Source organism: Notothenia coriiceps, unplaced genomic scaffold (assembly GCF_000735185.1).
Source record: "Notothenia coriiceps isolate Sejong01 unplaced genomic scaffold, NC01 NC01_scaffold00029160, whole genome shotgun sequence".
Taxonomy (NCBI): Eukaryota; Metazoa; Chordata; class Actinopteri; order Perciformes; family Nototheniidae; genus Notothenia; species Notothenia coriiceps.
The window spans coordinates 70,309-129,395 of record NW_011361861.1 but is presented as its reverse complement, the minus strand read 5'-3'; the positions used below and the strand labels follow the sequence as shown (position 1 = coordinate 129,395).

At 39.6% G+C, this 59,087-nt stretch overlaps 1 protein-coding gene across 1 annotated transcript; it reads left to right on the top strand.

Annotated features, from left to right (window-relative positions):
* Positions 1-8,132: 8,132 nt before the first annotated feature.
* Positions 8,133-50,785, top strand: LOC104958663 (ecto-NOX disulfide-thiol exchanger 2-like). The gene is made up of 7 exons (XM_010786425.1): positions 8,133-8,229; positions 24,083-24,229; positions 33,341-33,550; positions 36,455-36,688; positions 40,615-40,827; positions 47,382-47,488; positions 50,729-50,785. The coding sequence occupies exons 1-7, from the start codon at positions 8,133-8,135 to the stop codon at positions 50,783-50,785; spliced, it is 1,065 nt and encodes a 354-aa protein (XP_010784727.1).
* Positions 50,786-59,087: the final 8,302 nt, after the last annotated feature.

The window sequence follows — 59,087 nt, the reverse complement described above, 5'->3', positions numbered from 1 at the left end:
CGTGTGCCTTGGTCAGTCTCATTGTTTGCATTGAAACAGGTACAACAATTTCACGAGACCAGATTCCTGTGCACGTATATTTTCAGTTTTCTTTTACAGTTGTTTTAACATGGACACACTTCACCCTGGATCTGGTCAAATGTATGGTATGATAGATTGCTCTTGGTTGGGGTGATCCACATTTTGTGCTGATGTAGTACACTTGCCTGGTTGTGCTGAAGTTGTTTGTAGGTGAGGAGGATGTATAAACACACACACACACACACACACACACACACACACACACACACACACACACACACACACACACACACACACACACACACAGACAGAGGTCAAAAAGCGATCCACTGAGTACGAGAAAGCGGTTTTGCAGTCTGCGCATTTTATTGTGCCTGCTCCTTGTTTTCATGATCAAGGATGCACTTGATGCCCGTGAGGTTTGTCTTTATGTTAATGATCCTATCTTGCCTTTCATACATAATTGCCTCATAAACTACTACTGTATAAAGTACCACCCCCACCATACACATACACAATTAATGGTACCATCCAGTATATGCTCTCATACACATTTTCTTTTATAATAAGTCAATTATAAAGCATGTGACACAAAGAGTGGTGCAGGAATGAGTCCTAAAACCTGCACATTAGTTTGCATTCTGCCACTTCTATTTACATTGTCTCAAAGTCAATGGTGTTTGACGTGCTTGTGGTTGATGACTGGAATAAGGGATGTAGTTTACACAAGCCTAAGAGATTTTCACCTTTTGTTCTACAACATAAAATACTTCAGTAATTACCCCACTGCTGAATGTTGGAAGCTTCTATGTGTCTTAAAAACATCGGTTGCTCACAACTAATCAGATAAGACTACTAAATGTCATCACGGCGAACTAAAGTACACCTTTAGCTTAGCGGTGTTGATGAGTAGCTATGTGACTGTGATGCAGTCAGTTTTTAGCCCAGTGGTAGCTTTTTCTTCTGACTATCGCATTTACAGTTCAAAATGTAAAAAGTAATGTTATAACGAGGTAAGTATCCTCCTTAACAAACTGTGTTGGTATCATAAATGTGTGTTTGCCGCAGAGCTTATTTCCTTCAATATTCTGCAGTCCAATAGAAACATCATGCTTTTTATTGAGGGACCCCGAGCGATGCTAACGTATGGGTTTGCCTACAGAACTACGTCACCAGTCGTCATTATGTATCAGAATTCAGAATTATTTTTCTTATATTGTAAATCTGTTTTTAGATTCCTCCTTTCTTTCTAACTCCTTATCTCAGTCCAGTTCCTCCCTTTTCTCCGCCTCTCTCTTTATGATAGTGGTGTGCTATCGAGAGCTTGCTCATTGTGTACAAAATGGTCCCAGGCTTCTCTCTAGGATGGGAGTTTTACAGCCAATAGGCCTTAAAATGGCTTCATTTCCCATCAGACCAAGCCCCCCTGAGGGAGCGTTTAGTGGAGCTAAAGGCCAATCAGGAGAGTCCAGGCGATCAGCAAAGCCTCCGTCTAAAATCAATCCTCAGAGTTCACAAGCTCATGACTGTTGGGCACGGGTGAATCAACTTCCCATCAACAAATCCATTTGAACCAGAGAGTCTTTTACAGAAGGTTCAAATGCCTGTCAATATCAATTATTTAAAAAAAAAGATACATGACTCATTATCCTACATGTGCAAAATATTGGGGACATGTTGTTAAATGCCATAATCCTGAATTAATTTGCCGTATTAAATGTGCCAATCTCAAGAGAATCAGACGGATAAAAATGATTTTTAACTAATGAGCCTAATTTAAGAACAATTGAAACACAAACACTGTTATAGCTTGGAAACGTAAGATTTATAAAAAGGAATACTGTATCTGAAGGTTCCTACCTGTTGCTTAAACTGTTCGTTAAATAATGAATCTTCCATGAGCTGCTGGCTACAACAATGCAATGAAAATGTCAGTGGATTGAAAGCAATTGGCTGTGAGGTTGAAATCAAATATCCTCAAAGTACTGTAGCATAGGCTACACTTCTAAAAGAGAAAGGAGAATTCATGATCGGAGGTACATTTAAATATTATATACTGGAGGAAATTCTATTACCACCCAAGGCAAACCACAAATTGACTTTTCAAACCCCTTAAATCAGTGTGATATAATATGTATTTTTTATATTTCTCACTAAATGGAGGCATTCTTTTTATTAGTAGAACAATATTTACTGTATAATGTTGACAGTAGGGTCAGAAAAAGTCTGACTACTCAATACTGAATCCATCAGTCACGACTCAGAAGTGATCGTTTGGAGCATCATGGCACCACATGTTCAATTGGCCTTTAGAAAACCCAAACTGGACTGGAGGCGACCAGCTGAGACTCATCAGATGGGAGTAGTCCTAGGCGCCTCTCATTAATGCTTTCAGACTCATTATCAGCAGCTATCACACTTTGCCTTAACCTTGACCCTGTTATTACAATCTCCTCTTGAATCACCATCTTTAAAGTAAGGGGCTTTCAACTGTGACTCCGTTAATGAGACACGCAGCTTCACAGAGAGAAGGTGGCTTTTCGGAGGACTTGGTTTTGCACATAACAGGGATGGATGATGAAATGAAAAGCAAATCTGATAGATCAAATATAATCAGTTAAACCCTGTTAGAGATGACTTTACTGGTGTAATATAACATTGTTTGTGGGGTTGTAAAGTTTAGATGCCTGTCTGTTGTCTCTTTGTTATATGGAGCTCCACATGCTTTCAGCTGCCTCTTTTATTTCTATAGAGATGTATTTCTATAGATACAAAAAGCTTGTGTTATTCCTTGAAAGAAAGTCATTCAGTCAATTGTTCTCATAAAAACACATTGAATTGTGAAATTGTTTACTTTAAAAAAAACTTAAATCGTTTTCTGATTTGCATGAAAGTAGCCTGCCTCAGTTGACATCAAGTTTTTTCAATATTCCAAAAGCTGTAATCACGTATGACACATTGGTACCGGAAAGTTGAAAGCTTTAACAAAGGGCAACACACTCTCACTCCATAATCGTCCAGGAGCGACGTTTGGTCAGGGTCCCGTGGCGTGCAGTTGTGACGCTCCTAGGCTCCTTCAGCTTCATAAAGGGACGCAAATAGCTTTCAACTGATTGCAATGTATTCCCATCTGCGGCGGGATTTGACGCTCATGGAAGCACGGCATTCGTTTGTGTCGGCTGCCCTTAAAGGCAATGTTCCATTCCCATTGGATAACGGAGAATTGTACACCAGGAAGTAAGTATTCCCCTTACTGTCGATTGATTTTACAGTGATATCTCCACTACTCATCGACTACAAAACACCAGATTATCCTTGTTAATTACACAACATTGATTGGTTTAAATTGTGTGCAATGCTTTTGTATTTTTCCCCTTCGATTCGGAGAAACAAATATTTTTTCGGAGTAAAGGATGGCAGAAGACACTACACAGAATCCCCAGCTATCGTTTAGGACTACACCATGTGCTCTGTTTGACAAACCCCGTGATTAGTTCTCAAGCTCTGTGATTGGTTGACCTCCAACTGCATTCCATATGAAAAAGATAAAATCATACTTTATTCAGCAGTGCTTGCTTTACTCTTTGAAAGTCATCACATGAATGCATTGTAATAAATGGTTCGGCTGCATTAAATATATTACACATCTGTCGTAGTTCTTTATTTTTATTTATCTACAGAGATCGGGCTCAGAATAGACCGGGAACGATTCTTTTACCGTTCAGTTTGAATTTCACAATAAAGTTAGTAGTAATATTTTGTTTTGATATGATTGTTTTTTATTAACTATTAGACCGCTGGGTCATGTTAAGAAAATCTTTTCTGTGTTGCTGTGGGTTTTTACCATCGCTTTTGTTTTACAAATATCAAAACAATAACTAAATATATCCGTCGTAAACTAAACCAGAAACAGCAGTATATTTTATTTATCTTGTCTTTTGATAGAAGAGAGGAATGAACTTCTTGATGTGGCTCTCGAGTTGCTACGAGAATGAGTCGAGGACCTGGTGACATGAGAGCCATTACTTCTCTTAACAGAGGCAACAGATTTGCATAGACTCTGTCTGGTTTTTTACCAATTTCTTCTTCTTCATGACTTTTGTCCTTTCTTGTGTCCATTCGTTCTCTTGCAGTCTCAATGATTGTCTTTGTAACTGCTTCACAGGTGTCTTCTCTGCGACCATACTTGTCAACCCTCCCGATTTTCGCGGGAGACTCCCGATTTCATTGCCCTCTCCCGGTTTCCTCCCGGGGTCATATTTCTCCCGCATTTCTCCCGATTTCTGACAAAATCAGATTTACACACGACTGTTTCCACACAGACTTTAATACAGCTACACCATTGTTTGGTTTCCATGGTAACACGTCTCTTTAGTAGCGCGCGCAACTCAAAGTCTGAGAGGGTGAGGCAGATAGTCACAGAAAACAGAACAAGAATCGACAACTACCTACTCTCTGCTTACTCCTTTCCTGTAAAATACAGGTCCAGCCCACACATATGCTCCATCAAGGACGGTGCTACAGGCCGCAAGGCAGTGCACTTACAACTACAATAAGCATGTTAATGTTAATCTAAAAGCCCCGGTTTCCGTAGTTTTCCTGCGTTGCTCTGCCTTTGCAACTATCCAGTGCGTCGATTAAACAGGTGTAACAGAAAACACAGCAGATTTGTTCCGCCTCTAAATGTTGCACATAAAAAGGTAGTAACCAAAAAATACAACGTGGGAACAAATGAATACAGAAAGTGAAGACAGTTACACAACATAACAGAAATAATATCGATAGCAGCGTCCCTAGCAACCACCTTGGTAACAATGAAAACGTTTAAGGACGCAATTTCCTGAAGTAATCTTCGTAATAACTAGCAAACTAAAGATCATGTACATCCACTGCACACATAATCTGAAATAACAACTCATATTTCTTGCATCAAATGACAACAAAACGCATTTTAAAGGCCAAACTAACTTTAAAATAGGCATTTTCCACCGAGAATAAAACGAAGATCGGCCATGTTTTTTTTTTCTGCAGGGAGAAATTTGAAGATCACGTGACATAGACGCCAGCCATTGGAATGAATGGTGAAAAAAAACGGGGTTTGTCAAACAGAGCACATGGTGTAGTCATAAACGATAGCTGGGGATTCTGGGTAGTGTAGTGTCTTCTGCCATCCTTTACTCCGAAAAAATATTTTTTTCTCCGAATCGAAGGGGAAAAATACAAAAGCATTGCACACAATTTAAACCAATCAATGTTGTGTAATTAACAAGGATAATCTGGTGTTTTTTAGTCGATGAATAGTGCAGATATCACTGTAAAATCAATCGACAGTAAGGGGAATACTTACTTCCTGGTGTACAATTCTCCGTTATCCAATGGGAATGGACGCTCACATTGCCTTTTAAGGGCAGCCGACACAAACGAATTCCGTGCTTCCATGAGCGTCAAATCCCGCCGCAGATGGGAATACATTGCAATCAGTTGAAAGCTATTTGCGTCCCTTTATGAAGCTGAAGGAGCCTAGGAGCGTCACAACTGCACGCCACGGGACCCTGACCAAACGTCGCTCCTTGACGATTATGGAGTGAGAGTGTGTTGCAAAAGCAAGCAGAAGGCACTGAAAGGTACTTTTTTTTTGTACAAACAAAACTTGGCATTGTACATAAACCATGTTCTTTAAGTGCACACACACTCACCTTTCTAAAAAAGGTGACAAATGGTATACACCTTGTGGAAAATGATTCCCCCTGTTTATCTAAAGGCTAACTGATGCTTTTATTTGCTTTGTATTTCAAAGTAACATCCCCCACAAACGCCCCACACTATTTTCTGACTAACTCTGAGCTGGCAGGCAATGTCGTTTTTGTTAAAAAGACGTAAGAAAGTGGAGAGTGGGCTGATAGCAGAGGAAGGATAACAGCGTCACAGGGTGAGAAATAGTAGTCGGGAATTTATTTCTGGGCACTTGCCCAACTGGGCCAAATTCTGACCTCTATTCCAGTCAATATCAGCATTATTTCTGCCTGCAGGACAGCAGGCAATCTACTGTTAAACCCTGCATTATTTTTCATAGACTCTTATCACTCCTTGTGTAGTAAAGCTTTAAGTTTCCCCACTCCTCTCCTCCCACTGTATTATCTCTCCTCTGAGTGTACTGACACCCAGTCAGCAGGACAGCTAATAGGGTTGTAAGCAGTTAACAGGGCTGTGAAGCTCCTGTCGGGAACATTAACATGGCAACACCACAACAATGAAGTGTTATCAGCTTCGCCATGGCAGCATACAGACCTTTCGTGAGTGGGTCTGTTGTTGTGTTAGTGGGATTTTGGAAGAATATTAATTAACAGAATGAAAGGGAATGCTGCTATATTACAAGCATGCTGCTGCTGATGCTTTTCCCCTTTCGTCAGAAACCTATTTGCAAACTGAAAGCTAGCACAGCCTTAATCATTGCAATTAAATATAAATTCTCAAGCTGTCATAGAATTTGAAATGATAATGTTTGAAATGCCATAATTACACTAATACATAACCTGACATGAGGGAAACATCTAGCGGTTTTGTTAGTAAACATCTCTCTGGCATATTTTTAGAGAAGCAGCTCGGGAAGCTTCTCCATGTTGTTCTGTCAGCGGGAGAGGGAAATTGCTTATCACAGTGAGTTGGCAAACAACCGCAAACATGAACCTGCAAGGGACAAATAAACAAGGCACTGGGAAAAACTTTTTGGGTGTAAAATCCCAGCGCTGGTTTGTATTACACCAGTTAAATGAAGTGTCAGGGAAGAGGAGAAAAGGCTCGTGGCTCAGCCAGCAGTCGGTGCCGCTCGGTAATTTACAGGTCCACCAGCGAGAGCTTAACCAGCAAGAGTTGTACGAGTACTTACATCTGTGAAATGAACTCCAGATCGGCTGTATGAGCCGCCGGTGGATGTGTGATGTGTTCCTGTTGACTTTACTGCAGGGTTTTCATCTATGGGGATCTTAATGTGTTTGCTTTTCTATGCAAGTCTTAGGCCATGGCAGATAACTATAAGCCTGAGGTTTTGTATGGCAGCTGGCAGCATTTGTAATGGTAGGTCGGAGAATATTCAACATTTTCATGGCTCAGAACTAATGTCTGATTTTGTACTTAAGGCATTGTTACATGGATACTGCTTTATCCCTTTGTGTATTGTGTGTCAAAGTTTCACTCAGGTCAGCTCTTGTGTTTATAAAACTTCTAAGAGTTACACAGAAAAGAGTTAACTTAGGAGCGAGAAAGTTTTCCAGTGTGAGGAATAAAGCTTTTATCAAGAGACTAACTTCTACTCAAAGGGAAGTTTAGGGTCGAGATTCAAAGTGTGAGTGATGATTAATCACATGTGCAATCAGAGCAGGATTAGCCAATCAGAGACAATGATTAACCATGCATCTGCTCTACTTATTATTAAAAACAAATTAAAAGTAATTTACATTTTCTTTTTTTTATTTAAATTGTGAAAAATCCTTAATATCCTCAGCATTTACATATTGAATGAGGGATGACCATACTAACTTCAGAAGTCACTTTCTATGAGTTTTGTTTTTTAATTCAAATAAATTAAACAGCTTTTATGTTTATGTTGAATGTTAAGTGTTTAGAGATAGTACAGAGTGCCTTTGCTAGTCTTTGTGTCTGTACGTGTGTGTGACAGCATTGTCAGTCAGAGCAGCTGCCACCTTTTCAGAAGAGGTCATAGGTCACTGAGACAGGATGTGCCAAGAGGCCAGACTTTTGAAAGTCTCTGAGGTAGTTGAGTAAAAAACTGGAATGAAAGGAATGTATTGTAAATGACAGCGTGTTAAAAGTCAATATGGAGTCAGACTGATAGCAGGGTCACAGCAGCCTCTCCTCTCTCCTGTGACAGAAAGGAAATGAGAGTGGAGAGAACAAAGCACTTATGTCAATAAAGTATACGATTTCCTCAGGAAAGAAAGCCAAAGATCTGACACCTTAAATGTAATGCCGAGCAATCCTTTAACCCATCTAGATTGATGCGTGATCTTTTTTGCAGTACCAGGGAATTGTAAATCTCACTCTTTTGTGTGTCCCTCTCTGCAGACGCCAACATGAACATGGCTCCTAACTCCATGACGATGCCCATGTCAGACCCCAGCGTCTGGGCACAAGCCATGAGCAGCCTGGGGATGCCTCCGCTAAACATGATGGGACAGCAGCTGATGCCAGGTACCACGGAAAATATGTTACATGCTGCCACTGGTCACACAGTGACAGTGGCAGTGACAGTGACAGTGGCAGCACACTTTAGTACAGTCAATATTGATTTCGGAATTTTGTTCCCACAGCCAATACAAAATAAACTTCTTAGTTCTATGTTAAAAAGGTTTGGTTACAAGATATACTGTAAATAAGGTGTAGCTTTCCCTCACTTAGAGGTGGGAGAAACTATTCGCCTAAAAGTTACAGTATCTTTTTAAGTCGCGGCCCTGAATCCACAGACACGCAGGGAAGAATTATGTGTAGGAGCCGAGGACATATGAGTAACAGCGTTTCCTCCCCCTCCGCTGCCCTCAAAGTGCCCTTGAGCAAGCCTGTGAGCATCAACACTGAGAAGTTGTACTCATCGCAGCAGGCAGCTCCCGATGCGTCAGTGTTTGAATGTCTGGAGCTTCCCCTCCTCTGCTTCTACTCCCCCAGGCAGTTATAATTAAGGGTGTGCGGTTAACTCATGTCCCTGTTTAAGTAAATGCTTGAAAATGCTAAGTGTGTCCACAGGATCACACTGTGTGTATGTTTTTATACCTGTGTGGAGGCAGTAAGGCATCCTTGCATGACTGTACAAGTGGAGCTCAGGATTTTACAGTGTATGTGTTCACTTCTTTAAGGAGTTCCCTCGTTGTTCCACTCGTCACAGAAGAGTTAGTAATCCTCCTCCTGCTCCCACTGGGTTCATTACTTTCCTCTGAGCACATACATGCACGTTTTAGTGTAGGTGGCAGATTTATGCAGTTTTGGAAATTATCATAAAAATTGAAAGGAGGAAGAAAGAGATAGCCCGCCTCTGTTCAACAGAAACACAATCCACCTACTTCTATGTTGGCAAGGTGCAGTGATACCACACTGCTCCCACTAAAGACACATTATTGTATGAACCACATGAATCAAATCAATAAACACTTATATAATAATATATTAATAATAATAATAATAATATTCAATAATTGTAATAATAACGTTGTTTTTTTGTATGGCACTTTTCCTAAACAGGGGCAGCTCAAAATCAGAAAACTAAAAATGGTATTCAGTCAAAAGTCAAAACCCTTTTTCTACACATACGTTCATGATAAAATATAAAAAAATCAAGTAAAAAAATAACTAAAATAGGAAAAATAATAATACAATTAAAAAAATAACAACAATTTATAATAGATTATTTATTATATCATTTATAATTCAGTCATTCACATGGTGGTTATGTGTATTCCACAGATCAATTTAATTGTTTAAATCATTTTAGGAAAACTGTTTAAATATGGATGGTCAACAGAGAAGTTGAATCTTCAGTAGACATGAATCATCCCATGTTTGATTCTCACAGTAACTTGGAACATGTTAGTCTGACTGCCCCCTCTAAACCACTGCAGCTGTGTAATAATAATAACCTCACAGTATCAGTAGATTTGCATTTTAACTTATATATATATATGTATTTTGAACAACAAACTAAAGCACACATTTAGCCTTTTGCTTAGCTGTGAGGGTCCATAAGGGTCCACGTGATGTAAATTCAGTCATCCGTCCATGTTTGCAACAGCTCACAAATAGATGTTTGCGACAGCTCACACAGACATCTTTGCACATGTCTAGCTGCTGCTATTACATTTATGAACGCACCAACTGTGTATAGAACGTCCTGTCATGTGGACACCAAATGTGCAATAAATACAATCACATCCACTGCTGGTTGTTTGGATTATGTTATTATATGGTTTTAAGAAGCTTTAATAACATATAGATTGAAGACTTGTTGTAAAAATACATTATTTTGTTATTAATCATCATGGCTTCATCTTCCTATTAAATGAATGGCTTGTTTTCATTCAGACAAAAAGTGAGTTTTCCATTATGGCTCCTTACTGCTTCATTCAGACACAAGGTTATGCAAAAAAGATCAAACTCATGTGATATTTGGCCCCTGGTGCACGAGATGGAGATGGAGAGGGAGAGTTCAAAATGTTATGAAAGCGCTTTCACAGGCTGCATCACTAATGGATTTTTAAAACTGGTTTTGCATTTCGCCATTGAAACCTTAATAAATAACCAGGCAAAGCCCAGGGGACCCTCATCCCTGCTTCTCATAACAAGACCACTGATTAATTTCTTCTCCATAATTTAACGTTATTAGACAGCGAATTATTGTGCTCGTTTTATAACATCCGACAGTGCAAACACATTAAATGACAGGACTCTAAGTGGGATTCTTGTTGAATTCCTATTAGCTGTATCTAAATTGTTTGCAGGATTATTTATGTGTTCATCTATAAATGGGCATGAATGGTTGGCAATATTATGAATCTGGTTGTACGAGGGTCTAATTTAACCTCTTTTGCTCAAGTCCTTCTTCAACAGCAACATTTCATAGACGTGAAGAAAAATGAGATATATCTTCTTAACATCTTAAAACCGGCCCTTTTTCAGCAGTTTATTAAATGTATTTTATTTTCTCCGAGCCTAACAGATGAATATTGAGGGTGTGTTAGTTGGTATGATATAGTGTTGAAATCCGACGTTGGTATTTTAATTTGATTATTGGCAAGATTCAAAATCCAATTAAAATAGATACACTGAGCTGACTTTGAGAGATGGAGTCATGTCTCTACGCCTATGTCAGAATCACTCACATGCACACACTCAAACATGCACACACTCAAACATGCACAGAACAATGGCTCAGTAATAAAGGGGCCAACTTCCTGTTTGTTCAAAAATGCTCAATCTTTGATTATATAATGGTGATTAACTGCATGCAAACTTGCAAAACAAACAAAGCTCTAACCTTTCTGCTAATCTTTCCAACTGACTGCCATGTCTACTTAAATATTACACAACATGGTAGCTTTCTGTCTGAGTTAGAGAGATCTTTGCCACCATCAAAGATGTTCTCATATTACATTACATGTCATTTGTTAGACGCTTTTATCCAAAGTGACTTACATACATTCAGTACTGTGGACAATCCAAGTGTCTTGCCCCGGGACACAACGACATGCTGACTGCAGTGGGACTCGAACTTGCTATCCTCTGATTCAAAGTCCAGCACACTATCCACTGAGCCACAGCCGCCGTCATATTAGAGTTAATGAGGGTTAAGTTTACAAAAGATTGCTATAAAAATAGTCAGAACATTCAACATTGAAACTGGATTCCTCCCTGCTGTTACACATCTTTTTTTTCACATCTCATGAGCATAATGAACAAATATAACCATGCAGAGAGCTGTGTCATTGATATGTCCTTAAGAGAGCGCACCATTCAAAAATAAATTGGGCTCAGGCGACACAGACTTATAACACCTCATTCAAATTACTTTCAGAACGCTGGATAAATATTTTAGAGCCAAGAGCATAGAGATTAATGAAGCATTGGCGCGTGTTTCCATCTGTTTATTATTTTCCAATGTCATTACAACCTCGGAGAGCACTTCATTGTTAATTATCTGCATTGAGAACATCACATTCAGACTTGCCAATTCCACTTTCCATTTATAACACACAGTTAGGGTCCACCGTTCCACTTTCTATCTGTGTTTACTTCCTATCTTTGGCACATAGTATCTGCTTCTCATTCAAGTGTTCACATACATGCATATGGAAGTTATTCAAATCCATATTTAAGACAAATGGTTGTGGAAGTTGCCGCACTTTACTACTGCGGTTCACCTATTCCATTTCATTTGGTGGTATTTACTGCTCTCACTCTCTGCTAGCTCTCCTTTCAAGAGTATCATAAACATTACCGACAGAGTAGGGAGCTCTGTGTGATGGAGATGGAGGGAAACACTCTCGCATGCACCCACGCGCAGAGAGGGAGAGGTGTGTGTGGGGGATTTGATCTGTGGGGAAAACAATGGATAAGCCTTTAGTCGCGGTAATATATCTTCATTTAAAGTCGTTTTGCCGAAGCAGTTTCTGAAGGGTGGAGTGGAGAGGACAGAAGGGAGGAGAAGGAGATGGAGGGGAAGGAGGGTCGGGTGAAGAGGACAGCTGTGGCTCCCCTCATGGATCATCTGGAAAAGCAGCTGGTGCTTCCCTACCTTTTCCTCTTCCGTCCTCCCCCTCTCCGTCCCTATTCCCTCTCCCTCCCTCCCTCCCTCCCCCGCCCTCACTATCTCTTTCTCCCTCACCAGCCCCAAATTACCCAACATCTTCATTAATGTCTCATTACAGCTGAGTCAGCCACTGTAACCCACAGCCACACATTGCTTATTGGCTTTTTGGAGAGCGAAAAGCTTTTACAGTTCTTCTTTACTCAGTCACACTGAAAAACTCAAACTAAATATGCGACTAAGTGGATTTTGCTGAAAACTGAGCACATATAAATTCAAGGAATTTACAAATGAACAGTACCTCACTCTTAATCCTTAAAATCTATTCACTTATCACCTAAATAACTTGGACTAGAATAAACGTTTTAAACACATTTAGTTCAAACGGTTGAAACATCACCATCATCTTTTGAGTTATCACTAATTCTGTTAGTTTCTATTATATGATGTGCTTATAAGGATATCAGGGGAGGTACTTTTGTCTGAACTGAGCTCAGAATGATCCATCTTCAGACAGACAAACAGACAGGATGGACATAATTCTGTTTGAAGTACTTCTACCACTTGTTTGTCTTTCTCTCCACTCCTACCATCTCGGTCTGCCTCTCTTCCTTTAACCATTTATGAAGCGGAAACCTCAGGTCAATCAGAGCTGACTGCTAAGTGCAGTAGGACTCTGCGTCTACCATCCCTGTTCTGCCTGCACTCAAACCGGCGACCTGAGAGCAGTAAACCTGCCCTCTGCTGAACTCCATCCATAATCCATAGGTTCAGTAGACTCTGGCAGGAGATGACGGCCATATTTCCAGTCTGTTAGCTCTGAACCTTTTGAGCCACTCAGAACATACTCAGCACACGCAAATTCATGCCGCCCACACTCTCACACACACAAGGCAGAGATCATAACTTGATCCAAGCTATAAAATATACACACAAACTCTGTTTCATGTTGTGTTTTACGGTCTGTGAACTAATCCAGATGGCTTTACTCTCCGTCATCGCTAAGAGAATCCTGCCCTGTGTTGAGTTCCAACTAGAGAAAACTCGCCTGAGCTGAACTAGGTGTGTGATTTGTGTGGAGGTTGTTTATAGTTCATAAATGAATACACCAACATTTGGGAGATGGGCCTGTAGGCTGTCACGTTACATTTAAGTTAGAATATGTCAGTATGTCAGTAACATCTTTTGGAGTTTAGTGTGGGAGGTGTCCCAGGACAAATGTAGCTTAAAAAGACAAGTTAAAAGAGCAAAGATACAGCTTTAAAATGTTGTTGCTGACCGGTTGTATATTGTCAGCCGTCATTACACCAAAGATAGAATTCCTCATGGATCCATCATTTAGGATCTCATCTGAAACCTAATATCTAACCCTGACATGTTTTTTCTTTTTTTGTTCTGAGACAGACACATAATAGTAAAAGGTACATTGAATAGCCCAGACATGAATGCCCTCTGAACAGACTGAAACAGAGAGAGAAGACAAACACTGGCAGTACTTTACCAATTAGCCAGCAGCCACTTTCTAAAAGTGAAAGGTGGGAGCGAATATTTTTCCTGCACTTTTCAAAGATAAAGTCAATGTGAACGCAAATGTCAATTTTGTGGATGTGTGACTGTGCCCACATCCGTCTCCAAGTACCAATGATTGAATCTGTCCTGCTCTGGAAGTTGCTACAAAGCTTATGCGAGTGAGGGAGGTGTCAATCAAGATGTATATGCCCACATAGTCCTGAGAAATCTCTAATCTGGCCCAATAATTAACACCGGAGGAGCCTGTGACCTACGATTTTCATCGTCATAACTACACTGTAGCTATGTACGTATGACCAATAAAAGCGTTGAGCCTTGAACCTTGAACTGTGTCTGTTTTGTACCATGGCCATAAAGGGCCTTTAATCCTGACATTGAAAATACTTTTGAGAAGCCGCATACTACCCTTGATGGAAGTAAATACCTCACTGTTCATGTTTTCTGTGTACGTAAAATACCCAGTGTACATGTGACAGCTTTGGAGCTGCTGAAAGCCTGGTTCAAGGTCAGGCTAAAATAAATGCTGGACTTCTATAGTGACTGAACAGAGAGGAAACTGAAATCGATCCGCTGGTAAGAAAACTAACAATTTTCCTTCCCAACATGTCACGGTTTTCTTTTTCCTCTACGATGTAACCTAATCAGAGCTGTTCAGCACTTTGTCAGTCCTGCTTCTTGACAAGTTCTATATTAATATAGAGGGGTTTTGTTATTAAATATCACTGCTGTGAATAGATCATATTACACACTGAACAAACTGATTGTTTAGCAAATATTTCAGCACTCTGTCTGCAGGAAAAACGTATCATTTGGTTCCCGCTTTCTGTCATTTTGCATGTGTCTTGTTTTTCAAATTCAAATTAAAGTTTTCTTTTATACATGGCAGTGGAGGCAGGCACGCGATAACTCTGTTTAGATTTTTTTGAATGTTTCTCTGTCCATTACATCAGTCATATGAACTAGATTTTGTTTGCTTTTATACATATGCTTTAAAATGTTAGACAGAAAATGTGTTATATGTAATATAATATTTTGTATATATAAAAAGTGATGATTAGTGTATTGTTCATATCAAAGCAACTGCACATCGAACGGTAAAATGGAAAAAGACATTAACAAAGGCAAATTAAAGGATGCCTATAATAAAATATCACATCAAACATTCACTCCTGTCTCTATTTTTCTACTTATATGTTTAAATGTCAGCTTATATTAATTTTAGCTGAAACAGCTATTAGACAGCTTTTCCCGTCTTCTTTTAAACTACTATTACTTGAAGTCAGAGGATGTGTGAGACAAATGGACTCCTTGTGGGCATTAATACTAGAGCTCAGCATGGATAAATGTCATTTAATCCAGTGGAGTAAATCTGTTATTACATTACATGTCACTTGTTAGACGCTTTTCTCCAAAGTGAGAAATACTCAATACTGTGGGCAATCCCCACAGGAGCACTTTGGGGTGAAGTGTCTCAGGGACACAACGACATGCTGACTGCAGAGGGGTTTGAACCTGTGACCCGAACACCACGGCACTAACCCACTACGCCACACGCCTCCCTGTTATCATGTTAGGTTGTGTTTGTGTGTATGTGCTTGATACATCAGCCTAATATTTAGTATGCACATTTATGATTGTATGATTAAGGACCTTTTTGTGGTTGCAAACTATATCAAAAAGTAGGTTTACTTTTTACCTTCATTGACTGCTCAATGAGCTTGATAGAGTTGTGATCTTATATTAAAACCGGTGCATTTGCAAATGAACTCGATTCTCAATATCTTATGCTCAACCAAAGCAAGACAGATTACGGCAGATTACATTTTTGCTGCCGCCATCTTGATTGTAAGGGAGCTAGGAGGAACAATTGAGTGAGGTCCGCCTCCTGGTTTGGGAGAGGGAGACACACCTGTGGGAGATCTACAAATTACTGAGTGCACTTTTCTTAAATGCAGTTTGAGTTGTGTTGAACAGAAAGATGTCGTTTGATCTCTCTATGATGGATATCTTTACGGTCAGGGTTGGCGAATTGGGGTTTATGTAGTATGTTCGCACGGTGTTATCATTGGGATATTGAATGGAGGTTGTTATATCACTGACTCATCTAGTACACCCACACTGTGATGACAACAGTATACCCTGGAATAGCCAGAGAAATGGTTCACCTCCATCTCCCCCCTCTCTGTCAGCTTTGATTACGTCCGTGTCGCTGTTTTGGTGTCTCTCCCTGTCCCTCTCTTCGTCTCTGTTCCTTTCTCTCTCACTCTATATGACCTTTCAACCCTACAAGCTACCACTTATTATCACAGACACACAGACACTTTCATCTCTAAATCTGGCAGCATTTATTCACTCTAGCAGCTATGTCTAAGACCCTTTATCTCAAGGATATCATTTCTTTTTTTCAAGACTTTCTCAGAGATTTTTGGAATCATAATTCATATTGTCCTCTATAGAAAGATTAAGGATATTTTTACTCATTTCTTTTTTTCTGCTTACATCCATGTATTAGTCTGTCCTCTGGTAAACCTTGCCCAATGAATATTATCTTCTTATTGTCAATTTAACAGTCTCAAACGCAGTGCGCAAAACAGTCCACAAATATGAACTCTAAAGTAAAGTTCTCCAAAAGTTTTACTCCACGGACATGAACTTTTTTGTACAGATTAACATGTTTTTAGCCTATTAATATACTGTATATACAGGTAACAGAGAGAACAATACTAATATAATGCCAAATGTGATGTTTCTGTGACTGTATGCTCTAAATTCAACGAACATTATAAGGCAAGAGAGGAAATAAAAAAAGCTGAGGCTGATAACCTGTCTGATGGACAGCACACGGCCAGAGAGAAATGTAAATAAATAACTGTAGAGCTTTCTTTCATGTATCCACTGCGTTATTCAGTAAGGTCATGGAAAATACACCTTGTATTATCCCTTTCTTGAAACCCATTTAGACTGGATTTATGCCTCGAGTGAAGATAGGACGATTTTAAATGTTTCCTTTGCTGGTAATTGATTTTAATACTGTCTGGGGGGTATATGAGGGTCATTTTTCACCCTGACCCCAGTATTTATCACAGTGGCAATTATGGTGTTTTCGGGTGAACCTGCTGGTCCTTCTGTAATTTAACTTCCAGAGCCACATCCTTTTATTTAAAAGTAGATATCTGAGATTATCTCCAAGGCAAGGGCTGCCTGTCCTTGTACTTTACTTTATTTATGTAATCAGCTCAGTGTGCACATAGTGTGAAGTACGGAAAAGCAAGCATTGGCAAATACAAATGTAGATGTCCGTTAGCTGGAGGGAAACCAAATTCAAGACATAAAGTACTGCAAGTTGTAAAAGGGATAAATGAAGGGATCAAATATAACATGTATAAATAATAATGAGGTTTAAAGCCGTTAGTTTTCTGTTTTGTGGGATAACGCTGGCCCTGAGCCTGGCTATGTGGGACCAGGTGCCGCAGTAACGTCTCCCTGTTGAAAGCAGGCAGGTAGTCCTGTTGACCTTCTTCCTGCACCTCTGGAGGAAGGGGTCTTCCAAAAAATGGCAGCTCCATTCTGATGATGTGCTGTGTCATTTACACAATCCTCTGCAATGCCTCACTTTGAGAAATGGTGCTAACATGGTGCGTAAGCTGATGGAAAAGTAAGGACAACCATCAGGAGAGCAAGACCCTGTAAAAGCTGATTCAAAGGGCTGTTGTTATATCAGCTAGGTGCTGGCTATTCCTGCAGAATGTCTGTTACACGCCACATTCTTTATTTACTTGATGGGTTGAAGTGGCATCTAAAACAATTGGTTAAATTACAGAGGAGCAAAGTGAATATTGAATTCCCGACCTTCCTCTCTGTATTGTGGGTGAAGTGGAGCATTGCCAGCAGGGGTTGCTAACAACAAAAGAAAATTAAACTAAAACTAACTGCTGGTGGCAAAGCAGCGTAGCGTGAACAAATTAAACTGTCAACCAATTAGTGATTATTTACCCTCAATGTTCCTTTTATCAAAAAAAAAGAAAAGGAGGGGGGGTTAAAACAATTTAATTGCTGCCGGTCTTAAACCATAACACAGTTTGATTTCACGCTTCATACCACTTGTTTATTGGTTCCTTTTGGTTCCATATTCAGCCCATTTACAGGTGTTTCCACTGCAATTAGATATTCCCTATCAGCACTTTTTCCAGCTTTGTTTATTTAGTCCTTTTTCAAAAAACATCAGAAAGGCCTTTTTTTATGTTCTTTTCGGGTATACTGTATTTATTTCTGTAACCTCATTCCTGATCCACAAAGCACTCACAAACACACGTGACCCGAATCATCCACCAGCACTTTACCCCGCTTCCTTCTGTACGCCGCTATAGTCCATGTGCAGAATGACTCGTCTAAGCAAGAGCTATAGCTTCATATAAGTCCCCTCCTCTCTAGTTTTAAATAATTAATTAATAATTAAGAAATCCAGACGGAAAGACAAAGTCTTAATCCATGTCTTTGTCTCATTGTATAAATGTGTAGAATGTGTTTCTTGTTTTGTGCTATGTATGCAGAAAAATAAATTCCTCCCCAAGGACATGTAGTATCTCTGTCTATCTTTTTATTGTGTTGTTCAAAATATCCCTGTTAACTTGTGGGGCACAGCACTCTCCCTTTATACAAATGTATAAATAACTCCAGAAGGGAAATTAAGTGCTCACTTGCCCTGCTTCATTGGGATGTACAAGGTCAGTCAGCTAGAGGGGATTACGTGTTTTTATGCTTGCAGATCCTGGTGCTGCAGATTGTAGCCACCAGCCCCCATTTTAGTAAAAAAATAATGAGCAGTCAATGCATATTCACATTAGTGTTCACCGCACATTTTTTTAAAACTTACAACACTCCAGGACATCAAGGGCGTTTATGATGGTTCTACTCGTAGAAATAGATGTTTCTATTACAAGCTATAGTGGCATTGACTGGCTGGTTTAAAGTCTTATTAAAACTGTAATTGGATGGAGGCCACAAGGCAGCTGCTGATGAGACTAAGGAAGATATGTGGATGAATGTACTCCCTCTCTTTGTGTCTGTTTCACACACACATTGTACACACACTGACCCCACACACAGAAAAAACATTATTCTTTTACACACACAGTTTTCAGTATTTTTTAATGAACAAAAAGGCTCACAGGAGAGGAAGAATCTCCCGCAGTTGTCTCTGCTGTGTTCGCTTGGCAAACACTTGTTAAATATGAAAATACACACATATATACACACACACACGCACACACACTCTCGCACTCTGTGATTTGAATGACTGCTGCGATCAGCGAGAGACAGATTTAACTGACTGTTAATATCCTACACGGTAAAGTCGAGGGGAAAAAATGAATAGTGTGAAAATTAATGATGGAAATTGTGGTTCATACATTTTTCAAAGAGCTTAACAGGTGCAATCTTTTCAGAATACATGGGATAAAGTTAAATCTGTTACCATAGAGAAAACCAAATGAAGAATTTGTTATGGTTAAAATAAATTAATGGGTTTTCAAGAGATATAGGAAATATGGAGCAAAATGAAGATGCAGATGGGAGGACAGTTGGCGGGGTGAGAAAAAGGCAGAGTTCCAGGAGGCTTAGGCATGTCTCTTCATCAGAAAATATTACCCAGCATGCTTCACAGCGGCTGTCCATGTCCCCCCGACCGCCACCCATCACCGACTCTGCTGAGAGGGAACATTTAACTGTGAAATTACAGTTTGAAGTTGAAGAAAGGGGAGGAGAGGTTGTGTCAAGGCATACAAAAAAACAGTACAACAGTGATAGCCGGGAGCTTATTGTAGTCAATTGTATGTTTTCTGTAAATGTAATTCCATGTCTGTGCCCCCACACATGCAGGCTGAAATGCAGTTATATTTAGCAAACCTCCGGGAGATATTTTACATTAGAAATAAAGCACCAAGATGCGTGCTTACCATATGTTAAAATGCTTTAGAGCAGCAGCATGAAGCCTGCAGTAATGAAGTATTGCGTACAGAGATATTGATTCATTTTTTGAAAAGCCAAAGTCAAACAGTGAGCGAGAGAAAAAGAGATCAAAGATAAACAGACCTAGTGACTGGCGGCCTTGTGTGGGCGGTAGGAGAACTAGAACCCTTTGCTTGATGTTTTTGTTTAAGGGCACTTTCATGATCTCTGAGACTCGGAGGAGTTCCTCACCACAGACCCCTTTTGCACCGAAACCACTCAAACACTGGGTCATCGCACCGTTAGTGATGAAGCATAAGACATGGCTTCCGGGCTTAAGCGCCATTGTTGCCATAGTAATGACAGATCCAGAGTAGCTGAAAATCCCCTGAAAGAAGAGACTGTAAATACAATCTCATCATCTCTGCTAATGAACGTGCTCTTGTTTGTGTGGATGGATGAGTGGGAAAATCGGGTTGATTCAGGTAAATGTAGTAAAATGGATCCAATCCTTGTGTCAGTACATACAGTCTGTGGGTAATATACTTACTTCATCAAGGAGTGATCATCATCCAAGTTATTTTGTAACTACACAAGAAATCTTTGATCATTTCAAAAGCAGAAGGCTAGCGGCTATAGGCTAATGCTAATGTTATTCGTTTTGCAGTACTGGACCATTTGTACTTGTTACCTGATGATGTACTGTACTAAATAAAAAGGTTAATGGATCATTAAACGTACAAAATCCAGAGCTGAACCTCAATGTTTTTATCCATACAGACAACATGAGACATTTTCAATTTGTGAAAAATGAAAGTCATGCCTGAAATGTCTCGAGGCTGTTACATTCAACTGACACTACTGTGTGTGGAGAAATGTATTTCTTTGTGTGATGGATTGGTACTGCATGATTTGACAGTGTCATTATTGCTGACTGTTGGTGCCCTCGTTTGTTGATTCTAATTGACTTCGACTAAAACAAGACATTTAGCTTAGCTTGTTTTTCCTAGTGCTGAACTCGACAACTGCTCTGCTGTAGATGTATAACAATAGGTACCTTTTAGTACAAAATAACACCAACAACTACAAAAATATGCCCAAAAATATAATCTGCTTTATTTGGGTGTGATGTTACTGATAATAGGCCTGCATGTATTCCTCTTTTCTTTGTCTTTATTATAATTACCATATTGAACTTTTGCAGTTTTGCATTGGGTTTGGGGTTAGACAAATGTAGTGTTGTTTTTCAAGATGGGCTTGAATAAATATTAAACACAAACACACAAGTCGAGCATGCCCCTAACCAGATTAGTTCTTAATCTACATACAAACATAATTTGCCCTCAATCAACACATTTGTTGCAAAGCACAGCAGAACAAATGTCCCGCTGTATTTTTGCCCGTGTAAAAGAATATCAACTCCGAATCTTATTACCATAGCAAAGCGAATGGAGCAACACAGATAAACAAAGTTGCAATTCAGAAATGTGCAGGCGTAGAAAGGAAGCACAAACACGGAGTTAGTGAGACATGAGCTGTCAGATCATGTCTGGAGAAAGTATTCTGCTGACCTGAGTTCAGAATGCTGGAAGCAGGTGAAGCCAGGATGTAACCCTGGAGATTTTTTTCTGATCTCGATGTTCTCGTGGGTCAGACGGAGCCTTGTTAAATCCTTTGTACAGAAAGTACGAAAAGTAGCACAATAACAGGCACACTGCCAAAGCCTGGAGCACATTTTGACATGCAAACATATTTGCGATAACCGTTTGTATTAATAAATGACAAACATAGACACGCCAAGCATTAGGTGCATAATAAACAATAGGTTTTCATGCCCAGTTTATAAATCCTGCTCCTACCTCCCATTTTCTGAAGACTGGTCATATCCATTCAGGATGTAACACATATTCCCCACCACTATGAAATGTCAGTGATGGTGAAAAGTCATGCGTGTACAGAGTAACAATGACGTCCTCATCTATTTCCTTTCCTCCTATTCTCCCACTTGGTTTCAACACCTTTCAGAAAGTGCGTTCGGGTTTTTATTGAATTGAGCATTTTATTTATTCATTTTTCGTTCTGTTACCTCTGTGTCGTCAATGCAAACGTCAAGCCTTGCCAAACTGAAATGGTCCACAATTAGTACAACAACATCAGATTGATGACGCAAGATGGATTATTTGCTATGGTAGTGTGATTTATAACGCTGCATCCAGATCGGAACTAAAAAAAGAGACCCTTCTAAAGTCATCTATTTGGCTGTGTTCACTGAAAAATCTAATTGCTTTGAGAGAAAGTACATTCTTTAAACAATTTCAACTGCATTGTAAAGCAGTTTCTAAATGATGTTGCTCTGTGCATTATTCTTTAGTCAGTCGAAAGATAGTTATTTTTCCATATCATTTTCACACAGCAATGCTATAAACATTTAGTTTCTAATGAAAAACAGAACATCTTGATTCGACGTGGGAATAATTAGATCAGATTTTATGGCTCTGTGTCCTTTTTTTGCTGCTTCACACTCTCCCCCTCCATGTTATCCTCTCCTACTCCTTCACCTCACCAAAATAAGTCATTAATCGCTCTGCCATCTGAGCAGTGTGTTCATTATCACCTGCCTCCTCTCCCTGTGTCACCTGGCTAAAGACGGATGTCGGGGTCATCAAGAGGAGACAGAGAAAGTCAGTCGAGCTTCCGCAGTATCGCAGCTCTTCAATCTTTATGTTGTTCAGTTCAGCAGCATCGTGTCCCTGAACTTTTCCCATTCCTCCAACTTCTTCACCGCATAATCAAACCACATCTGTCTCTCTCTGTTGACTCCCTCCCAAAAAAGAAAAGTTATACGCCAGACCTCTTGAACATTGCATCAGGGTTTTGTTGCGCTTTCATTTCAGTTTTGTCTCAGTCAAGTTTTGTCTCACACATGGGGATGGAGACTTGGCATGCACATAAACACACATGCTCACAATAATCATCTCTGCTGCTGCTGCCGCTGTCTGCTGCAGGTGCGGTAGAGACTCTCGGGAGAGGATAATGTATTTCCATATCAAAAAAAGCCGGGAACGCGTGCGAGATCTTTTTGTTTGTGTGAGCCCAGGTGCAGTCTAAATTAGTACCTCTGAATATAAAGTCTGCATTTTTTTAAGGAATTTCCTTTTGATGTTACAGGTCATCATTCAAAGACTAAAGAGGAGGAGATGGAGAGCAAAAAGTGTGTGTGTGAAAAAGAGAGATTGGGAGAATTAAAGACATCAGGAGAGTGAGTAAGATTAAAAAAAGACCAAGTAAAAATAGTTTAAATATTCATGTTTTTCATTGGTTGATTTATTCATAAGTGGCTGATATATTCAGTTATTTATAAACTGCTTCTGTGTCACTGCTGTTGACAGATGAGTTGCTCTGTGTTCCTGTAGGAAGTACACAATGTTAAATGTAACCCAACTTTTCCTCAAATAATGACACAGTAAAGGTTAGCTGTGACTGAATACATTTCCGGAAAGCTTCTAATGTATGGGAAGTTAAGCTGGGGAATTTTGGAAATATTCGATGCAAAATTAAACAAAAAAAACATGACATTTCAACAGATATTTTTTTAAAACATTTTCTTTTTTAAGTAGAACAGAACAAGTTTTAATTATTTTATTGAACAATTATTTGCTTCATTGAAGAACGAAAACAGGAATGTTGAGTTAAATGTTACTCATCCCCCCCAACCCCACTCATTCAAAAATGAACAAAAATGCACACCCCATCCAAAAATCCCCACAAAGTCCCATTCAAAATGTTAAATGAAAAGAGCCCTTCTCCCTCCTAAAAGTCCTATTAAACATGCACATCTTCCTTCAAGCAATCCTCTGCATTTTGGCTAAACCCTTTCAGTCAACGGGCTCTTCCTGGGCCTCATCAGCATCCAACTCTGAGTCTTCCTCTTCAGTGTCACTGTCCAGCCTTGTCGTAGTGTGCTATGGCATGGATATTCAAGTGTACTTGAATGGCATCTGTTTGTAGTCAAGATTATGCTAAAATATACTTTCCCCAACTATGTTTAAGTTCCCTATGAAGAGCCAACCTTCAATTTTGTTTATTCCCATAAATTCCTATTTATTCCCGTTTATTCCCGTTAATTCCCGTGGAAAATGTCCATCTTTGAAAATTCCCGGAATTTTGCAACCCTATAAGAGACAAAAGCTAATGTCTTAATGTGTGTGTCACAGCTTCCTCAGCGGCTGCTGTGCTACACGCTCTCTATTCTCATCCATGTTTCTCTCCTGACTCCAGATTTTGACCCCAGTCTCGGGCTGATGACTGGCATTACCCCGATAAATCCCATGATGCCCGGCCTGGCTCTCCCGCCCCTATCCCAGGATGCACCAGTTGTCAAGGAGATCATCCACTGCAATAGCTGCACGCTGTTTCCTCCCAACCACAGTAAGTCTCCTCTGCTGCTGTAACACATATAAGCATCGCAGAAACGCTGCGAGCTGACCCGTCATCGGCGAGCCCGAAGCATATTTTATTTATCCATGCAGCAGTGTGCATTATCTATGACTTATCTCTGTCCTCACACTCGCACTCTGAAAAGACCCCTATGCACCACTCAGCCTGATATTGTGTGACCACGAAGAGGTGTGTATTCTTTCTTAATGTCACCTTTAATACCCCTACGTACGGCAGAGCGGAGCTGATTTGCATCCCATTTCATCAGAAAGGAGGAGAGGGGGGTGATTAAAGGAGGTATTAAGGTGTGTATGCATGCAGGCGTTCACTTGTGTGATGTCTGTGAATGTATAATTAGAGGAGTGACCTCTGTGAACACAGAACACAGCGCTCCTGTCTTCAATGTGCCAGGCCAGAGAGGTAATGTCCTCCTCTTAGCTCCACTCACCCTTATCGCTGTATCTCTTCCTAATCTCACTTCAGCTGCTCGCTATACTGTACCACACACATATATACCCCCCCCCTTTTTATTTACCTTCCCTCTCTATGATATACTGCGTCTCCTTTCCTTCCACTCCTTGTTTAAGAGGTCAAATCAACTTAATTAACTGCTCACCTCCGAGGCTTCCAGCTACTACTTCCAGTTCAAAAGATCTCTGTCAGGCTCTGACTGTTACATATGTATTTCTACTAACCAAGCGGGAACCAAGGTTCGTGGACCATTCTTTCTAATGCCGTGCAGGAGGCGTCGCAAAAAATAAGTTTAATTGTATTAAAGTCTATGAGAAATTACCTCACTGGATGATGAAGCTGGGTAAGCTTCAGGAGGTGGATACCTTGTGATGAGAGGTCACTACCACAGCTTTTCTCGGTTTAGTTTTTTCTGTGTTTTCCTTCTAGAAATTAAACCACTTTCCATTTAAAGAAAGTTTGTTTTAACATTTTGGTAACCTTAAAATAGTATGGTTGTTCTTAGCTTCACCCAAAATGCCAGAAACGTCCACAAACCAATGGGTGATGTCCGCAGTGCCAACGTCAACTTTTTTGAAACATTTATGGTCCAAATACAACCTCTCTTTAACACACACAGGCCTGGACAAACAAAGTATTTGTGAATCAGGATCTGAAACAAATGGGGCCCTCTGTAACCTAATCCTTGAACTGTCACACAATGGGGTTTGAAAATGATTATGAAAGGGGAAAAGAACCCTGCTCTCATAATTTAATTGCTAAATTGTCGTTATTATTTAAAGCTACTTTGGGCCGTTGTAGGTGATTCATGGTAATTGGTCTAATCTTTCCTCTCGGTTCTGAAGGAATAAAAGGAGACATTTTCTTATAATTGCAAGAAAGCTGTTTTCCTGAACCAGGAGAGCAGCATGTGTCGTTATACGAAATGACAGGTCAGGAAAAGTTAAACAGGCAGAATCATATAAAACTGAGCAATAGAGGAGTGCAAAGTGGACTGAACACCATGCCTGGTTCTGGGATGACTCCCTCCGGGGCCGTAGCCTCTGTTACACGAGTCCACCCCCTAATAGCCTTCAATAAACCCACTGGAATTCATACCAATATGCAGCGCAAATGTATTATTACAAATTACAATACATTTTTCAAGAAAGCAACTAAATAGGATAAGGTGATATGCCCATGTATGCAGTGTAATGCTTTCTCTATAGCATTTATCCTCTGGATATTTCCCCTTTAATATCTCTATATGGGGCCATTCTGGGTAATGTTGCAAAGATCTTATCAGGACTGCCTAATGAGAAAATGGGGTTTATTGTACTTTGCATCAATGGGAGTGAACTCCCTTGATTCATCCGGTGTCTGACTTACACCCCCATCTGGTTTCTATCATTTATATGTGAATTTAAAGCTTTTATAATCAAATGCATTTTCTGTCTAAACTTGGATAAAACCATTAAATATTTTTCAAGCCATTGTGCAAAATCATGTTTGTGTACATGACAGTACAAAGACCATGTATGTAGAGAAAGACAGTGGGAGCAAACAGGACTGTAATACTGGAGGGCACTAGTTGTGTGGGTGTTGAGTTTTAATATTAACAATCTTTAACCATAATATTCTTCATCTTGAAATACTATATCATCATACAGATAAAGATCAATGATTGTTTAAATTACATCCTGACTTATTACGTATTGTAATAATATTTAGTTCTTAATTTCAGTGCTATTTTTAGATTTGTTTTTAAATCCACCTGAGTCAATAAATCAGAATTCAACTAAACTAAATGCCTTTACAATTAATCTCCCTTTATTATATCAAGATATATTAACATTGTGGAACAAAGAGCAAAAAGAGACTACTAAAAAATAAAACGTTTACTTCTCACTCGCATCCTGTTAATAATTCAACATGATCCATTGTGTGCACTCCCTGTGGGAGGAACTGTCGACCTTCCTTTGGAGAAAACGTTGTGGGGGCTTTTGCAAGGCTGCCTCACATATCACATGGGAAGACATCCTTTTCAACCTACACTGTTAGTGAGAGCTCCCCTTTACAACCAGCATGGGAGTCTGCCTTTGATACCAAGTGTCTTTGAGTTCAGTTTTCACCCCTAGTATAAAGCATCACTGTCACAGTTCACTGCAGACAGAAAAAGGTATCCAAACAATAAATTAACAATGGAGTATTTACCACCCACCTTTTGGCTAATTCACGCTAATGATCACAGATGAACACATGGGTGAAAAATAGCATTCTGCTCCTGAGGCTGAAATCAGGTGTCAGACTTGAATCTTCTCCACGATAGAAGACATCATAGTATCAGCCGTCATAAGCACCTTCCCAGTGTGAGCACCTTTTCAGGGTTGTTTTTCTTCCCTTTTTGTCTTCATGCAGGATCAGAATCAAAGTTAGACTTGGCCTCAGAGCCCTGTTACTAAAATGTAGTTATTTTTCAATTCAAGCCTTTACTTGAACCCTCTGAGTCTTTGTATTGTGTATGTGACAAAAGATTTAAATATAAACAGCAAAGAAGCTAAAGAAAGATATTTTTTTAAAGGGCCACACACAGGGATTCATATTGCATGCAGCTCAGTCGGTACAGATGGCACATACACCGTGGAGGTTAAGGACATCTTCTCCTACGGGTCTTTCACACACAAAGCTTAAGCACTCTACTTCTTGTAGAGCACTTTGGATAAAAGCATTCACCCAATGGTTTGTTCAGATATAATGTGGGCCGCGCATTAAACTGCCTGAAAGAAAATCTCTCTATTTAACTCTTCCCTCCACCTTTTCTACAATCTTCACACATCTTTGAAACTTTTTCCTGCCAGTTTCATTTTCACTTACCTTTTCTCTCATACAATCTGTCTCCCTCTGTTCATTTCCTTCCCTTTTTGTCACCTGGCAAGACACACGCCATAGACGAGAGTGTTTTTAAAAAGTAAGTGTTGAGAGGAAGCCAATTTACTCCTAACATGAAAGGGTAGCACTTTGTTTCCCCTTTTTAAAAGGTGCCACTGACGCCTTTTACAAATTTTAAAGTGCCATCTAAATAACAGCATCTCAGAGTGGGATTTAACGCGCCAATGTATTCTAACAGATGGGAAGACGTTCATCCAGATCCAAGCGGAGCCATTGAGGAGATTTCTTGGCTCACTGGTAGGTTTCTACTGTAATTGAAGCCTGTGGGGTTCTTCTGGGGGGGTCACAGCGTGATGAAGCTCCACCACAGGGCACAACGCAGGGGGTCACAATAGATGGTTGACATGCGTCTTTCTCTACATTTATTTAGAAAGTACCATAGGGTGTTTGCATATGATGTGTGTGAGGGGGGTACAACAACTTGGGTAAAAAATGGAAAACGTGGACAGAAATGCTTCTTTCAACTAGAGGATGATTGTGAGTCAGTGCTCTATTTCCTGAGGTATCTGGTATGTGTTCAGCAGGCGATAGCACTGAGTGTTTTTGTGTGTGATGGGCATAGAGGGCAGCAGGTTGCATATGGCCGCTATCACAGGAAGCAGAGCCCCCAGCTACTCCACCTCCGACACTGCACGCAGCTCCCCCCTCATTGACCTTTAACTGAAGATGCCTGAAGCTCAGCCTCTCTCCATCTATCATGCTTAAACATATCTGCATTCAACCACACTTTTTCACTTGCATATCATGACAGGTTTTGTTTTTGAAGCTCTCAATACCTTTTTTATTTTACATCTATTTTTAAAAGGCCAATGCAGTTAATTAAACGGCAGATCCTACTATGAATATTTCTAAAAACGCTTATTTTCATAAGCAATTAAACTGTAAAATATTTAAGTATCATCAAACTATTTCCTCATTCACAATTTAAAAGCACATATATTATTATGATCTAAAAATATCTGGAATTTCATTTAAGAGATAACAATTAATTCCTTATTATTTTTGTCATTTTTCTACCATTGTTTGACTTTTTTTATTACTCAATATGTATGATTGGTTTGCATTAAGGCACAAAAGTTAATATCTTAACGGTGACAACTGTTTGTAAATCATAATAATAATAGTGTCAACTATAACCATAGTTATAGTTTTTCTCCTAACACAGAAAACCTTAAACTTTGATATATCTTTCCCACACACACACACACACACACACACACACACACACACACACACACACACACACACACACACACACACCCATTTTTGTCCCTGGTCTGTTAATACTTAAGACCTACATTTCATTCTCTGCTTCGGGGAATTACTTTGTTCGTGTCTTTAATGGTCATCATTTCCTCCAGCTCTGCTACTTTTTCATCGATGTCAGGCTTGTCTTCCTGTAATTACCCTCAAGTAAAAGACCAAAGATGCCCTTCAGAACCCTCCTGTCTACGTGCCTACATTTCTCAAACGTCCCCAATATGGATTTCAACCTCTTTCAAAGCCAAACATTTGGTAATGCAGTCACATCTCCAATGTGTCTGGGAAATGTTCTTTTTTTAAAGGCAGGCTTTTATGAAGCAAGGATGTCAGCTAAATGTCAGATTGTTGCTTTGTTGTCCTCCTCGCTCATCAGCCGAACCCTGTCATAAATTGTAATTTAATGCTGAATCATGCAATGAAGCGTGGCAGATTTTTAGCTGACTGCAAAGTAAAGGCAGGGAAACTATCACCCTGGTGCTGTCCTAGCATTGGTGTGTGTGTGTGTGTGTGTGTGTGTGTGTGTGTGTGTGTGTGTGTGTGTGTGTGTGTGTGTGTGTGTGTGTGTGTGTGTGTGTGTGTGTGTTTTCTGGCTTTGAGTATGCGAGTGAGAGTTAGTATGTGCATGTTCCAATTTAATGCCATCATCATCGCCAAGGTCAGGGGACGAAGGCATTTGGGCCATGTGCCAGAGCAAGCTGTGACATGAGGAGGACGAAGCCATAAAGTACATTTGATGTGTTTTACCATAACTTTGCTACAGGCTCTCCAGCACTAAAGCTACAGCACTGGATAATGACTCCTCTTGGGCCTATCATTTAAAATGTCATGTCCAACCTTTGGAGTACTGAGAGAAAAACTCACTATATTTTTATAATTTAGGAAATGATTGATGGAAAGTCGCATGAGTTGGGCCACGGCTTTATAGCCATGGGAAAGTGGTTTCAGCCTCTCAAAGTGGACATGAATGAGTCCTACATTTCTGCTCTGCTTGAGATACTTTTCACATAACTGCTGGATCCAATTTGTTCGGTGAGTCAGCAAACGTCACTGTACTTTTATGTCTGCCGCTGTTAAAATGTGATTTTCTGTGTTATAAACAAACTGTGTGTTAAGACATATGGGTACAACTTATGGAACATTTACAATACAAGAACACGTCAAGCAGTTGCTTTCACAGCTGTAGCTCAGTGCACTTAACATGAAACACTTGAATTGTTAACATCAGCTGTGTAAGCCTTGTATTCAGCTTTACTGTACATGATTTAATTTATTTTCATTTCCAACATATTTAAAGCTTACATTTAATCAATATATGTGGTAAATGTTTCTGACTGAGACTTGCCTGCTTATTAGGTTCGTCAGGCTTAGACTAAGGCACTCTTTTAAAACAACCCTGAACAAAGATTGTATCAGGAGGTTATATTGTATAATAATGATTACATTTAGTCAGACAGATGTTGATGTAACTTGCACTTACATGCACTCGCTGTCTAATTGCAATGACTTGAGTTATGCATCAAACCATATTTTATAGGGTTGATAACAGTCCTAACATTAAATCCCAAATGTCTGTGTTTCCCTTGTGTCGACTAAACCAGTCACTCATATCATCCATGGCAAACCTCATCTTTCTGCGATTACATCGGTAAACATTTATCTTTATTCAGTCAGAGAGGTCCTTCATGGTTCAAACCATCGATACAAAAGGATCAACCCTCTCTCAGAGGCCAGAGGGATTTCATTTCTATGCTAGGTAAAGCATGACATGATTATCTCTGTAATATAAAAATGATTCAGGCATTTTGTTCCATGGTATTGCTTGTTGTTCCACCTTTGCATCATGGTTTGGTCAATCCTTCCCCTACTGTTTATTCCATCATTACCCTGTAAGGAGAGGGGCTTCTTACTTCACTGAACATCAGTAGTGAGCAAGGATTCTGTTGTGTTGATAATTGGCCTTTTTACTTGGGCTGCCCTGACCGGCTGAAAGTGGTCGGCCTCCACCCTACTGCAATTAACACAGCTAATTTATGGAGGGATATAGACAGGTGTTCATGTGAAGTTAGACATTAGGGACTTAGCGCTGGGCAGGTTGCAGGTGATTAGAGATCATCAGAGGGCCTGCCCACTAGCTAAATTAATATGACCAACCAGGGAAATCATCACAGTGTAGACTATCAGACTGATAGCCAGGTTAACAACATTGAGACTGTCTCCTTCCCCTGCCATATTACTCACAAATTCTCGATACCTAAACATCGGACTCACACAAATCTCAAAGCACATGTTAAAGCCTTTCAAAACTAAATATCTAAGGTAATCACAGTTGTATCTCGACGCTAACCATGCACAGGTCACAAAAATGTTCCACTGATAATATAACTATTATCCTCTTTTTGGGCCCTCTGGTTTTTCTCTTTATATTTAACCTCTTCAAAAAATACCCAGTTACGGAATTCATTTCCACTGCTATGATGACAATGAGAGTGAGCTATCTTCCTTTAGAGGCAGATGATCATTCCCAAATTATACATTAAGAGGCTTTTTGTATGTGCTCTAAAAAACTCAATGCCATGCACTTTCCTGCTCAGCCAAATTCAGCCCTTTTTCAGCCAACATAGTTACATTTCAGTATTTTCCATCCATGGCCCTAAGTTCCCTAACTCCCCTAACTCATGTTTTTGTTTCATTGGATTACTGTAATGTTGTTGTTGCCGGGCCTGCCGTGTGCTGTACCATTATTCTTCAGATTGTTAAAAAAACTCGATTTCATTGCAATATCAATAAAACTTGACTTTATTACTGTAAGCCAATTTGACCTTCCCTTCATTGGCTCCCTGTTCATGCCAGATCTGCTTAAGGGTGCTTTTGAAGAACTCTAAAGAAAAGTGTGTGGCCCAGGTCTTATATGTTTAGCAATACCTGGAAGATTCTTGACATATTCTTGGATCTGTATTTTTCTAATATGTTACCAATCTATCTATAATATTGTTATCATGACTAACATGTGTTGCATATCTTGCCACACATGGTGAGATGTCTCCCACCTCTGTTGCTCTTGGTTTCTAACTTGTTTACCTCTTATCGAGGGTCAGAAGGACAGAGGGTGTAGGGGAGGGGTGCCCAAACTTTTTCAGCTTGGGAGCTACTTTTAAAATGACCAAGCCCAAATGATCTATATACAGGGCCACGCGGGGGGGGGGGGGGGGACTAAACGGCGGATAAACTGTGGCGCGCTTACAATAATTGCGCCGCATAACAGTGCGCCGCATTTGCGCTTCAGATGAGGAGGTGAGGCCCCCTCATAACTGCATGAACCCGTATGGCACAATAAAACTCAGACTGGCTTACCTGTACGTCAATCAAGTGGGAAATGCCATAGTAAGCATGGATGATAGGCTAACTTTTTTTTTTTTTTTTTTTAGTTTTTTTTAATGCCATACGATCTACCCACACTACCTTTGCGATCGTCCAGTCGATCGCGATCCCTGGTGTAGAGACAGTGAACTAATTTGAGGCAAATGTGTGATATACTGTAGGGCTATGCAGATAAATGGAACAATTTAACTTAGCCAGGAAACAATTTTCTCAGAGCATATTCCTATGGCTCAAAACATGTCAAGTTAAGGTGCATACACACTTTTTGCCTAATGAACCTTACAAATGTCAAGAAGATGAAATATCACCATCCAGTTATTCTATGTGTAATGTGGCTTAAATATAGAGTAATTTAAAAGCACTCGGTTTGATGTATTTAATGGCCATTTAATGTAATGAGACATAATCATAATTACCTCTGCTGTTCCAGCCTCATACTAGCACTTTATTTATATATTCAAAGGCTTTTTTCAGTCCTGAATTCAGCTTTTGCAGATTTTTTTATGGAACAACAAAAGACAAACGCGTGCTTGTTAAAACATTGAAGCAATTAGAATGTATGTTTGAGTGTGAGCAATGAAAGCAGTTTGAATAAATGGTGTGCTATATGAACAGTTAAAGTTTGGAAAGTTTGAATAGTTGTTTTTAATTTTTTCGCAGGCTGTTTTTATTGTTGGAAATCCAAACTACAAAAGTGTCACAACCTATAGCAGATATTTGAATGCTGATTGTGGACCTCATAATCAATACAGGTGAAAGACAGACAGAAATATACCAAAAGAAAATAATTGACTTCATGGGAACAATTCAAAGCCATAACTTTCCTTTCCAATTTTAAGTCTAGCTTACTGCTCAAAAACCTTGACATATTCTGACATCTTTCATGACTCAAACCGGTCTAAAACGTGATGCTGTAGCCAATTATTGAGGGTCAATCAACCGCATGCTTTCTCTGTATTTTCAAGAGCTTAAATTCAGACTCTGCTGCTAGATCAAGGACTACATTTATAACTTCAATTGAAATAATTGTGTCTGTTTTTTTTTAATCTCCATGTTTGACCGACCTTCTGCCTCCGGCCACGAGGGAACGCCCTCCTGGGTGTAAGACGGTGTTTGTTGGCGGTCTGCCCGAGAACTTCACTGAGCAGCTCATCGTGGAGGTCTTTGGACAGTGTGGGGATATTGCTGCAATCAGAAAGAGCAAGAAAAACTTCTGCCATATTCGATTTGCTGAGGAGTTCACTGTGGACAAGGCTCTTCTCCTCTCTGGTGAGATATATGTACTCTAAAAACGATGGTAACTCTTTTACCCAGGTTTCCAAATGCTCAAACTCAATTATACTGTCATGTGTGGGATCATGTCTTTTTATTAGAGAAAGAACATTTTGTGTCCAATGACAGTTTGTTGTTTTTTTGCCATATCGTCTCTGTGGTGCAATGGAAACCCCAACAAACTTCCAACCTTGTTTCTAGGTATGTATTAGTTTACATTGGGCTGAAAGGTCAGAGGATAACAGCTTTCTTTCTTAGCCACCTGGACAATATTGAATCTGTAGAGACCGCTTGTATTGTCAGTCCACTGCTATCAGTGCCCCGGGCGCTCCTTCACCTGAGGTGGAGGAAGAATGATGAGCTGTTAACCTTTACTCTGATGGAAATGAAAGGGCTGATATCTATCATTCAGCACTACGATTCTCCAGCCTCACCCATTCACTCGGGACCGTCTGACAGATGGATACATAGATGGAGGGGTGGAAGGACAGATAGATGGAAAGTTTGCTGCACTCCATACAAATTGTTTGGGAGTGAACAACAATGGATATGTAGTTGAAGAAAAAAAAGAGTCATGTGTGTCTGGAAACCAACATGAGACAGAATGACTAGACTCAGTCATGATTTTTTTATATTATGTATGTATTTAATTTCTACATCTCCAGCTATATATTTACTTTGTTGTATTTTCTGCATTGTTGGTAAATTGGTAAAATGACATTACGGTACTTTTATTATTAATAATAAGCATACAGCTTTTCTTTAAGGTTACATCATTTTATGGTCTTAATACATTTTCTTTTGTACTTGGGAGATCAATTCTCTGCAAACAGACTAAATTATCCTCAATTTGACGAACACCTTTATCGAAAATGTATAATATTCTCTATCGTATAGGGATTAATTAGTGAACAGATTTACAGTTGCAATACTTTTACAGACATAGGTTATCAGACAAGCTCATGATTTAAATATATTCCACAACAGTACCTGCATTTATTTCTCCATGAAAATATCTTGAAAAACTCCCACACCATTCGAGAAAAACATTGTAGCCTATAAACATAGCTGAAAACCCAAAATGCAAGTATCTAAACGAAAATGAGCTTAACATGCTCCTTTGAACCTTGCGATTCAGAGCGAAGTTGCGATAAACACATACATGAACTCAAGTCACATTCAGGTAACCTCTATTTCACCTTTGCCTTTTACAAAATAGCTGAATACTGCCTTGAAACCGCTGTGTTTACATTGGTTCATTTTCTGTGATGGAGAGAAGCGTTTGCAATGAGCAGAAGGTTCAGATGAGACGGCTTTGCTTGAAGTGTGTTACAGAGAACAAAACAACTACTACTGTATACAATCTCCAAAAGCTTCGGAAACGTGTATTAAACGTGTATATAAACGTAGTATTTACCAGGCCTTTATTTAATTTGCAGCCCTCTTCTTTTTCCAAATGTTTTTACACAGTACGTTTAAAAGTTGAAATCAACAGAGTATTTTTGCTCAAGTTTCATGGATGCATCATCACCTCCAGAGATTTCTATAACTTTTCAAATGGTCAAGCAGGCAGTCATGATTACAGAAATGAAGATGGTTTGTCAGTCAGTGAAACCCTAATGTCAATATATAATTTTTTCTTTTTTTGATCGAGCTCTATGTCACCCAACTCAAATGGTCACACTCTTTAATCCTGTTTTTCAGGATCACACCACCATTTTTGTATAATTTGGAAATCCTTCTGCCAATGGTATGCTTCTTTAACTGCTCCTTGAGAGGAAGGGTATGCTCTCTTTAGTCATGTGACACCAGATGTCCTTTTTTTAATTTTATCTCAGTCCTGCAGCATCTTCTGCCCAGACCCCTTAAATCTCTCCATGTAAAATGCAGGCCATATATTCCCTCCTCACAAAGCTAATTTAAAAGACCAGCCACTGCAATAATACCCTCTGAATTATTTATTGTGTGAGTGTGATTCCATCTACCTCTTCCCTACAGAACGACTGGCACTATAAGTCCATCTATTAGCCAGATGACAGAACTGTGTAGCTTTCTCATAAACACTACTTTCTCAAACACACATACACTTGACGCACTGAGGTCTCCCTTTATTAAATATTAAGGCAAGCCGAGAGCAGAAGAACAGACTGGAAATCAACCCGAAACTCACTCGGGTATCTTCTGCTCACACCCAAAACCAACTTTATCTCCACTTTCCTCCGATGAGAGTATGTTGATGTTTTTGGAGTGGAAAGTCTGGCCCAGGGCTTTCTGAGCTTGTTTCCTAGTTTGAGAGTTCACACTGTAAACACCCCGGCCTCTTACAGATCACTACACCAATCAATTAACAAAACCAGTGTGACTGCTCTTCACACCCACACACAGGCAGGGAAATGAGCTCTGAGTGTCAAGTGGAAGGCAGTGGGGTGATGAAGGGCTACCAATGTAATCTGTGTCTGTACATAAAGAATAAAAAGCTTTAGAGACTCAAGGGCTCAGCTTTGGTCTGTTTATGTATCGGCCTCTACACCTGGAGAGTAGCTGCCCGTGAAAACAAAGAGGACGGATGTAGATTTCTATCTGAAGGCGAATGAGGACGAGTTGATCAATGTAACCTTGTTTGTGTGTAACCTTTTATCTTCGTATCTGTGTATATCTGCCTCTGTGTGCTTATTACTTTGTCTGTGCTTATCTCTGTCTCTTAACTGTACATCTGAATCAAAATAGGTGTTGATGGAAATTGATATTTCACCCTGTTACCGCTCTCATCCCATCGATTAAATGTCTCAGCTGTCTTTCATGTCCTCTGTTCAATCTCTATTCTCTACACTCGGTCTAATCCCCAGATTTCACCTTTTTTGATTTATTTGTCTCATACAAACCTCTCCTTCTTCTCCCCAGGTTACCGTATCCGTTTGGGCTCCAGCACAGACAAAAAAGACTCGGGCCGCCTCCACGTGGACTTCGCCCAGGCCAGAGACGACCTGTACGAGTGGGAGTGTCACCAGCGCATGTTGGCCAGAGAGGAGAGGCACCGGCGCAAAATAGAGGACGATCTCTTCCGACCCCCCTCCCCTCCTCCCATCGCCCACTACTCTGAGCACGAGTGTAGTGAGCTTGGAGACAGGATCAAAGGTTGGTAGAGAAACATGCAGACTGAGTGTATGAAGAGCATGCAATCAAGGTGGCAAAGTAAAAAGAAACTTGGAGAAGTTGGCTTTAAAGATTTAAAGTGAATGCAAAAATGTGCAAATTGTAATTAGCCATGCTACTGGCGTTTCTTTACAGACATGTCAGTCAGTTGATCACCCACTTAAGTTTAGCCTAACACATTTATACACAACAACTATCAAATGCAGAGCTCTCTCTTTCACTCCATTCACACGCTCACACGCCACACCTTGTATTTCTCACGCAGAGATTTTCTCACGCAGAGATTTCTTTCCAGGTTACCGCCCACCAAGTTGCGCCGCAATTTTGTAAACAAACTAGGCTTGTTTGAGACGCATGCACTCCACTAGCACCCCCACCCCCCACCCCCCCGTTGACATTCACGATACAGAGGGCTTCATGGGAACTTTGAGGGGAGCCAGAAGTTGCAGTACCAAACACCGCTGCCAAAATCTCACTCTGAACTCTGTTCAAAATTTGAGAGCCCTGCAAATGGATTTCCATACAACTTGGAACACACACTCTTTTATACAGTCAATGGTAAAATGCTGCTGTGCCTACGAAAAATTCTCTTTTGAACTAGGGTGGCAATAAGCTGTCTACACAGAAAGTGTTTTTGCTGCGTCATCTATCTCACACAGAACTGACAGAACAGCTACACTTCAATGTGAAATAGTCCAACCGTCTAAACACCAACTGTCTATTTTCTCCTTTTTACGCACGTAACCGCAGTGATTGTGATTTACACTCCTTCCCTGAACACAGGCTGTGTCGAGAGGAAACGTAGGGCTGCTGCTCCGCTAATATGCTGCTTTCACTACGTCTCCAGTATAAAGACGGTTTTAGTCCAAATTTCGGACTGCCATATAGTTCACTTGGTAGAGCTGGCGGTCCATATTCTGGGGCTTGGTCCCCATGTGGAGGGAGCGGTTTGAATCCAGCCTTGGCGGCATGTGTCTTCTCTTCTGTCTTTCCATTTCAACGTTGGTTGAGTATAGTTCCATATTTAAAGAGGTATAGGCAGAGGGTTTGCGGAAGGGGCTTATGGGATGTGAGAATATTGTTGAGCCATTTAGATTCCTCATGTAATCAAACATTTTATGGAAGAAGAGACTCCTCGTTGATCCGCAGTGACGTTCCTGTCCTTAACCTCTCCTCTTTGCTGTAACATTAAAGCTAGTAAAGCTTGGCCTGAAAAATCTCTAGAGATCCACTTGATCTGGAGTGTTGCTAATTTGTTTGTAGATAGATGTGATGCCTTTTTATTCAAATACTCCGCTAATCGACCACTTAACAACCACCATTCCCGTCTATATTTCAGAGAAAAGGTCAATTATTTCTGAACTTCACTTACATTTTTTTAAGTGCTTGGACCAACTTTTATTTCATTGTTATATTCACACTAACTTGTAATGTGTTTGAATAAAGAAATAAACGTATGGCTAAACAAAATTAATTGAGATAAGTCAGTTGAGTCATTTTTGCTTAAAATGCAACACAATTTCTGGGATGTATCAAAATCTTTCTCTTAAAGCTGTTCACAGAACTGCAGAAAAATATTATCTCATTGTCTGGAATTATTGTGATGTTCTGCATCGTTGTCTGCAAGTTTGGTCACACTCCCATCTGTTTCTTGTCCTAATAGCTCTGATTAATGAATAAAACAGTAAACATAGAGAAAGAAAGAGGCGACTTTAATGTATATTTTTCTGACAAACCTATGTATTCTATCTAATATATTTAAAGTTGTGTTATTTATGTTTCATGTAATGCCTCAGCCAATGCAATGAAAATCTGAATCGCCATAGGTGATCAGATACAACTAATGATCCTCCAGATTGTCTATTAATAATGCAGCTGCAGGGATCCATGTATTATGAGGCCGTGCCTTTAAACAAACAGGAACACTTAGGGATTCACAAGATAACACCTTGATTCAATATCTGCTGCTGTGATACATCATCATTCATGCAAGCCATCTGACGGACGTGTGTGTGTGGGTGTGTGTGTGCGACTGTGTGTTTTGGACGCACAGCATCTGCAGAACCTGCTTTAGATGAATATAAACCTTCCCAAGCTGCTAGATATGTAAAGAAGCTAAGTAATGTTTGTGTGTGTGTATGATGCGTTTGCCCCACTCTTTGTTCTGTGTGTGTGTGTGTGTGTGTGTGTGTGTGTGTGTGTGTGTGTGTGTGTGTGTGTGTGTGTGTGTGTGTGTGTGTGTGTGTGTGTGTGTGTGTGTGTGTGTGTGTGTGTGTGTGTGTGTGTGTATGTATGTAGTGTGTGTGTGTGTGTGTGTGTGTGTGTGTGTGTGTGTGTGTGTGTGTGTGTGTGTGTGTGTGTGTGTGTGTGTGTGTGTGTGTGTGTGTGTGTGTTGGAGATTTGAGGTCTATGTATGGAAGCATTTCCCCTCCTCTGCTCCTCTGCCTTGCAAGCAGCCCAGTGAGACAGCAGAGGACAACCACTGCTGAATAACAACAATTATTAGAATCAATGACGTCTTCTGGCATTATCTTATTATTCACCAGACAAAGCAGAAGTACTTCTGAAGGCAAGGCAAGTTTATTTATATAGCACCTTTCAACACAAGGCAATTCAAGGTGCTTTACAAAAATGAAAGACATTCAGACAAAGGCATTTAAAAACAGTCATTAAAAAGAAAAGATAATAAAAGAAACATTAAAAGAAAAAATACATTAATAATAAAAAGTACATGAATAAAAAGTTACAGTGCAGTTTAAGATATGAATAGTTCACACAGAAGTTCCACTTTACCGATGCCTTTCTTTAAGGTTTCTCCGAACATGAGCTGTGTACGCTTGTATGGCACATACGTCCTGAGCAGCATACACAGAGAAGACCAGCCAGGACAAAGTCCCCCGACACTGATTCCCTGGGGTTACTAGCCCCAAATGTTCATTAACCAAAAACACAACCGCTCAGTTTCAATTAAAAGCAGCGGCAAAAAGATACGTCTTCAGCCTGGATTTAAAAGTAGTAAGAGTTGCAGTGGACCTGCAGGTTTCTGGGAGTTTGTTCCAGATATTTGGAGGATAATAATAACTGAACGCTGCTTTACCATGTTTAGTTCTGACTCTGGGGACAGAAAGCTGACCCGTCCCTGAAGACCTGAGAGATCTGGATGGTTCATAATTTAGCAGGAGATCAGAAATGTATTTTTATTTAACCTCCACTTGTTTTATGTTCAGCATAAACAAACAAATACGTTTTCTTCTGAATTATTTATTCTATCTGTTATTTTCCTTGCGAAATAACTGCAAGTTCTTGAAGTTATTTTCATCTCAACATCTCCATGTCCTCATTCTTTCTGCTAAAATAATCCTGTACGACCTATACACAATGCAGAATACAACTCCAATAGATGTTGCTAAAACAGCTTGTACAAAATAAACAAATATGAATTTAATAGATTTTCCGCAGTTGAGTTGTTTTTTGCTACTTGTCTTGTTTTGTGAAACTCTCGCATAACTTTCAGTTGATGTTAAACTTGTTGCTTCCTGCATGATCCAGCATTTGTTCCAGAGTAATTTTGCAGGATCAGCATTTATTTGCTCCTGATGGCCCTAACTCTTTCATTCTGTCCCTTTTTTGCCTGATATAACTTAAGTTGGCAGGGGCCGTTCTGTTATTCTACTTCTGTGGTATCGATTTTGGCCACCTTTCCTTCTCTTCTCTTACCCACCTATTCACCTGCTACTTCTCTTCTGTCTTTGTCAAATGACTGTGAGTTTTTGAAGATGGCCCTTCTTTAACCTGTGTTCTGTAGAGTCCTTTCTAAATTACTTCTTCCAAGAAGTCAGCACATTTACTCAGGGAAATGTCCTTTTTATCTGTTACTGCTCATATTGACCCAGACCTTTCTTCCTCAGAGGATGGCAAGTTTCCTGAAGCAGTGCGTGTGCTGTTGACCTGGCTGGAGAGAGGGGAAGTCAACCGAAGGAATGCCAACAACTTCTACTCCATGATCCAGGCGTCCAACGGCCACATCCGCCGGCTGACGGGCGAGAAGAGTCAGCATGAGAAGGAGGTGGAAGAAGCCAAAGACAAGTTCAAGACTGCGATGGTCACCATTCTTGGTCAATGTGAGTCTTCTTTGCTCAGTCAAAGTGTGTGTTTCTCTCAATCACACACTCTGTAAAGTATTTATTCTATTTCACCACCCCCGGGGAGTAGCCCACCATCCTACAGGATTTACCATTCAGTTATTGCTCCACACCGGTAACAGGTGAAATCGACCATGCTACACTGCAGTAATTCCCATGACACTTTGCTGTCTGCCGTTTTATCACAGGTCACCGCTCTGTACACGGCATATCAGATGCTCAAATACCCAGAGAGAAATACCATGACATAATAAATACGCTCTAACTCACACATTTCGACAGATACATTTACCAACAAATCATCTCTCTTTATCTATCTCTTTCACACACACACACACACTCACACACACAGAGCGAGGAATACTTTACAATGATGATATTACTTTTTTAAGGACACAATTTGTTGTTCCAGGTCAAACTGAACTTGATAAGACTCAGTAAGAGACAAATAAACTTGAGGCAGATTATATCCTTCTGAAAACAGATAAAGAATGAATTTGTTTTTATAATGACATTTTTTTAATTATAGCACACAACTTTGAAAATGACTTGAGCCACACTTTCAGTACTACTTATTTCACTACAGCTATTATTTTATCATACATTTCCTAAATAAAAGCTTACATAAAGTAGCCCGGCTCTAGACTTTGAAACCTGACTTAACATATGTGTTGTATTTATTGATTTATTTAAATCTGGTGGTATGGTGACTGACAGCCGTTTTTCTTTGAAGGCAGGATTGATAGATAGCAACAGTGACATATGGACACGATGTTGATAAGAGCTGTAGTCAACCTACAGAAATATTTTGTACTCTTAATTTGACATATTTATTTGATCATTGAAACAATGAAGCAAACTCCAGCAGCTTCTGTGTCAATTGATAAGGATGTAGTTGGAACAGATACAACCCTTGCTACTAATTGGTTATGGTAGAAGAAAATACCTCTTCTCTCTGAATAAATGAAATTAAACTAAATGGAAATGCAGTCTGATAGTCAGGCTATTGGCTAATGATGCTGAATGATGCCACATGAGACCGATAGTGCTTAGTTAAAAATAATTAGCAGTTAACATTCATTAGTCAGGGATTTATTAGACTTAACATAATAATGTGAGGTTACTAACAACAGATTCTGATTCGAAGTAACAGCCTCAGTGTTAAAGATGCAATAATTACACTTCACCAGCACCTTAATTAAATTGTACAACATAGTAACCTAGTAAACAATAAGGCAGGTGCAGAGGTGTGATTAAAAGTTACATTTTAGGCCATCTTCTGATTTCCATTTACCTATAACAACATAATGGCCCGATATTGAAGTAAAAAATAAGCCTTTTTTAATAAACAATGTAAATAAAGTACTGTATTCAGAGTATAATGTGTGAAGGAATCCCTGGGGATAGCTCTACCATTTATCTCTTGCATTCGTTCAGGTTGTTTATCTTGATATAACACCGCCCTTCCGTACACTCAACACAATGTTCTCTTTTTTCCCTTTTATCTGATGCATTGTAATATATTCAACATGTGTTCCATGACAAAAGGCACAATAAAGTGTGAATAGGGAGTTAAATGGCATGAAACAACAATAGTGAGGATCTGTCATCTGAGATGCTTGATGCATAATGATAAGCTTGCTTGTGTTGATACGTCCTACACTGTAGGACGTATCAACACAAGCAAGCTTATCATTATACCCTTTCTAAACCTGTAGGACCTACAGGTTTAGAAAGGGTAGATTGAAGGGTGTTACAACCTCGTAGGACTTTCTCTTTATTTGCCTCTCTCTCATTGTATGTCTCTATTCCTCTTTGTCAGTCACCCTCACCCTCTTTCTTCAGGTGTTTCTCTCATTAAAGGCCTTCCACATCCAACAAAATAATCCATACAAACACTTATTTCTATTCATGAGTTTGTTTTTCGCCCGGCGTCCACCCATGCAAATGCCAACACTGAGATTGAACCCCCATGAGGCAGTTTCCAAAGCACACCTGTGAACAAAAGAAACATCCATATTTACAAGGCCCTGCTTTTGTCACAGTGCCAACCAAGGACACAGTATTATAGGCACTCTCACGTCTGTCACCTTGAAGATAATTACCTTTATTGTCCCTCTTCTCTTTTCTTTTTTTAAGTGGTCAATTTATTCAGCGTCGTAGCAATAATACATGTTATCCATCCATTCAGATTTAGGATCCTCTACCAACATATGACGTAGCAGTGATGCAAACAGTGACAGAAATTAGTAGAAATGTGTAAAATTACAGTATTCATTCATACTTTGCATAGGGATATTTCAGATACTTTGAGCACATGTTGCTTTTACTATAAATGTAACATACTGTATGGACCACCTACGCCACACAAATAATGTTAACAGGTGGACTGAGTTGGATTCCACCATTACTTAGCTAGCTGACAAAATGTCCTGCCCCAAAATCACAACAAACGAGTATTATCCATCAAAGCACTTTTATATATATTGGCACCACTATTAGGCTGTCCCGTCTGCCACTACTTCTTAGGCATCCTTCCATTTGATCAAGCGCTGACTTCCCATTTCACACCTGTTTCAGCTAACTGGTCAGGGAATACAAGACCTTGTGGCTGTGTCCCTGTTATAAGGGAAAATGAAAAACCTGACAGGAGTATTGCTGCTACCACAGGCTGTGTCGTGGCCCTCAGCACGCTCAGTGTCTGACATGTCTTGCTAGGCTTGACTGCCCGTCTATCAAAAAAATAGGGAAGGTCTCCTGGGTGCTTTGCTCTCACCAGAGGGATTGTTTCTCCACTCAATGCTCCCAGAGAGGAGGAGGAAAAATCCCAGTCAAAGCTTCCTCTTCTTCTGTTCCACACTACCTACTGCATTGGAAGGAAAGGATGCTCTATGTTTGGATGTGGCCCCTATGCCCCATAATGTCTACAGCCAAGGCATATCCCACCATTAGGGTTGGACACTAAAACTAGAACATGTTGGAAATCAGTTGGGTAGATAATTTTTCTGCCATGTTGGAAAAAAGATTCTAGATTTTAGTTGATCTAAATAATTTAGCTCCATAGCAGGGCCAGGTATAACAAATCCTGCCAATAACAAATGAATAAATACATACTTACATCTAACATGTAGGTGGAACACCAACATATCTAATTTCTTCGCATGGAAAGACATATTGAACAAACATGAACGTACACAGCATGAAACCCCTATTCATACCCTGCATTCCCCATTGACGAAAGGAACTAAATTCCTCTAGGGAGTTATTATTAATGCCAACACCTAAAATCAGGTTTATTGCCAAGTAAGTTAACACATACAGGGAATTTACTTTGATATACAGTTGCAAGAAAAAGTATGTGAACCTTTTGGAACTTCCTGGATTTCTGCATAAATTGGTCATAAAATGTGTTCTGATCTTCATCTAAGTCACAACAATAGACAAACACAGTCTGCTTAAGCTAAAACCACAAAAACAATTATATGTTTTTATTGAACACACCATGTAAACATTCACAGTGCAGGGTGGAAAAAGTATGTGAACCCTTGGATTTAATAAGTGGTTGACCCTCCTTTGGCAGCAATAACCTCAACCAAACGTTTCCTATAGTTGCATATCAGACCTGCACAACGGTCAGGAGGAATTTTGGACCATTCCTCTTTACAAAACTGTTTCAGTTCAGCAATATTCTTGGGATGTCTGGTGTGAATCGCTCTCTTGAGGTCATGCCACAGCATCTCAATTGGGTTGAGGTCAGGACTCTGACTGGGCCACTCCAGAAGGCGTATTTTATTCTGTTGAAGCCATTCTGTTGTTGATTTTCTTCTGGGCTTTGGTCGTTGTCCTGTTGCATCACCCATCTTCTGTTGAGCTTCAATTGGTGGACAGATGGCCTTAAGTTCTCCAGCAAAATGTCTTGATAAACTTGAGAATTCATTTTTCGGTCGATGATGGCAATCTGTCCAGGCCCTGAGGCAGCAAAGCAGCCCCAAACCATGATGCTCCCTCCACCATACTTCACAGTTGGGATGAGGTTTTGATGTTGGTGTGCTGTGCCTTTTTTTCTCCACACATAGCGTTGTGTGTTCCTTCCAAACAACTCAACTTTGGTTTCATCTGTCCACAGAATATTTTGCCAGTAGTGCTGTGGAACATCCAGGTGCTCTTTTGCAAACTTCAAACGTGCAGCAATGTTTTTTCTGGAGAGCAGTGGCTTCCTCCATTTTATGACCAACTTATGCAGAAATCCAGGTAATTCCAAAGGGTTCACATACTTTTTCTTGCAACTGTATAATGGAGCAAACATAAACAAGAAAGAGAAATTAAGAGGTAATGTACACCCACCCACACAGACATACAAAAACACTTGTATACATATGTTCCCAAGGCTTAACTATAGTTTTCCAATATAAAAGCTTATATATACAGTATATACTGCCATAACATAAATAAATGGTAATATCAATACACCATGATCTAGCCCTGAGCTGATGCAGTCTTAACACTGAACATATCAATAGTAGGCAGTATGGAGTATGTGATGGTGGCAAGATACATTGAGCTCTACAGCAAGCTTGTTGTTTTTATGATGTTATTGCATTGAGTGATGGAGGGAATCCATTCAGATGAAATGCTGAGTTCACTGTCTTGAGCTGTAGTCTAACAAGATATCCTCCAAGTGCCTGGATGGTCTCTCCAGAGGAGGAAGGAAAGCTGCTAGTCAGCAAAACAACATTGATAGAGTTTATCTTGGCATCTTATGAATGCTGAAGTATTTATGATTCTAAATTAAGCCTGCTGGCTTGGACAGCCATCACATAAGACATTTGCCACAGGTGAGTAGATTAAAAATGGATTAAACATTGACTGAACATCAGTTAGATGCTGAATATCTACAAAGAGAAAAATGTTTATTTTATTTTCTCTTTTAGCTTTGGTGGTTAGGTTTTAAAGGAATCTTATGCTAAAACCCTATGTAGAATAAAATAAAATAAAGAAATAAATAAAATAATTTGCATAATTATATTTGATCTATGAAAAGTGTCGTTCTAACATCATTAATAAAGGAGCTGGCTGTAAACATTCCACCATGCACATTCCTTAGTAAACCAGGCTTCAAATATGAAAAAGCCTTAGATATGTCATATGCTGCATATTGTTGTCTTAAATGTCTAGGCTCTTGTTTTATCATCTTATACATTTTCCCGATCTGAGCTGCTTTTTCTCATTTCATCAAACGATGTGGGTCGTTTGTTGCCTTATTGTATATGACAAACAAAACTCTAAAATGCACATTTGCTTCTGTGAGTGTTGTTACATAAAGAGACGACTGAGATTTCTCAAAGCTCCCAACTGCAATATGCTGTAATTTAACATTTGGCTCGTAAACATTTTGCACATTATGTCCTATATCCCAAATGACTCTCAAAATTAGAACCAGATTTTCACTAAACCATATTGTTTTTTTTTAGTCAACCTACCATCTGCTTTTGCCAGAAACATTGTGAGCTTTCATGGAATTTGCAGTCAAAGAACAACATCTTATTTCAATTTGTGGCTCTCTTAACACAATAGAACTGAAAATGTAGAATGAAAATGCAGTTTAGGGGCCAGAATATGCTGTAAATGTTTTTATAAATGGATGTCACACTGTACAATATCTAAAAATGAATGTGAAAATGACTTCATTAGGCTCCACTTAGCATTTAAAACTATAAATCGCACAATATGGTTTATTATCTTTTCCATTATCTTCCAATAAAACAGATTCAATTTCAAGGACAGTAGTCACATTTAGCTCCTAGCATTTTTCCTTAGCAACTAGAGATCTCTCATTGGACCTACTATTAGAACCAATTTCACAAGATAATAAACATTTCTGTGTCTTTAATAATTGTACCATTTTAAGATAATATATTGTCTCGAGAAGACAGAGTATTAATTGGTTTGCACGCTCCAGGTGAGGAGAATGTGAAAGTCAGTAGGTGGTACGGTTTATAGACAACACGTTAAAACATTTTTCCTTCACATCTACTTGCATTAAAACCTCACTCCTCCATGAATTATAAATGAATGTTGAACTTTGAAGAACAAAATAATGACACAAAGTTTCTTCACAGTCAAGAGTTGTTGATCCTACGCATCTGTCAAGGCGACTTCTGTCGAGGCGAGTTCTTTCAATGCGAGAACTTTGCTGTATACATATTATCAAAAGCGCACGCACCACAACTGATCAAGACAAGATGAGAATACGATCCGAAGAGTTTACCTTAGCTGCTCTTTTTATGATGGATTTAAATAAGTTTACAACAAGTTGTAATGGGTCTCCCTGTGTCATGCTATGTGTCTATATATTTATGTGTGGAACTTACCACCCAAAATGTATCCATATTTGAGACAGGTCAGACACATATATATACAAGAGACACACAGCTCGTTTCCCCGCGGCTTAATTAATTATTTAACACATTTCTTTCTTTCTTTCTCATTCTTCCCCTTCCCTACTTCTACTCATTTGTTCTGCCTCACCAAAGTTGAACAGATTGTGTCTGTATTCCACGCTGCATCCAAACAAAAGGCATGGGACCATTTCTCCAAAGCGCAACGGAAGAACCTGGATTTATGGCGCACCCAGGTGGAGGTTGGTACTTTAATGTTTAAGGATGTTTTAGCGTTGCAACAGCAAGAATGTACAGTATGTAGCTTTTGGTAATTTTGGTGTTAAGGGTCTGCTTTGCGGTGATAAGATCAATACATCTTGTTTTTGAACCTTTTGCAGTAGAGAAAAACAAAGATACATTTTTGTAATAATAGCAAAGGGGCCTAACATGGAACCCTGAGGAACTCCCAAGCAAGGAGGTTGATTCTACCAATTCTACTAAATTGCCTGGTTTAGCGTGAAAACGTTTAATCCCACTAAAAAGTTGGATCAACCTTCACTACAAATATACATATAATTTCATCTACTAAAATCTGCTTTTAATTAGGTGTAAAAACATATATTTTTTAATTCGGTTCAAAATTAAATATATTTTTTTGGGTGAAAACATGTTATACTTACACCTTTTGGGGGTTGAGTAACACAAAGATAAATTCTGCATTTTATCTCTCCAAAGTGTATTTTTGTAATACCAGAGTAATGAAAAAATAAGCACAAGCGGGCCTTAAATTCAACCATGAGGAACTCCCAAGAGCTCTAATTTATTTGAAAATTGTTTGGCTTAGAGTGTATAAGGTTAACCCAGCTAAAAATATAGATACAAATTAATTTACAAAAATTTATTGTTCAATAAGGTATAACATACTCATTGTTTTTCCTGCCATGCATATATTAACTACTAGAAAGAAGTATAGGTTTAAAAAAAAAGTTAAGGTCAAATTATGCACAATTGACTGAGGAAAATATTATGAATGATGTAATTAAATCACATTGCAGGCAGAATCAATACAACAACAACAACGTTGATTGATAACACATGTCATGACACATCCTTAAACAGATTTCATGTAAATACCAGGTATTAATTGGTTGTAAAGTTCCTACATTATTGATTAGTTATTGGTCTTTGAGCAGATGATATGCTGCCTGTTTTCATATATTGACAGAGAGAAAAAGAGAATGCACTTTGCACTTTGTGTTGTGGCTTGAAATTGAGGTTATCCATCTCATAATTCAAAGTCAACTTTATTGTCAATCTTTCAGTTTGTTTGTACAGACGGAGAGACCGAAATATCGTTTCCTACAATCCCGAATCCCCATAAAACAAATATATATAAAAAATAGTTTATTGTGTACCCTTATAATATACCACACCTATCAAAAAAGGACACATTTGGTATACATTGCTCACAATTAAGTAGGGACCCTCAAGAAAAATTGCGATTCTGCGATCGCAGGAATTTTTACCGGCATAATCAGCAAAATGGCACAGATTTTAAAAAGGCACGGCAATATTTATCAAAAGGGCCGCATAATCCCCGCATTTTTTCCACAACAAAGTTTGAGAAAAAAAAAAAGTTAACTCGTCTTGACGNTGTGTGTGTGTTTTTGTTTGCATTGAAACAGGTACAACAATTTCACGAGACCAGATTCCTGTGCACGTATATTTTCAGTTTTCTTTTACAGTTGTTTTAACATTAAAACAACTGTAAAAGAAAACTGAAAATATACGTGCACAGGAATCTGGTCTCGTGAAATTGTTGTACCTGTTTCAATGCAAACAAAAACACACACACACACACACACACACACACACACACACACACACACACACACACACACACACTTATATCTTATATATCAAACACTCTGCAGATGTCTTCCCTGGTAACACGCAGAACAATACTGTTAATATTTTATAGCTCCCCTACTCCCCACCACTTTGATCTGTTTCTTAGAGCACAATAAAACCAGTCGGGGTCAATTAATTATAGCTGTCTTGTGTAAGACCTACAATTCATCTTTATATATAGAGCCTGGCCCCTCATGAGCTTGAAAAATGAAACACAAGCGATAGAAGCAGCCAGAGCATGGATACACTGATTTTCATTGAAGCTGTCCCAGAAAAAAACAAGCCTCCATGTAAACCTGTAATAGTGGTTTTGTTGCAATATGTTTTCAAGATTACTGACAGCGTTTGAATGTATTATGGAGTGCATGTAGCACCCCAGTCACTAGACTCCTACAAAACAGGGATTTCATTTGCAGGTTAAACAGTTGTGATGCATGAGACAGACGGAGCATATCTGCTCAAAAAAATTTCAAATTCAAAACATCAACAAGTAGACAAATGTTTAAACAAAACCAAATCATGCCTGTATGAAATTATCGGATCTGTGTTGAACAAAAAATCCGCCAGGTAGAAAAGAGGCACAGTTTTCTACATCTAAAAGATCTTGTCAGTGTGTTTTCTTAACCTGACAAGAATACATTATCCAATTTCTGCTTCTGGTGCCATTTGACTATGAACATCATTTAAAAAGTTCACAGTGCATCTGTGTTTTTGGAGTGTTGTGTGTGTGTGTGTGTGTGTGTGTGTGTGTGTGTGTGTGTGTGTGTGTGTGTGTGTGTGTGTGTGTGTGTGTGTGTGTGATAATGGAGACAGGGAGAGAAAGCCTGAGTTCTTTAGCATCAATATAAATCCCTTCCAGCTCTGCACTTCAAACTATCAGCAGTGCATTATGAGGTTTCAGATGGACACGATTGATTGATCCTTTCTTCTTTTACCTTTGAGCGCCAACTGCCAGCAAATGTGTCTTCATCCCCAACAATTAATCTAATCAGCTTTAATAAAAGCATCCATTACCGGAGCAGCGGCATCGACAGAGAGGGGCAGAATGTTTACAGATGAATAATCAAACACGGGAAAATACTGATTGGTATGCTGATCCAAACAACCTCTAAAGCCGCCACATTACTGACCGTGTTTTCTGCCAGAGAGGTGCCTCTTATCGGTTTTCTGTCAATCAAAGTGGATGTCTCATGTAGAGCAGTGAATTTCATCTCAATCATCCACAGCCAGTCAATGGTACGCAAAGGCCCTCATAAGTAGGATGAAAACAATTTGATCTCACAGTGTGCAGACGTACAAATATACATTGTTAAAAGGCAATGGTGATTCAGTTTCTACCACGAACCTCCCAGCAGAATCCACGTACACTTATTAGCAGACGAGGAAGATAACAGACACTGCTTTGTAAGAATAAAATTGCCATGGCTCCCAGGGTTTATTTTAGCTTTTTCGTCACCAGCTTAGATAAAGCAAAACACAACTTCAGGCAACCTGAACACTGGGGAACCGGTTATGCTATATTCAGTCTCTGTTTTGATTTTGGTGAGTTATACAGTAGCATCTCACTCAGTTTATTCTAATACCTTCAGGAAATCAGCGGGAACAATAAGTCTGGAGATACCACCTACGACTGCCTTAAATTGTGAATATGGATATGCCACAGACAAAAAGTATTTTTTGTTTAAACACACCGTAAATAAGGAACACTTTAAAAGAGATATTCAGGAAGCTGTAAGCAGCTGTGATTTGGGACTTTGTTCAGGTTATTTGACGGTTCAATTTCCATATTTCTCACTGCTAGAAATCCTTCCTCTTGTTTTCCATGATACCTGCGGCCCAGCTTGAGTAACTCTCTGCTGTGACATCACAACCTCTTCAACCTTCTATAAACAGCAGAAATACAACAGACAGTTGGACAGTGATGCAGCAAATGGGATAACATGCTATGCAGAGATCTGGTAGGATTTAAATTGAGAATTTCTGGGGCCACAGGAACCTCGAGATTAAGAAGTAGACTTGTGACTGAAAGCCACGTCTTTGAATTTGTAGGTCTACGGGGAATAATGTGGGAGGAGAGACCAAATGACAAACACTCTCACATCCCCTTGAATACCATCACTTATGTTGTGATCAAGGATATTTATTTGTTGCTGCAATGGAGCTGATCCAGGCCCATAAGTGGAAGACTTGGCTGTTCAGTGTGAAAATAGGAAACTAGGCAAACTTTAAAAAAATAATTAAAGTTAGATAATTAAGGCGCTAATCTTCTGCTTCTCTTTTACTTGAATGCTAGACAGATTTGATTGTTTCTGTTAATCCAATGGAGTTTCTGATGGATTTGACATGGCCAAAAAGTTGACTTAATTGGATTGTGTTTTTGTGTTTGGGCCCTTTGTTAGCTGTGTGGCAAAGGTTTATTAGGATTTGGATTACAAGTTCCTAACAAGTAAGACGGCCCAATGAAATAGCAGCTAAAGCATTTCAAAGATATTAGTAATACGAAAGGGGGGCGAACGTGAGGGAGTTACGGGAGGTGCCTATCTAATGCAATCTAATAGCAGATTGAGTAATTTAGATATTTCCATAACGCAGGCATTATATTCTGCACCCCAGTCCATCATGTTTGTCCTTGTTCTGCCTTCCAGAGAGAGATACCTTCACTGTCTGTGTCACAGCTGACCAATAAAAGCTTTAAATACTCTCATTATTGCCGCTGAGTGCGAGTGCAGGAGAAGCAGTCAAGTAGATGTGTGCACACAGTGGAGTTTTCACAAGCTTGTACGTAATTATCGGGTCAAAGAGGTGTTTGGTAATTAAGTGGAGCAGCTCTTTGGTCCCGGAGCTGGTCAGCATCCAGTCAGAGGCATGACACCCATCAGGAACAGGAAGAGCAGGCAGGTTAGCAACGACAGCCACTTCCTGCTCCTGACTCTTGATTTCCCCTCCTGTCCTTCGGCTCCCTTCAGAGGAACTGGGATTATGAGCCGTTTCTGCCGACAAGCCATGGTAGCTCTGTCATTCTTTGGCATTGTTTGTAGTTTGTGTGTTTCCCTGAGCAACACACTATGGAAACAAATATAGGTGTCACTGGTTATACATCACTTGTATAGCATACACCTTATTGTCTCCATAGAGTCATCAATCATTGAATCAAGCACCCACAGGCACACACATATCCTTATTGTATATATGATTTAGCTGCTTTAACTTGACTGAAAGCCCTCAGGTGGGCTTCTCCCTCTACTGTCCTTCTATTTTTTCAGATATAAAGAAGATGGACAGGAAAACATTTATGTATTTATAGTCAATACAAGACTCCTTCAACTCCTCTCTCAAGAAAAGATTCCAAGCATATGGTACATCAAATAGTAATCTAATCCTACAATAAAAAACGGTTTTACTATACCTATTAAATATGTCCCAGCGAGAAGGTATTGGAAGAACAATGATAGGCACACAGGTAATTGCTTGAAAGGCCTCCGCCAGAAAAAGTAATTGGAAAAAGTCCTGTTGTGTTTTCATAATCACAGAGAAATATTAAGCAGCAAAAGACAGCAGGAAGTATGGATTATATTTGAGATTAATAAAACAGAACACACATTAAATCATGACAGTTTCACTGTATGTTTGTCATGTCTAAGAAACCTATTGTGAAAGTTTATTCTTTATGTTAGTTTTGTCATGTCCCTTTGTCCTGTGCTTTTGTTTATTCCAATAAGTAATTCTCCCTCTCATCTCCTGCGTCGTTGTTTTCCCCGCCCTGATTGTTTCCACCTGTTTCCCCTTACCCTGTGTATATATTGTGCTAGTCCCCTCCTGTCCATTGCCAGTTTGTTTCCTCATTTAGGATACACGTACAAGCCTACTCCACAGACTTATTACGTTCCTCTAAGCTCATGAGCATAGTCCTTGTTTTTCCTCGAAAGAGTGTTATTGTTTTTCCCTGTTTTGTTACTGTGACAATACCAGTAAAGTCTTCATTTTGAACACTACCTGAGTCTGAGTTGAGTCGTGCATTTGAGTTCATGCCTCAGAGTTCACCCCTTGACAATGTTCTCTAAAACTTATATGTTGCCATACAAAGTATGAAGTGATTGTCTTTCAGAAGAATTTTAGGGGCATATAAGACGGCAACTCGAAGGGATAGTATGGATGTTTTGAAGTGGGGTTTGTATTAGGTAATTACACGGTACATATATAGTGTATTAGATATAGATGGTGGTCAGCACTCCCCAGTTTGGAGAGTAAGACAGGAATACGAACACTGCAGAAACGTAATGTACTGTTGTGGATTGTGGCTGCAGTTAAATACACTTAACAACCAAAAAGAAAGGCCCACCCAAATAAAATCAATATCAATTTAAGCATACATACACATATTGTGCCACGCAATTCATCTGGCTCATCTATAATACACTGAGTCATAATATTAATCTTATTGACTTGAGGATTCGTCAGAGCGATGTGATGTGTGCTGGACAACGCATTCAATGACATTCAGCCCTCCCGCTCAGCAGTCAGTCAGTCATGAAGATAAAATGGATTTGAGCAGACAAAGATAGAGAGCCCTTATGGAAAACAACAAACAGCGGCCTGAAAGGGACAAAACAAACTTTTAAGAGGCACAATAAAGACAAAGTCAAAAGTAACAACGGCTGTCAAAAAGATCTGCCATAGACGGCTGTCATTCAAAACAATCCCTTAGAGACATGCTACAGAGAAAAAACCCTGCCTCCGGCGTGTCACTCATAATACAATTCTTCAGAGGGAAAAACAAAGGACTGACTACGCTGTTGATTCTGGGTTACGTGGGAGACATAACATAACAGTAGAACAGGTAGGGAGCATGATGAAAGCCCCACTTTCCAACACATACTGAATTGTACAATGTAAAGAAGAAACATTGGTTAAATGTACACATATTTCTTCTCTAAGGATAAGCCTCCCTCATGTTTCAGCGCTTTATCTTTTTAACATCTTCAAACCATCCTTTATAAATGAGAATGAACAAAGAGTCTTCCCAAATTGCTCAAGTGCTTTGTCTTTCTAGATTCAGATGTGTGAATACTGTGTTTATAAGATATAAGGAGCAAGTCATTAACTTGTCTCTCAGATCAATAGACGTCAATTCATGTTACAAAGGAAACTTTATTATAAATGTATTGACCTTCTGTAGACACCACCCCCCCCCCGGCGTTATAATGTCCGTCTTTTCACTGAATTGTCGTCTTGAAAAGGGTACTCACAACAATTCCGCAACAACTTCATCTTCACCTGTTGCACTTGTCATTTCAACGTTAAAAACAATAACACGGCATGAATTGCTTCTTCGCATTCATCTAGAGATCCTCTGTCTCGAGCCAGTTAACTAGCGGGCCTTCTAGAGCAGTGGTTCTCAACTGGTGGGTCGCGACCCGGACCCGTTTCGAGTGGGTCGCGGATGTGTGAGTGAAGAACAAAAATGAAAAATAAAAATAGGAATTTTTTTTTTTTTTTTTTGGAAAAAGTCAAACTTTTATTTTGAAGGCCCGATTTTCTAACGCTATGCATGCAGTCGGCGTTGGACTGGAAGTGCCGGAGACCATAAACGGTTTTGAAAACTTCTGTCACGTAGTGATCATCTTCTCAATAAAATATCTTTGCTGATGTTTTTTCGAGTCTTCTGGCCAATCAGAATCAAGATTGTTGCCGGAGGTCCCCATCGAGAATAACTTTGCGGTAGAACTCTTCTTTATACATCCATGGGTACAACTTCAGATACAAATGAACACATAATGAAATATGACCCCCGGTTTGATGATTGACAGGTCCTATTGCAAATAGGGAGCTATCTACCCTTACCCACAATTTAAAGTAAGTCACAAAGACTATCTCCTCTTTACTCTTCTCGCAGCAAGATGTCAGAACAAAGTGAAACACAAACAATGGCATAAAATATTATTAATATGTCGGGTAGTAATAGATTTATTTATTTTCTTCTCAGTGTACCAGAATGCATAGTTAGTATAGTAGTTAGTTAGTATTTTTAAAAATCTCCTGGGGGAGAATCCCCCCAGACCCCCCTGCTGGGGTTGGGTTTTCAGCATGTGTGCCTTTTTATATAGTTCAGCTTTGATTCCGGCATCTCATTAAACCTTTTTTAAAAGCATACTTTAGTTCTGTGAAGGGATATAAGGGATATATGCACTGTACTTCATTTGTATTGATATTGTATGCTAAAAAGCGTATATATTACAGCACGTTTTTTTGTAGAATAGATTTGAGTGCTTCAAAATGTTGGGTCGCGATGTATTGACAAAGTAAAAAGTGGGTCCCGATGCCTGACCAGTTGAGAACCACTGTACCCTGGAACCGAGGGAAACTCTGAAGGAACACGCCCATTGGCTACAAATCAATATATGATTGGTTGATCAAACTGTCAGTCCAAACGTACGCTCTCATTCAGTGCAACGGCCAGGGCATTCTATCAAGGATGTAGAATACCTTGTTGAAGGATATTCTACCCAGAGACCCAGAACAAGATCTGATTGGTTGCTTTCTTTTCCAACACAAAACCACTGAAATGCGTAGTGCATGGTCCGAGAAGAACAAACAAATCAACGTAACACTGTAATATTAAAGATCAACAACACAGATATGATTCTCATTTATTCATTTTATATACATTTTATTTATATAATTAAATCTGAAAATAAAGAAGTCTCTAAGGGCAAAGGAACATGCGTGCAGGTACAGCAGGGGTGCGTTACATACATGTTCTGAAGGCAGCGAAATCAAACACAATGCACACGCAGCGATGTTGACGTGTCAGTGCCCCGCCCTGAGCTGCATCGTTAGAGCTTTCTGAAGTGTACGTTACTTTTGCTGGAAAGCTTTTCCCCCCCCTGTTGCCAAGTAAATCCATGGATAATTGATGCTGTTCAACTGTCATCCTGAAGAAAATCAATCCCAAACGTCACCACACTGATGTAGGGAGAGCCAAATGTGCCTTAAGATCAGGGCTCATTTTTAAATGAATGATCTTCACTCCATCTCTCTATCAGAGCTACCACTCTGTCACTAAACACCGACTCTCAGTTGTCAGTAAGATGAATGACTGTTAATAGTTCATGCAGGTGCAGAGCAGCATTATTCTCTCTTTCTCCACTCTCTGCTCCAAATTAACTTTAATAAAACAAGACGCTTTTACTAGAAGACTTTAATTGCTTAACTGAGCAAGCCAATCTAATCTGGAGAGCACTTTGAAAACAAAAGTAGGAAATTGTGAAAAGATTATCGGAGAATAGATGAGACCGAGATCACAGTTTGAACAACGATGGAGAAAAAGGTTTATAAAGCTGGGTTTAAAATAAAAAGCAATTAGAATTTGTGCATTAACGTGTACATGTACTGTAAGCGGCAAAGAGTTGATTTAAATGTATTTATATATGATGATCTGAGTGATCACTGTGTTGTAGCCACAATTAGGGACACTCAGGTCCAAAAGGTTAAACCTCGCATTATCATTAAGAGAGACAAAAAACATTTTGTGGAGCAGGGTTTTGTGCATGATCTGTTTGATTTTGATTGGGGAAAAATCGATCTGTGTGCTGATGTAGAAACTGCATGGTCTTATTTTTATCTTGGTTTTATGGAGATCATTGATAGACATGCACCCCTGCGTACATTTAGAGTAAAGGGACGAGACAATCCTTGGTTTTCTGCTGAACTGTCCAGTCTCCTTCATGAGAGAAACAAGGCCTGGGCAAAGGCTAGGAAATCAGGCTCAGAGGTAGAATGGCTGCGTTTTAGGCAGCTAAGAAATAGCTTCACTTCACATATCAAAAGTGCTAAATCAAAGTACTATCTGTCAGTAACCACAAAGAATCTGAATAATCCTGGAAAATTTTGGAAAGCCATTAAATCGTTATCGACCGGTGATATCCGTAATGAGCTACCTCCGTGCATTACCACAGCATCTGGCTCTATATCGGACAGGGCTACTATGCTAAATTGCTTTAATGAGCATTTTGTGTCCTGTGGTTCTCTATTTGATTATGTCACTAACTCTGCTTCTGTGAACACTACAGTCTGTGACTCTGAAAAACGTGTGTTGGAAAACCCTTTTAGTTTTACTCCTTTTACTGTTGATGTTGTTCGTGAAGCTTTAACCAAGTTAGATCCTAAGAAACCGGCTGGCCCGGACAACGTAGAACCTTTCTTTTTAAAGATAGCTGCAGATTGTATTGCTCCACCTCTCACTACTCTTTTTAACCTCTCCCTCAGCACAAACACAATTCCAAAATTGTGGAAGTCAGCGTATGTCCTGCCTTTGCTAAAAGGAGGGGAGGCCACCTTATTAAATAACTATAGGCCAATCTCTAAGTTGTCAGTTCTGGCTAAGGTTCTTGAACGCTTAGTGAGTGAACAGGTAAAGGTGTTTTTATGTACAAATGACATCCTGTCTAAACATCAGTCAGGCTTCAGAAAGCAACACAGCACCATCACTGCCACAGTGAAAGTGGTGAATGATGTGGCAAGTATTTTAGATAATAAGTAGAGTTGTGCAGCTCTATTTATTGACCTTTCCAAAGCATTTGACACCGTCGATCATCGCAGTATAGGCATGTCCAGCCATGCAGTAGGGTGGTTTGTGAACTACCTCTCTGAAAGGTCCCAATGTGTTCATTTTGATGGGCTGTCTTCTGAGTGGTTGAACATTGCAAATGGTGTTCCCCAAGGTTCTGTTTTAGGTCCACTTTTATTCTCCATCTACATCAACAGTTTAGGTGAACATGTCGATGAAGCTACTCTACATTTTTATGCGGATGATACCGTGATGTATGAAGTATTATTTGAATTATTTGAAGGATTAAAGTAACGTGTTATGGCAAGAAAGTTCAATCTGGTATATTCATTTTAATGTCACCTTATATAGAATGTGTGTTAAACTTGTGATTTCTGCATTGAGTGACTTCTGCCTAGCAGATACCAAGAAGAGGCCCCTAGGGTCTCTCTGTTAATTATCAATAGTCCTTGCAATTAACAGGGGAATTCCCGGATACATTTTCAGATATAAGGCAGTTAAAGTCTTGTAGAATGAATGATTTATCTCCTACAGACCCCAAAAGAGGCCTTGAGACTTGGGTCACCCAGCAGTAAATGAGATAAAGGTCCTTTTGAGCTTATCAATAAAATGTATTCATTCCTAGTAAGTTGACTTCAAGGTGAAAGGAAGTTCACAGAAGCCATTAAGCGACAAGAACAATTAACTTCTGTTAAAGATACATGATAGGATGTTTGTGTGTGTTGAAGATGTTTAGGGGGAATGAGTATGTGTCCTGTCAAAGAGTCCTCTGTCATGACTCCAAATCATTGATTGGGGGATCTTCCTAAGGGCAGAGGGACAAACACACACACGCGCACAGAAGCAACAGATGGAATCAACAACTGCTGACCCACTACCTGGGGTCCGGCCCAGAAGTGAAACCGACCAATGGAACACTGCCAACTCACTGGCTAGCTCGCTCAGAAGTGAACTCGCCAATAACAAATAGCTAGGGAAGAGCAAGCGACAAAACTCCTCCCCACCTGTGTATAAATGTTGTGATGATTTTGAGGATTGGGACTCTTGTTTTTGACTTACCGTTCCTGAGACGTGTCTCACATGGTGGTAGAACCTGAGCCCGGAGTACTCTGCAGAGTGCTTCGTGATTAGGTGATTAGGGATTGGGTGATTGGGTGATTGGGTGATGTATTGTATGTTTTTGCCATTAAAGCAGATTATTGTTTAACCCTTATCCTGGCTGCTTTGACTTTTCCTTCTTTTAAAACAAACTCATAGAGGAACGGCGCGAAGCAGAGATTCTGCCTAAACAATACACACAAATTACTGACTGAAATAAAATAGATTCACTTTAATTAAGGATAAGTGCTACGATAAATCCAAACTGACCAAGGTACATTATA

Bases quoted from the DNA above. Each gene is read 5' to 3' on its own strand.
- LOC104958663 (XM_010786425.1), top strand. From the start codon at position 8,133: ATGACGATGCCCATGTCAGACCCCAGCGTCTGGGCACAAGCCATGAGC. The intron at 24,230-33,340 runs ACAGTAAGTCTC...CTCCATGTTTGA, and splicing joins CACGCTGTTTCCTCCCAACC to CCGACCTTCTGCCTCCGGCC. The intron at 47,489-50,728 runs GTTGGTACTTTA...TAATACCTTCAG, and splicing joins TATGGCGCACCCAGGTGGAG to GAAATCAGCGGGAACAATAA.